The following is a 72,089-nucleotide window of genomic DNA, read 5'->3' as shown; positions in this document are numbered from 1 at the left end:
TGTTATTGTTGACGATTCGTTTTGTTTAATATTCATTACAACATGTAGACATGTTCGTGAGATTAATATTCTTTGTAAGACATTTATTTTTTATCTTTTATATGTAAACTACTGCAGCTTTGTCCGCATATAATTGTTGGCCTAATAAAGTTTGATCAGCATATCAGAGAATTTAGCTTGGTATTTTTTGGTCATTATATCCGTTTTTCATTTCGGTTTATTCAAGTATAAATACAATTTCACGGTGTTGATTATATCCTAAAACACTGACATCTCAAGAACACAAACACAGATTCATATGATTCACGAACATTAAAAGTTGCCTTCACCGCACAAAATCAAACGTTTTTACTGTCACTTAAGTAATGAAGGCCAATAAACAAAATACACTTTATATGAAACACATTTATTTAATCCAACTTCATCCTTAAGCGTTTTAACGATAATTTGGTTGTTCAGTGTGTGTTATATTAACGTACATTCTATCATATATGCCCCCTTTTTGTTAAATAAGCAAATGCGTATGAGGAATAGTTTGTTTAGTTTGGTTTCATTGGTCCTATTTTTACTATCCAAATATTTTAGGCTTATTATACATATACAAATCATATCAGGTCAGTTTCAGCATTTCGATTTTGATTTTAGTTTTTTTTTTTTTTTTTTAACCGTCGTGATATTATTTAGAACATAGTTTATGGTGTTTCAATTTTTTTCAACTTTAAACTCGCTAAACTTTGAATTACTATGCAACGTAGAAAACGTGTTCAGTAGAGGTTAGGTTACAGCATTTATCATCAATTCAATTAATCTGTTCCGGTTATCTAACCCGACGAATCAGGATGACCTATAGCTATTGTATGTCGTCAGTGATCGTGCACCTTCCGCTGGTTGTAAACGTTCTATTCAAGCGATGCCTTCTCCATAACCAAAAGGCTCAGGGTAGGACTGTGGCATACTGATATAAAGGAATATCAAAGTTCTACCTATTAAACTTGGCATGAGATCAAGGTCACAGGAGCCAAATTTGTTTAAATCTTTAAACGATTCATCTCAATAACCAAACGTCCAAGGGTGCTGATATTAGGTCCGTAGTACTTTGGGTTAAAGAAAAACCAAGGTTGTACAAATGAATGATCTGGACCGACTTCCATGGTCATAGATCAAATTCTTCAAACGAATTCTCAATAACCAAAATGCCCTTGATGCTGATATCAGGCTTGCAAATTGTTTGGGTAAATGGCTTTCAAATATCTTGAAGTGAATGACATTGACTCCTTATCAAGGTCGCATGTGTCAAATGTGTATAAATCTTTAAACAACTTTGTCTAAGTAACCAAAAGCGAATGATGATATAGGGCTTGTAATATGCTGGAACGGAGGGCTACTTAGTTTGTACCAATGACTACTACGAATTCCACGTTCTGGGTCAAAGCAGTGAAATGTATTAAAACAATTTTAAATGCTGTTTTTCAGAACAACAACTGTTAGGATATTGTTATTAGGCCTGTAGCATGTTTAGAAAAATAACTACCAACTTTGTACAAAACAAATACCTTGACGTAATTTTAATATCACAAAATTCAAATGTGTTAAAACCTGTATACATTTTCTTTTTTTCTTTCCTTTTTTTTTCTTTTTTGTTTTTGTTTTTGTAAAAGTACTTATAAGACTGTGCAATTGAAGTTTAGCTCATTTCGTTAAAAGGACTTGGTGACGTGATGTTATGCCATGGTGTAGCATCCTTGGTCTTGTGTCTGTTGTCTGGCTCACAACTGTTTCTAAATCCCATTACTAGTCATGAACCATTGAGTGGATTTTAACCAAATATGATCAGAAGTATCCTTAGGGGAAGAAAACTCAAGTTTTAGACGTTAAATGTATTTGTAAGGGTTACTGCACTGGCCCTTTTCATGATATTAATTTTGTCTCAAGATTATTCTGTTTTCAACTCATTTTATTCAAACTTTTATATCTCTTTTTAACCGATGTCTTTGAAACTTGGCAGGCTTTTAAATTTAGCATCAAGATAGATATCACAATTTCCTCTTCAACTTTGCCTTACAGCACTCTCGTCGATTTAAGTTATATATATATTATAAACAACTCAAATACTTTTAAAACCTTCGGTTTGATCAAACAATGTGATAGTCTTTCTTTGATTTAGTAGTAACAGAAAATATATCATTTGGTAACTCAACACAGGTTCCTTTGCCAGTTGTACTCCAAAGACGGTGAATAGACATTCCATACGTAAAATTTCCAGACAGGAAGAATTATATTTAGAACCTTGAAAAGTGAAGATAGAAATTGAACTGCTTATCTGTTAGTTCGTTTATTGATTCGACCGGTTTGTCCGTTAGAACTACATAAAAGAAAGGCCCCTAATGTCTGACACCAGCCTAGACTCTATAGTGATTTTAGTTTGTACAGCTCTCTAGTTCCGTCTAAGCTTACGATTGGCTACAGATCTATGAATGATCAAGTTCAACATTTGATTATGTACACGATGCAACAGCGATGAGAAGGTTAAATGTGATTCCAAATACCCAGAACAATAATATAATATCAACGTACGCCCCTTGACTCCTGACAAACAATGACCAGCCTAATTAATAACATAAATAATATTACTGAATATACCATGCCTACAACGGGGAAAATATCACCCAATCCAGAATAATTTAGAGGTATAAGGCCGAAACAAACTTCTAAATAATGACGCACCAGACACGAAATAGAGGAAGACGAGCCAGTCAGCTACATGTAAGCCTCTGCCAGACTGTCGTATAATACGAAGGAACTTTGATACACATTAACAAACCTTGAGAAATCAGCACAATCAACCTTCATCAAATAAAACTAAAAGACAAAAAATATAAGTTATAACAGAGTCAACATCATGATCAATACAGTATTAAAAATATATTATTCATAAATCATGAGCACCAAATGTACTTTGCCTACGAAGCGCAAACTTTTTATCTTGTTATATGATGTAATATATTAAGACGATCTTGCCACAACGACAAGTATTAAATGAAAATTGATGTTCTGTTTGTATGTTTTGTTTGTTTATAAGTGCTGTTAGTTGATAATTCAAACCAAGCCCCCAGACTAGCTTTTTATCATGGAGCCAACTCGCACGTACAGTGTTCTGTACGCTTACGTCATGTCGAGAATTCCGTAAAATGTATTGTTCAAAATTTATCAATAGTTCAACCACACTGAAATATGTAGTAATCATATTGTTATTAAAAAATAAACTAATTTTGGATGCTTTTAAAATAGCGATTTGAAAGATCGCGGCATTATTTACTCAGAAAATTGCCGCTAGAGGGCTCTAACTCTTTTCGATATTTTAGCCAATGAGAAGGCCAGGATCGGTAAATTTTGTCTGAAAGGCCGTCGCAATAGGCTATGCGTACTGAGTACGTTTAGCCTAAAAATACATTGCTATATCGCTAAATTTAATCATATGCTTCGAAATGCACGTGCAGTATGTTATTAGGCTATTACAGACTGACACCTACGCATAGAGTGGTGTATAGGTAAGTTAATTACAAATAAACATATCCCCAAAATATTAGCCAATCAATGACGTTGAAGAATACAAGCTGAAGTGAATCACCGGGAATACCCCTATAAACAAAATGGAGTCTATGATTACAACACACACGTTCTTCAGCACGGAACATGAATACACGTGCAAATCGGAAGTATCTGAATCAAAATAATTTACATTCCAAATACTAAAACTAATTAAAAGTGTTAACTATTAGCCAATAATGTATACATTAACATTAAATAAGCCCAAATATAGGATTTATTTTTTTTTATTTTTAAGTATAATCCGTAAAGCTATTTTTTTCATTCACATTTTTCAACAAAGTCTATGTTTTTTTGGTTGATTGTTTAATTTGATATCTTGTGCAGTAAAGTTTTATATTGTGCTATTACTGGGGTAAATATAAACCCCCGAAAATAAATATATATCTACAAATAAATTTCGATGTTCATGAACCACATCATCCAACGTTACTGTGCACTGGCTCATATACACTATGATGTATAAAAGTGAGAGTCACGTTGTATGCGCAATGTGTGAAAAAAATAAGAAAATACCAAAATTTCGACGTAATCATAATCCAAACTCAAGTTTAATAAAGTAGGGCAAACTATGAAAAGAATTTTTACATGGGGACTCCAGTTTTGAAAAGATTTATTTGGAGGGTTTTTTTTTTAGCAAAATGGTATATAAAGACAGCAACGTTAATTAACTATAATTGATGCAGCATTTCGATTCAAAATATTCTATAATACAATCATCGTACAGAATATTGACTCATTGACTGCTATTGATAAATGTAAGTCATAAATCTTACTGAGAAATAAAATGTACGAGTTCAATTAATTCTAGAATTGCTCTGTACTATGTATTTATATTGGATAGAAGCATTGCCACAGTAGAGAAAAATGTCTTTTAAAAGAATTCTGTGGTTAATCAATTTCTAATCATTGTCCTTCTTTCCTTAGTGTAATGGGTTACTTTTAGATATACGGTAGATGTTGTTGATCCCGTGTAATCCGAATCGTTGATGAAGAGTTTTCAGTTGTCAATCTTCAAATTTTAATTGCTACAGTAATAATCAATTGTTTTTTTCACCAAATATGCTCTTTTATTTACTAATACATAAAATGTGATGTTTTTATTCATAAGATATTGTTGACCTGAATTTTAACATTCTGATTTCTATGATGATAATTGAAGGTGGTTATCTTTTGTGATTTTGAACATGGATATTTATGCTATTACGTGTTCAAATTTGAAATAAGTCCAACATGCTATGTACCGTACAATTACGAACTAGTAGATGTGTAACCTCTATGTAGGCTACAACAGATCCCCATATAACCAGACTGCACGGGTCTCAGAGTCAAAGGCTGGTAAATCACCCATCCATGACTGCTCCCATTCTACCTATGCACTAACGTGCCTACGCCTCGACCAGCGCTAAGGGGACGTGAACCATTATATCTGTAGAAATAAAAATACAGCTGCAAATGAACCAAAGACCTTCATAATCTCACCATATTTCTGGTTTTTCGTGAACATTTTAAACATGAATAAATCTCGTTAGGTTGGTTTTATTAGCTACATTGAAGTCTATGTGAAACTGTGTACCATGTATGCAAATGAGTGTACACCCACACAGACAATTTATGGAACCATATGATAGATGCACAAAAGGTAGGATGGTTGGGATGGTGTCAGGAGCTGGAGACTATCTAGAGCGTTGGAAGGGGACACAGTGAGGTTCCTCTTCTGAATATCAGAATCCTGTGCAAATAATCATACACCACACACTGGTAAACGCACCCCTGATAGTAATAGATAAAATAAACGACCAAACAGGAAGAATAATAGACAAACAAATTTCACATTTAAGACCCCGCGTCCAGTAAACATTATACATAAAGGGAACCTCGGGTATAAATGTTATGAACTGATTTGCAATCGGAGTCGGGTCTTGTACTCTGGCTGTTAGCATATGGAACCCTGTTAGGTATTGGGGATAATCAGTTCTCGATAGCTATTATACAGAACTGTTTATCCAACACTGGTTATAGGGTCTAAAACTGGAAATCCAAAACTCTCACACAACTGAAACCTCAGCACTCACATACATACATACATACAATAAAACACTACACACAAACATACAAACCAAACAAACACTATACAAATCCCCAAACCCATAGTTTAGAACTCTACACCGGGTGGTATATGATAGTGTATAGTTTAGCACAATACCTACATGCCCTCCTACCTCACCTAGTAGCCTTCCTTTCCGATCATCCCTACCCTCTTAATCCCCTCCTTCATTTTCCCCCACAACACTTGGTCGGCCAACAAAACTATATCGTAACAAACCTATTTCATTAAGCACGTAGAATACTCCTACTAACACCCTCAACCTCTCCCGATACTAATTTCACAATCACAAAATATAACCATAAAAACGTCGGGAAGTTACAAGACGAAAGGAACAGTATGGATTGTAGAAAGTATAGACATTTGACAAGCGGTTCGAGCTTGAAAGGAATGATAGGAAGGAAAAGAATAATTACACCCGCATGGGTTAAACAGAAAAAAATCGCCAACAACACCATACTAAAAACTAACCATTAACCCACAGTCCGTCGGATGGGACTTAAAGCGGTGGCCCGTGTGAGAGTGTCCAACTTGCACGATAAAGGCGTGAAAACGCCGGTCCAGAGGTTAGAGTTAGATTAACATTAGGAATATTTATTAATTTCGATTGGACCTCAAAATTCAATAAACATATCGGATTTTACCGAGTATAGAAACCCCTTCTCCCTCTTAATCCCGACAACGGTCTTCTTACAGCGTCGTGCTAAATGGTAGGCTAGGTATACCATTAGGAACGGGGATCGCCTTCTAAATTGTAGTTTTTGAATTAGGACAAGTAGCATAGACGGCCCCACCCTACCTCATCTCTATATCACACTCTCTCTCATCAATTCTACTTTCCCCCTCCTACTCTTTCTCCTATCTGTTCTCGTCCGCTGAGAGACCGAAAAAAGGTAATAGTGGACGTAAAACCCATTAAAAATAAAAATAAAATCAATAGATGGGATGATTAGCATGTCTCTGTCCCAAAACAGATATCCAAGCGGCACTATGTCCTCACACAATATAAAAGTCAGATAGAGTAGAGTTAATCAGCACCTTACAACAGTTTCGCCCTTATTCTTCTCATCGGTGATATCAAGACATTAAGATTTTAAAGCTATAAGACCATAAGATACTGGACGATCGTCCCGTGTGTAACAATTCCAGTATAAATTCTATTAGCATGAGTAATAAGTTGAAGAGACAAACAGGGTTAAGTATTCTTTTTTAAAAGAAACATTGACATTTCAAACTCTACAATTATTAGGTCTGGAATCAATAACGTATAGGTAGCATGGTAAGAAGATCCTTGCTCCCAACTACAAAGTTCTTTCATCGAATGCTTGTGTGGGGTGTTTTCCTTTCATTTTTCTGTTTTGTTTCGAAAGGAAACATTTAAATATAAAGCAATTAAATCGTTGGTTGTTTGAGATGTGAAATGAAGTCTAAATATCACACTAATAATTATTATATTGTCTCCAACCACAAAAATCGTCACACACACACACACACACTCTCTCTCTCTCTCTCTCTCTCTCTCTCTCTCTCTCTCTCTCTCTCTCTCTCTCTCTCTCTCTCTCTCTCTCTCTCTCTCTCAAAAAGCGTTCTAGTCTTGTCTTTTTGATATGCTTGAAAATAACAAGGACATGTATAACAGAAATGAAAATGAAAGATACTATATAAATAATCAGCTGGTATGGTATAGCGATTATAACACACAGTACATTGTGTAAATATGTAGTTATCGTATACTTTCAAGAAGAAAAAGTCTTCATGTGAGTAATAAATCTGTATATAAAACGTGTTTTTACTGCATGACGTATACGATGGCGTTTTTCCCTTTCTGTACTTTTGTTAACAGGGATGCTAGTAAACCTATTTAGAGACGTCCAATCTCTGTCTGCAAGTGTTCAATAATGTAAAATATTTGCAACTAAGACAATTTATCAACTTTTAAGGATTAAACATGCACATTTGTGTTCTTATTTATTAGTACCTATGTGTATGCACTCTTACCTTCAGAACAGAACAAATAAATTTATGTCTTTTTCGCATACGTTCTTGAGCCGAATCGTAGTCACCGATTTCTGTGGCCGTACTTCTATCACAAAGCTCAGGGACTTGATACGAATATTATTTACTATATAGGGGAATTAGCTCAAATGGTAGCGATAGGATTTTTATTACATTCCGACGAAGCATATCAGCTTTACATATTAAAGCACAAAAGGCAGATATTGTCAATTTTAACCTGCCGATTTCTTGTAATGTCATTGGACAAATGATATATACATGTGTTGATTGTTTTCAATACATCCTCAGTAATTCATAAACAACTAAATATTATTATGCATGTAAGATATGATTATGTTCATAGATTATGTTTAGCATGATCGAACATTTTATGTATTAAAATGAAAATTTCTGTAAAAATTCGATATTAAGAGCAATTCAGTAAGATACAATATTACAATTTTTACACATTGTATTATTGACCTAATATGGTATAGACATGGTACATAATATTTTGAGTTCGAGTCCAATATAAAATTTAATTATTACCATATTTTTTCAACCCAATACAGTGAAACAAATAAAAAAAAATAACGCAAATTCATATTCATGAAATTCCACTTATAAACTTGAAATTACATACTTTTTTTGTGAGCATAAATCCTCCTTCATGTCCAAGATCAGGCATGCCCATCTTATATGAAAACAAAGTTTAAAAGATCATAATTCAAATATTTCTTGACATGTAATTAACTTAATCTTTATTAGTCAGCATTGCATTCAAAATGATACATGAATTTTAAACGTGTTTTATATTGACATGAAATATGGATACAAAATATGTCCTGAGCAAAATAAAACTATATTGAGCACTGTTTATATATAACCAGTACCTGAGGTACACATAATGTGTACTTGAGGTACATATCATGTCTTCTTATATAACAAACTTAAATGTGCGCTTGAGGTACGGGAGAAGGGGAAGTGAGACGATATGATTCACAATTTGAGTTAATCTAATGCCATTGAATTTTCCATCAAAATTATTTTTGTGCTTTTGAAGAAGATATCAAAACTGTGAGGTACTTATTAACAAGGCACGAACGGATGGTGAAAACCATATATTCCTATTGCCTACAATACAGAAAAGGGTCATCCAGAGTTCATTTAAGATAAATGGCCATAGTACAACTATGAACGATACTACAACAAAAATTGTTGACTTCATTTGGTAATAATTCATTCAGATTAACAAATTAGCATTACCAGATACTTAATCTTTAAAATTTCATTCGAGCGAAGCCAAATGTCAGCTCGTACATCACATTGTCAAAATTACCTAAACTTTTCTCGAGCAGTTTCGTTAAAAACATTTTTTTTCAATTATATTAGATGTCTATGGTGTTATAGGTGAGAAAAACAATTGAAGATAACGTAACAAATATTGCGTTTATAGGGTCAGCTAGATGGATGAGAGAGAGAGAGAGAGAGAGAGAGAGAGAGAGAGAAAAATAGATCACTCAAGTTTTTTCAATTACTACACCCACCTGAGGTTGTGCACTTGAAGAATATATCGAGTATTACAATCCTGTCGAATTTCTGTAATTTCTTAGTGCCGTTTTAAAAGATTCAAACTGCAACCATATGCGAAAAATATGATAAACGTGATTATATCGATTTCTCTATAGTTGTTTTTCCTTTTCTGGACAGCAAAATCCTTGCATCCACAATTATGGTGTTTACATGTCCCAGTTAGGTTTATTTCTTTATTTGATGTTTGTTATTCTTTACAGATAAGATGTGTGTAATAAAATGTTGTAAATATATATAGCCTTTATATATATATTAGGTTTAAACGTCATATACACAGTAAGACTACATATTGAAACAAACATACAAACAAAAAACAAAAACAAAAAAGAACACGATAACACCAAACTATACATGCCAGCCATGTCTTTCTGTAGAAACGCTTACAAACAATGTACACACAAAATTTCAGTGGACATCAGACAAACAGGGAAGAAAACTATGGCAGAGGCAAGGAAAGAGATGCATGGATATGAAGACACACCCGTTCAAACAGGTGAAATGTGACTATACAACTGTTAAATTTATTTTTATTATTTTCCAGAATATGAGAAAATCCCCACCGAAAGGCCTATAGGCCTGAACAATCACCTCATCCTTATATAGCCATAGTAGTTTAATTGGCCCAACATGGGGTTACAGTGATAAAAATTTATAGCTAAAAGCTGATATGTTGTAGTGTCCGACACTATCAATACGGAGGAAGGGGAGATAACTCGTGAATAGCTGTTTTAGTTTTTTTTTCACAACTTCGACAAGTTTCAGCAATGAGAATAGCATTTAATACAGGAAGTCCAATAAGGCAGAATTTATTGTAAACCATGATAAATAGTCAAACATTCATGGGGAAAATTCATATCTAAATCAGTATATTCCGTCATACAGAGTGAAATGAGCATATTTTGTATTGAGTGAGAAAACCATTAGTAATCGACAAAAATAGCATGTTCACTCATTGTGTAAGTTCTTTGTGTCATAAGTTACTGGCATAACTGATGCTAATGTTAACGTGGCTTCACACCATTAAATTCTATCTATCTAAGTATGCAGTATACAGGTATAAACAAGAATAAAAGTTCTGATTGTGTATTGGAATACTTTTGTATGATTAATCATATTGAATCACTCCTTATAGAGAGTTGCTGGTACATTTATGGTTTTTCTAACTTGGTTTTCAGTTTAGCTTCTTTGTGGTTTATCTTCCAAGAAATGAAGTCATAACAACACAACTATTCCGGCCTTGTATAAAGACTGGTTTTACAGACTATCAATAAAGTTTGATTTCATTCTTTATTTAAAAACAGAGATTATAGGCAAAGTTTTACTTTATTCAGAACAGATTACCAGAAAAGTTTATTTTATTCAAAAGGGATTACCAATAAAGTTTGAATTTATTATTAAAAAACCAAATACATGAACTAATTCACTCCTGATGATTAACATTAAATCATTATGTGTTGATATTTTTTTAGCTAGCATTGGCAAAATAATTAAATTTTCAGAAAACCCTGAGTTTTAGCATGTATTTATTAAGAAGGAGAACATTTTCGACAAGACAAGTGTATCTAATACCATAACAAATTTTTCGTAAAGATTTTGATCGTTGATTTTAGGATTTGACATCATAGATATTAAAAGTTAAAGTTTCCCTCAATTTTCAAATTGATACTGCTTTAGCAGCAACCACTAGGTTTTTTCATTTACCATTCTTATTGTATAAGAATTATCTCCTTTGTAAATGTGTAGTTGCAACTTTCTTGATATGCATAATTGGCCCTTAATCCAGGTTCTTCCTAAGTAATATCATTCTCTATGACAACACTTTTTTCAGAGTTTATCCATCTCAAGCTTAAAACGCCGCTCATGGAAATTAGCAGTAAAGTATTCTTAATATTTATATGCAGTGTATTTTAAAAATATGTGTAAGCTCTTGCATTTTGAACCATGAGGAATTGTGTCACTACTGTGGTATGTTGTGCGATGATTCTATCGCATATATTATTTGTCACTGCTATGAAAGATATTGAAATTTGAAATATTTAATAAGTTAGGCATAAATTTCATGACGTGGTTGAATAATTTATCAGACTTTGACTTAGCAAACACTTTCTTGGCGGGTACTTTTAGCTGTGAAATGTTGAAAGAAGATTTGGAATATTTCAGACTAGTAAATGTAAGATTTCTGTATCAAATATTTAAAACTACTTAATTACACTATTATGATTTGCTATGTACATTTTTACAACTCCTTTTTAATGTTGATTGTGTCCTGATTGTATTTATTTTTTATGTAATCTTGGAGGACATAAAAGGAATAATAATAACTTAATAATAATATTATAGAAATGAAATCATTCTTTTGATTTGATGTCAACAGGGGAATATCTAAGAATTTTACATGTTTGGAAAAATGTCATGAAAAAATGAAGCTATCTAAAAATTTAGAATTTGTGAATAATGTTGCATTTTTTATTGCTGCTAAAAACTTTGAAGTGACATTGTGTATTAAAAATTGATTAATGAAACAAAGACATAAAAAAGTGTAATATTCCAAATTTTGACAACAATTTAAGGCGTCAATAGAAAATGTAGGAAAATGTTTATACAATAACTGTTAGCTTAAGAAGCACAGTGGGTAGTAGTTTCATGTATGAATTTGCTGAAGGTCAGAGGGGAAAATACACAGGTTTAAATTTATTTCTTCTAGATTTGTATATCTTATCTTTTTTTTTAAAATCCTTTTTGAATTTTCAATTTTACTGGAAAATCTCTAAAGCAAAAGATATTTTAACTTTTGAAAACTAAGAAATGTATCTAAATCAGTTATGTAATATTTTGATGGTGACTTGTCAAACCTGTCTGTTATAAAAATAAAACACCAGGGTCATTAATCATATACCTCAGTTAATAGTTCAATTACAGCGTCATGCTGATTTTATTACAAAGAGGAGAATTTTGAAAATCATTTCCATTCTCCCATGAACATATTGTGGGTTGGATACCCTGAACACCATGATTGGCAATAATGTCATGATATTCAATGATGAGACCAATTTTCTTGTTTGTAAATGTAAAAAAATAGCTGGAATTTATAGATAATACAGAGATAATATAACATGAACAGAAAAACAGAGAAAGGCAGAAGATGAAGATAATATTCCTATATAAATTGTAGTAAATTCCTACCAAAGGAGAAATGTGAAACCCTAAGGGCAAAAAATTCACATTTTAGTAAATCATCTTTAATCCTTCTATTCCTGAAATTTGAATCAATTTGATAAATTTTAGTCCCCTGTTTAGAGCCCTGTGGGTGGGGAGCATATAATTCCTAATTTTATGTAAAATTTTATTAAATTTGGTTCAGGACTAACCAAAAAATCCCCAGCATATCCAGAGTCCAGTTAACATTACAAAGAAACAAAATTCTGTGAAGTGTACAATTGTCTTGAAGGTATGGAAATATGGTGTATTTTAGTGTTACTTTAATAACAAGCTTTTCTTTGACTATGATTCAGTACTTTGACAGTTTAGTGCTAAAACCTGACATGAAGTGGACTAATAAGTGGTCTGTTCACACAGGTGATCTCTCAGTAGAGGTGATATCTTTACACAGGTGGTCCTCGGTCTAGGTAAAAGGGTCAAAATTCAAAATTCAAAATCCAAGCAAACAAACATCATGATCATCTTGAGACTTCAACTTCACAAATTCAGTTTATATCATAATCATGAGATGATATCATCAAATTCCATATATTGTATACTCGATAAATTTTTGGTGATCAAGATAAAATAATGAAAGGCAATTTTTTTTATAGCTTTTAGAACAATTGTAATTAATGCAGTTGTTATCCAATGTCCTATCCTGATGATGGGATTCACACTTCTGGTCACATTTTGACATTTTTTTATGACATCTACTGATCAAATTCCAGCATTCCATACTTATAGCAGACAATATTTGAACGAAGGTCTACATGTCTGTCAAGCAGAATTGTACTTCAACCAGCTTCAGCTATTTATTATTGATGCTGAGGCTCCAATTCTGTGTGCATCTGAGATCGCAGTTGGGAAGGTTGACATCATTGCATGTCTTCAAACAGAGTAATGTAAACAAAATTGGTGAAAGGCACATTCATTCACTTTCAACAGAATGATACAATCTAGGTTTGTTTTTCAGTTTAAAGTTTGCTTTTGTGCTAGGAAGTAAATGTTTGATTCATTATTATGTTTAACAGATATACTTTACTGTTTTTGTAAGTATGAAATAAAGTGGTTCAGGGTAGTTTTCTATTGTGTAAAGTTATGTAAAAATTCTTTTAGCCTTTTCCAGTTTTTTATAAGTAGTGTACACTGTTAAGATGAAATAAATGTATTCAGGCCATTACACCATAAAAATTGAAGGATAGAATTATTCTATGCTGACAGGCATGTCTCAAACAGGAGCTTTTAGTTGTTGATATTGTCCGTATTGCCTCTAAATCCTAGAAAAAATTATAGCAAGTTGAACTTTGGATATGTTGAATTTCACTGAAGTTGCAAATGGTATTGTCTACTTTTGTTTTTAAATCAATTTATTACTACTGTCTGGTTTTATTTTTTTTTTAAAATAAGTTTTGATTCGTTTTTACAAATATGCTTAAAATAATTGATTTATTGATTGACAGGGTTTAATGTCTGTGTGAATACCATTGAAAAACTAACCTTCTGATTCTAATTTTTTCTTTGAACAACAAAATACTTCACTTTCAAACAAATATTCATATTGTATTATTATTGGAGTAGAAATTATCATCAGTATTTAAAAAAAAATGATAAAAGAACATATTCACTCCTATTCCAAATCAAATAAATGAGATAATGACAGAAGGTTAGAATTATTGTGTAATGACACAAACCAACTACAGTTTTCTGTTTAAAAGAACAAAATAGTCTGAAGGGTTTTATACACTACTCTCTCTGGTGTGAATAACTTTATTACATTTCATGTGGAATAATGACATATTAGCAATAACAAAACAAAAGATTGACGAGAAGGGAGATAAATCTGCTTTTAATTATCTATGTAAGGCAGCATACAACCTTAATGGAATGAAGTATTAGTATGTGAAGATATTTGAAATGTATTTAGAAATGCAAGTAAAACTTTCACAAATTTGTTTTACAGATATAAGAAGACAAAGCTGTGTGTAGGTGTGTTTATGTTTCTTTAAAAATTCAGTTTATTTTTTAATTTTATTGATTGTTTTGTATTAGAGAAGATATCATTTGAAATGCTTTTATGCTATAGAAATGAAATGAAAGGCTACACTATCATTCTGATATATAAGCGAAATCTGCTGAAACAAAATATCGGTCATAATTTTTTTTTCAATATGGAAATAACCATTGTGGATTATAATTAGATGATTCTGTTTATAACAAATATTTGTGTAAATATGAATATTGCATTAATGCATGAAATGTTTTCTTAATTGTAATAATGCTAAAACACAGAGTAGAAAACTAACGATTACACTGCCACTATCAGAAACTAATGGTTTGAACTTTTTGCAAACAAATTTCTGCCTACAATTTTTATTATTTGGTTACTATGTCTCCAATCTTGATAGAAATAATGCTGTAGTATATTTGTGTACCACGGGGTAGGGGATGGTCTAAAACAATACAAATCATATAAAAGATTTTGTATGATTTTCTTTTTGAGTGGTCTGAGTGTGGGTGAACTTGTACATTTTGCAATTTGTAATGGTACAGTCTGTATGTAGTTCTTTTGAGTGGAATTAATGTGGAAAAATTGTACAAGTTCATTTATGCCACAGTAATAAGTTTTGTCCTTGATTTTTCTGTTGAAAAAAATTGACATTTTAGTGTTGATTTACAAATAAGTATTAGTAGTGAATTCTACCTAAATGTAATGTATTCACATGATTTTGAAATGTGCCACATGCATTTTTGTGAGTTTGTGGTAATGTTGGAGTATAGATAGACATATGTGCTAATGTACAGTCATAATATGGTAGTTTATTTTCGCTGTGGTGTCTCCAGTTGATCATTAAATTTATCTGGTACTATACACCTCAGTTGAAGACCCAAGGTTCCTGGGGTGGTTCCAATTATCGTTGAACATCCTGTGTCATTAGGCAAGAAGTTTACAATTTCCTGCAAGTTGCTCTAGATGAAATGTGAAGGACCTTCCTTAAAATGTTTAGCAAGCTGATCACCAGTTCTAATGATTTAATGTTACTTTATGCTTTACATATTACAAAGATACAGAGTACACAATTCACTTAATATTGCAAGCGACACTCTTGGATGTTGAAGATGTTGCATTAGTTTGGTTTCATTTCCTCATGATATGTGATTGTTTCTGAGGAAGCAATCAATGGCAACTTACTACATTTCCTGTATATGTAATTATCCATCTATGTAAAAGTGTATCATAGCCAACCTTCGTGCAATTGTAAGGTTAGAGGAGTGTTTCTACAGCTAGTTGGACTAATGCAACCATGGAATTGTGTTGTTATATACCTATACAGCTAGCTGGATTAGAACAATCATGGAATCATCATGTTATCCACTTATACAGCTAGCTGGATAAGAATAATCATGGCGTTGTTACATTATCTACCTATGCAGCTAGCTGGATAAGAACAATCATGGAATTGTGTTGTTATATACCTATACTGCCAGCTGGATTAGAATAATCATGGAGTGGTTATATTATCTACCTATGCAGCTAGCTGGATTAGAACATATTTGCAAGCCTTATGTAATCATCATCTTATCTACTTATACGGCTAGCTGGATAAGATAATCAATTTTCATGGAAAATTGTTACATTTTTATCTTGACATCTGTGATGCAGCTATATTATCAAACTTTGTTGTCGGTTACATATCCTTCTTGTACATGATATCAAGCCTCTAGGCCTTCCAGAACTTGAGAAGAAGTTTTTCAATCATGTTGAATTTGATACTATCTACCTACGCAGTTAGCTGGATAAGAACAATTGACGTGGAATTGTTACATTATCTACCTCTACAGCTAGATGGACTAAAGAACAATCATGGAATCATCATCTTATGTTTTCTATTTCTACAGCTAGCTGAATTAGAGCAATAATGGAATTGTTACATTACTCTCTGGGGAAATCCTAGTAACAATTTGATAAAATACGCAGTTAGCTTTTTCCTCTTTGGATTTTTAGAAAAATCATGGAACTATTATTTTCTTATACAGCCATAAATGTATTTTTAAAATAATTTTTCAAACAGTAACAAAAATTTAGATAAACATATAAGCAAATGTAGCAGGGAAGCAAAGTAGGTAGGGATTGGCATCGACAGATATCAATGACAACAGAAACAATTAATAATAAGAAGAAGAATAATAAAAAAACAACAATAATTTGAATTTAACAATAATTTAAATTTAACAAATGTAATAAACAAAATATACAAATCCCTTATGGCTGCAATTTTTCATGGGATCTACATTCATTCTTTTCGAATAAGGAACAGGTAAAATTTACAGATAATTTTATTTGTTTATGAAAGGAATTATGAAATGATGCCTTTTAAGATATAACTAGGTAACATCAAGAATATAAATGTTCTTCAGTGTTACTATTAAATCCTGCACGAAACTGATGTTGAAAATTTTAGATATAATCCATAGAGTCACACATGTGTATACAAAATCCTCCTTGGTACCCTGTCCTGTTGTATTTCAATGATTGTCAGTTAATTAGTCCTCCCAAATATCATGAGGTCACTGCTGCTTGTGTCCACATCAAAGGATCAGGTTCATTGACATCACTTGGCACTCCATGTTTCTACAGGAAAAGAAACAAGATTTAATTCACATTTTAATCTACTTTAATACTTAACAATCTGCAAAAATGTTATATCTTCACAACTTATTAATGTAAATAATCTAAAAGTAATAAAAGGAAATATCTCATTTTGTTTTTATCTTTTATTTTTTCATTATAATTTTGATGATGATACGTTTAATGCTTGTCTGTTGATAAGTGTCGTGTCTGTCGTTGGTATGTTGGTCGGTAGGTGTCGTGTAAGTCGTCGGTCAGTCGTTCGGTAGGCGTCGTGTCCGTCGTCGATCAGTCGGTCTGCAGGTATCGTGTCCGTCGTCGGTCCGTCGGTAGGTAGGCGTTGTGTCCATCGTCGGTCAGTCGGTCGGTAGGCGTCGTGTCCGTCGTCAGTCAGTCGGTCGGTAGGCGTCGAGTCCGTGACCAGTCAGTCGGTCGGTAGACGCCGTGTCCGTCGCTGGTCAGTCGATCGGTAGGCGTCGTGTCCGGCGTCGGTCAGCCGGTCGGTAGGCGTCGAGTCCGTCGTCGGTCAGTCGGTCGGTAGGCGTCGTGTCCGTCGTCGGTCAGTCGGTCGGTTGGCGTCGAGTCCATCGTCGGTCAGTCGGTCGGTAGGCGTCGGTCAGTCGGTCGGTAGGCGTCGAGTCCATCGTCGGTCAGTCGGTCGGTAGGCGTCGCATCCATGGTCGGTCAGTCGGTCGGTAGGCGTCGAGTCCGTCGTCGGTCAGTCGGTCGGTTGGCGTGGAGTCCGTCGTCGGTAAGTCGGTCGGTAGGCGTCGGTCAGTTGGTCGGTAGGCGTCGTGTCCGTCGTCGGTCCGTCGGTCGGTAGACGTCGGTCGGTAGGCGTCGTGTCCGTCATCGGTCCGTCGGTCGGTAGGCGTCGAGTCCGTCGTCGGTCAGTCGGTCGGTTGGCGTGGAGTCCGTCGTCGGTAAGTCGTTCGGTAGGCGTCGGTCAGTCGGTCGGTAGGCGTCGTGTCAGTCGTCGGTCAGTCGGTCGGTAGGCGTCGTGTCCGTCGTAAAGAACAAGTAGCACATGCAATTAGGAAATTAACTGAGTGTGGATCAACTAGTAGTAACAGGCAAAAAGGGTAAAATTTTCTATTGCAGAATTAAGAGAAAAACGAAACTGGAAAGAAGAACAATTATTAAAAGCCAATAATAGGAGCGCAACCGAAGGGGAAAAATAGTAGTAACAAGCAATATAGGAAAGTATCAGAAAGCTAAGTAACAGGAAGTAACGGGCAATAAAGGGAAGTGAATGAAAGTCAACGAGTAGCAAAAAGCAATAATGGATTATACCTAAAAAAAAATTAGAGTAACAAGTTCTTACAGTAATAAAGAGAAACAAAGTTACTGGAAAGAGTAACAAGCAGTAACAGGCGATAAAAGGAAGGTAACTAAAAGTAAAGTAAGTAAAAATGAGCAATAATAGGAACAACTGAAAGTTCAGTATCAAGTAGTGACAGGCAATATAGAGAAGAACCTGAAAGGGGAGTATCAAGAAGTAAAATGTGATACAGGAAAGTAACAAAGTTCACAAGTAGTACAGACAGTAAAGGAAATAAGATGAAAGCAGAGTTTTTACAGCAATAAAGAAATGCAAAGTAACAAGTTGTAACAGCCACTAAATGAAGGAACCACTGAAAGTTGAGTAACAAGTAGTAGCAGTCAATAAAGGGGAGTAACTGAAAGTGGAGCAACAAGTAGTAACATGATATACAGGAAAATAACAACGTTAACCAACAAGTAGTGACAGACAATCCGGAAAGTAACTGAAAGTAAAGTAACAAGTAGGAACAAGTACTGATAGGAAGAAATGAAAATCAAGTAACTAGTAGTAACTAAAAACGTAAGTGGAAACAGTTTGGTCAAATGTATTTGTACAATAATTAAAAAAAAACAAAGAGAAGTAACTCTGTTGCAACAAACTTCAATATATTAACTGATGACGGCTGCAGCACTTACAAATACGGACACTTAATAACAAATATATTTGTAGTCCTATCATGCAAGGAATTTATTTCATAACAGTATTTCTTAAGTTCCTTTTTAGAAACATAACAAACTTCAATATTTATATTTATTGGGTAAGACAAGCAGTTATTTCTTAACCCTTTCTAAATAACGGATCCCTACTTTGATGAATTCCAATGAAAAAGATTACACAAAAAATACAGAACATGGGCTACTTCATTATATACTTTTTAAAAATCATAAGCAAGGGAGTTAACACATTTTCATGTTTCTTAAAATCTTAAGATATAAAAATTAACACTTACTTCACTTAATCTCAGGGTGTTGATTTTCTATAAGTGAGCAACAAACTACTGAGTCCGTGACGTCTCTTCTGTCCCTAACCAGTTTCCCAAGGCCCGTTGAGCGTGCCCAAGGGTACCGCCGGCCAGAGACCCAGGATTTTTCGTGGGTTGTCGTCAGTTGTCTGCTCATCGCCCTCCATCATCAGCATCAAATTACTCTGTCCACAAGGTCCCTTTGTTCTGTATTAAAACAATGGAAATATTTTGCAAGGGGAGAAAACTCAAGATCCTTACCAAAATTATACAAATATATAAGTATATATTACATGTATATATGCAAATTAAAACAAGTTTTAATGTTATTTATACAAGCTGATTGTGTTTATATGTAAGGATTCTATTATTAGCGGAAGGAGGTAATTTGGGGTTGGAGCAAGGTGGTCCAACTGTCGCCCGCGCGCACTAATTCGGTGGCTATTTTTAGACCGCTATAAATATAAATGACGCAGCATTTTCTATTCAGAAGCTGACAGCAGAATATGGCGGAACAAGGTTCGTACGGTCAAGGTCAGTTTATTTAATTTATATTAGTCTATTTATATCATTGGAAAACTAAAACATTTTCATACAATTTTAGCCCACCACCATCCCCTACTTTCCTCCGTTCCTTTTTTGAGTTTTTATCTCTTGTTTATTGTTCTTTCAAGGCCTGTTATATTTGTTCCAAACTTGGTTGATGAGATCTTTTCATTAGTATCAATCTTACATCAAATATGTATAGGAAGTATCCTTCATAAAATTGTTACAAGCGTTTTATACTTATGTACATGACTCGTCATATCCACTCTGTTAAGTTTGTGTAATTTCATAAAGTCATTACCTAAGTTGTTCATTAGGTTACTCAGAGATGTATATATATATACGTCTCTGGGTTACGGAACTTGTACCATCCAATAATTCACAATTGATGGAAATTTTCTTACCATGGAGTATAGCATCCAGGTATGTCATGTACTTGTTATATGCTGTAAAATTTTCCTTTTTTAAATTTCATATCTGATAAATTTGTACGATGTTTGTTTTTCCTAACTTGAGCTGTTCTGTCTTATGTTTATGTATGATGTCAAATTTTCCTTCCATGATTGGGTATATTTATGTATGATGTGGTGGCAGATTATGAGCCCCATCTAAGGCTTGTTCGGTAAATTTTAAATGATAAACTTTGAACTAAATAACAAATGTCGTTTACTATAATAAACGGCCAGATTGAATTCACATCTTGTGTTCTAGTTGTTATTTCTATGACGGTCTTACTAGCTTGCCATGGTGGAGGTCCGGTATAAATATATATATATATATATATATATATCAAGATATAAAGGTTGGATTCAGTATTGTGAAATATATTGAAATAACTTTTCAAACAACACATCAAATTTAATTTCAGTAATTTTTTTTATGAAATTAACACTTACATATATTTATCCAGTTAAAAAAATATAATATAAAAATAAATAATCTCTGGAATTTTTCTTTTAATCAAACAAATAAAACAAATACAAGCATATTTCGACTTGGAATCAAATCAATATTTAAAGACAAGAAAAATAAAATGTATGTGTATAGATGTATTTATAAAAAAAATCATTCAGTTGAATAACGATCGGTACGAGTTATTTCCCTTATTTACACAACGTCAAAATGATACTTTTCAAACTCCAACTAACAAATGCAATCATATTAAGAAACTTTAAATATGGTAAACATGGCAGTACTTGCAAATACTGAACATTCCACCAGTTAATTAAAAAAAACTAAACAAACAAACAAAAAACCAATCATTTCCCATTGTGTGTGTCTAAAATTTGCATTTTGATGCGATTAGAAAATGGAATTAATATCAACCATACGACCTCTTACGTGTGAATGACTTTGATTGACGAAGGTTTTACAGATTGTACATATTTCTGTTTGTTGAACCTATTTCAATACTTTCAAAATGTATATTTGCTGAAAATACGACGTTCACAACAACATTTATATCAATCTTTATAATAATTATATACGTAATAAATGTGTAAGTTGATGAGAAGTAACAAATTTGACACAGACCTTATCCACAGAGGCAGCTCGTCCGGACATTGTTTCGCTAATGAAAAATGCGCCAATTTTTTCACTGCAGCAAAGCGTGCAATTTTATATGTATCTGATTGGCTGTCCCTTTGTATGAACGATTTCATTGGTCATTGTGATACAATGACGAAGAAATTCCTACTCGGTATATAGATATAGCATATACGTTTGTGTATATAGCAAAGGAATGGACACGGTTTCAATTCTGGACACAATATAGTTCCTTATATTAAGCAATATATTTGGCTAAATATGCGATACCAATATAATCTATATATATGGTGAAAATAAAGAGACAGTTACAGAGTACATGTTTGTAACTAAAAGAACACAAAGACTTCAAATTGTAATCCGCACTATATGTATTACATATATGTGTGAGAGAGTGTGCTTGGAGAAGTTATGAGTAGATGTCACCGATTTTCACTAATCGTCCCAGTTACATGTTATATGTATGGTATACACAATATGTCGACTGAAACATTTTAAAATCTAGTTTCAACCTCGTCGTGCTTCTTTCAATTTGTATGTCTGTAAAGAATCTGTCTACACATCTTTCCCAGTCCGTCAGTGAGTCTTGTTTGTACATAACAAAATACCTAGGATTTATCAATCTACATTGTATATTAATAATTTGAATAAGTCATTATAAAGCATACTGCACTGTTGTCAGATTGGTATAATAACAGATCCCCATCCCAACCCTAACCCCTGCCCCATCCCTCTCCTCACTCCTCCTATGACACTTAGCTAATCATTATAGATTAAATTATCATGTCTAATAAGCCACTAGTCACTGTTTGGTTAGATATGTTTTTTTAAGACGCATTATTGTACATTAAAAAGATACATGTATATTCTATAATGTTGTTGGTTATCTCGAAATGTTGTATGCATTCCCAAGAAAATGTGGCGTTTTATAGTTTCTGTAACTGGTATAAAAATGCCGACAGTTGTTTATATCATTTTGAATATTTTGGAATTATATTATTTTGGTACAGATGGCGAATTTTAACAAATAAGCGGATGAAGCTGCTTACCAAATCATTATAGAATCAATAAATGAGAACCGAAGTACATAACCTTTGGGAATGCTGATACAATCTGGCTTATCATGCGTATTGCTGGAGCGACTATTTTCATCACGGAATTTCGTTGATTCAATAGCCACACAACTGTCAATTTAGAGATATTAGGAACTACAGAGAAAAGAACAGGAGTATGTTATAAGGTTATATGCACGTGACGATGAAAAGATGATGATATCGAACTGCTGATACTCAGTATGAACGTAAAAAAAACAAAGTAACACAATAACAGGTATGGCTGCGAGAAAGCAGAAAAGAAGATTTGAAAATTGTATTGTGAAGACGTGTACATGCAAAATAAACCGAAACGTGCACTTAGTGAAATAACATCAGCCATGAAAATGCTGGGAATTATAACCAAAAGGATTGGAAGGGGACAAATATAAGCTGAAGAGAGGCGTTATTGGGTGTCTGGAGGGGGGAAATTGACATGGGAGTATTTATTAAAGTAATCATTATTTTAACAAGGACAAAAGTAAACATGATTTTTTAAAAATTCATCCATAAAACTTGCGTAAGAGTGTGATAATATTAGACCCTCGTGCCAATTCTATAAATCCGACAAATTCCTGGATATAAACTCATGTAAATATTTGGATGTAATTGAAATCTAGAAGGAATATCAGCACATAATTTAGATAGATACCACGACAAATCCACTTATTAAGCTTTCCGTTTTGCCATCAGTAGTTCTTGTTAATTTTATACCAGACTTTTGCCGAGAAAAATTATATGACGGCAGGTTAGGACCATCTCGCTTTCTCGCACAGAGCACGAGGCAAGGTCGTGATCTCGCTCCCTCACCTCCCGTCATCACCCCTCGCCATTGTGATTTTACCCGACGTTGGTCATAAGCATCCTTGGGGAAAATTGTCGAAATTTCAGCTGACGCATTTTTTGGTGAAGGGACTCAGTGTTGTATAACCGGCGGGTCTCGGGTTCATGGAGCCATGGAGAGGTGGGGGAGGGGAAGTGGGGGAAGGGGGGACAAATAGGTGAAATATAGCAAATTCTTTGAAATCCTTCTTCTGTTGGAATGTCAGGTTTCTGTCCAAATTTGGTCTGGATCATCACTGAGCGGGAGACATATAAATATTCTAACTAACACCCTGAGAACATAGGGTTGATGGCTGCCAAACAAAACCAGATGAGCGATATTTAATATTTTTGTGATCATTATTTTAAAGAGTTATTGTTCTGGCCTAGAAATCTCCACTCTAACTTTTTATCATGGCACGCAGAGTTACTCTATGCTATTCTATTGAAAAGCATCCCTGTTTATTCATTTCGAAGTAAGACATGTTTGTCGATATCATCTAGCGGCTTCATTTCGAGAGGGATTTAATCAAGCTTTACGCGGGTGTAGAGGACCATTTTAACTTGAATGACGTCAAGTTGCAAGGTCCTTAGATTAAGGCCACCTTTGTGAATTTTTTTCATTCATAGATAGCAACAGACCTGCATCCCCAATGAATATGTATACATGTCGCTGTGTAGATCGATATTCAAAGGCCTGTTATCACAAATATTTCTTTGTGTGTAATACAGCCGGACGTGTTTAGTCCTCGTTTGTTTCCCTGTTGGTTCCGTTATTGTATACCTTCTTCTCATTTGAGAACGTGACATCAAAACTATTTCTGTGAACTTCGACACTTGTTTAGGAGCTGACAGCACCTTTGAAAAAAAACACAGGAAGAGCTACAGACCAACTGGCAGATTTCAAGAAATTGGTGACGGTGCTTGGATTGACCTAGATTTACATGGCGCATATCGTCGATAAAGTAAAAAAAAAAAAAAAAAAACACTTGCTCTCCGTAACCACATTGTCGTTTTCTCCTTGTATTTTTCAGTATTGGTCGCGTTCTTGGGTGTCCGTCGGCGGTTGTCTTTACGTGATCTGTCTAAAATCAAAGGGGCGCAACTACGAACCCGGGTGGACCTTCAAGTGAACACCAACAAAGATCCATCCAGTAACAGCGATTACAAAAAATAAAGCTATAAGAAGTAAAACATTCGATAAAGGTGTCTAAAAAGGTCGTCACAACACGATGCCCGAATGTGTCATGAATGCGTCCATAGATATCTAACCTTAGACACGCAAATAGCGGGTATGTCATGAAGTGAGAACACTGAGAGAGAGAGAAAATATGACCTTATGAGAAGTTTTTTCGTGGATGAAACCAAATTAATTAAAAGTGCCTGGGATATCGAAATAAGTCACTTTCATGATAGGGAGAAAATTAACTCCTCACAAACCCCAACTATCCTCATAACGTTGGTTTTATGACGAGTGATGCCAGCCAACAAACCTGGTTTTGCGATCTCTCTCTCTCTCTCTCTCTCTCTCTCTCTCTCTCTCTCTCTCTCTCTCTCTCTCTCTCTCTCTCTCTCTCTCTCTCTCTCTCTCTCTCTCTCGTGTTGGCTCGCCTGTTAAGAAAGAGACACGTCTATTTCTTATAACTCTTGACTACATTAGATCCTACTTATCTTTTAGTTCTATCTCAATTTTTTCTCTTTCTCTATTACATCTAAAGATATTTCATTTCTTTAAAATAATATCGCTGTTCACTTTCAATGTAAATGTAAATCATTTTAAGTCACAATATATATTTATATAATAAACATATATTTTTTAAATCCTGCCGTAAAATTAATCTTAATATAAACTGAAAATACATGAAATGAGTGCATAATCATATACAAGATGGAGATGTACATGGAGACCTGTAAAAAGTACAGCAGGAATAAGAAACTGTGTTCCGGAAGAGTGAGCGTCCTCTACTTCCGTTAAAAACAACTATCACTAAAATCTTGGTCGATACAAGTAAGTTGCGTAGCGTTCTCAAATAAGTTAAACAAGACGGAAACCACCAGGTATGCTAACAAGCATTGCATACTTCTATACCCATATGGCACAAGGGAATGGAACGTGGTGGCGTCAATAATCTCTTTCAAGCAGCAAATTTCAAATCCTGGTGTCAGTTTTCGATATATTGATATTGGAAACAAGCCTGGATCGGCGAAAACTATAGGCCCGGGAAGCAGGAATGCTACTATCTAATAATGGAAAGCTGGCTGTTGGGAAATAGAAATCATCCCGGTTGCCATACAGTTTTGTAGAATGTTTTCCCTGTTACTTTAACCATGGGAAAAGGTCGAGGTTAAACATCGATGTAGAAGAAGCTGTCGTGTCCATGACTTCATTACTTCTAGTGGGTATTCTTGTGATTTGAAGTCATAACATCATTGATATGTCTAAAATTGTAATTAACGGACTTGAAGAAATGTATTTTTATTATCATCAATTCATTTGGAAACGAAAACAGTGAATTAAAAGATCTTGCAACTAACTCAATGAAGATATTTTCAACCTGAAATTTTATCAATTTTATAATTATATGGAGAGTATTTTCATCAAACGCGCTCTAACATATATAACAGTCATTTTGGACTTGCTCGGTCACCTTCAAGAACGGGTTCAAAATAGGCAGTGAATGAAGGTGGTCAAGTGTCTACGTGTTTTTTTTATGTTCATAGTTCATCCTTGTTTTATTGAGTTTAGATTATCATTCTGTTGACATTTTGCTATTTTCTTTGCTGTTTTCGTCACCAAATCGGATTTGTCTAACCCTAACATCCCAAGGTAACTGTGACATGTTGACGCCATATGTAGAGTAACGATAGATGTTTCAACCAAGAATGAGAAAGTTCATGGCAGGAAAGTACAGTGTCCAATTTAAGTAAATTCTGGATAATGGAGGAAGAGCCATCAGGATGTGATTTCTAATTCAGTGGGTTAGATCATTAAAAACATTTTTGATGTATTAAGGCAAAACCACGCTTCCTGTCCCGATTGATTTCGACATCATCGGAGAATACAGAGAGGTACAGTTATTAGTCCCCTGTCGGTGAAACTGGAGAGGACTATAGTGTTTGTCTCCGTCCGTCCGTCCGTCTCGCCGTCTGGATGTTGGTTTCCAGACGATAACTTGAGAACAGGTTGATGAATTTGGATCAAACTTCATACAATGGTCGTTTATAAGGCAATATAGCGTGGGATTTTGTTTGGTGTCAAAAGGTCAAATACAAAGGTCCCTGTTACTAAAAATAGAAATTGTCACATTTTAGTTTTCGGACAATAACTTGAGAATGGATTAATGGATTTGGATGAAATTTCATACAGTGGTAGTTTATAAGGCAATATAGTGTGGGATTTTGTTTGGGGTCAAAAGATCAACTACAAAGGTCACTGTTACTAAAATTATAATCTTGTTACAATTTAGTTTTCAGACAATAATTTGAGAACGGATTGATGATTTTGGTTGAAACTTGATACACTGGAAGCTTAAAAATAATAAACCAAGACACTTCTGATACATGACTTTACTTGAAAAAATAATGTATTTATACTGCATTCAGATCATGGGGCCAACCTATAAACTCGGATCCATAGTAAAGGGTTAGCTTATTGCAAACAGTTAAGTAGCATTTGCTCCCATTTGCTTTACAACAGAACATTGGTGGGCTTATTAGCAGACATGGGCTTATTTGCTGATAAATACAGTAATTTACTGCAGGAGACATGTGTTGCATGCAACACTAACTGTAAGCTTGTTCCAGTAGATATAGCACTAGCATCCTGGAAAACCTTATCTCGGATATCGTTACAGGTTTCAATCAGTCTGTACATTTCATCCATGCCCCAGTTCATGCTGGGTTGCTTTTATGATGTTTTCAAACTGAGATAAGTTCAAAAACAGTTCAAAAACAGTTCATTTGTATGATGCTTCCTTTCTTGGAATGTAAAGCGTTATAGATAAGGAATGAAACGTGCCCATTCTATTTCCGTATGTCGTCCAAGGCCAAGCCAAAAAAAAACCTTAATTCTATATTGCGTTTATTTCCCATGAGAGCACAGTGTTGTAACAGACTATACGCTTGATTTAGTAGTGATGAGATTGGCAATAATGTTATAGATAACGACGTGGCTAAACATTCTATACACAGGCAGCTGTAACACGACATTAAATGATTTAGACCACATACTAACCATTAAAACTAGATGTACATTTGAAAGTTCGCAACGCCAAGGAATTATTTAGGAACATTTTCCTGCATTATAATAGCAAGCTGATGATGATGATGAAGAGAAGGAGGAGGAATTAAAAGCAAATTGTCTTTTTATGGGTATTATATTACGTTATTCATCAATAAACGTGTGTGTGTGTAAATGCGATTGTTATCTTCATGTGCTGTGTCTATTATTGTTATATGCTTATATCTGTTACCGTTTTCGGCTTGAAACTGTTTTGGGCATTGCTGTTGACAAGGTAGAATTTCCAGAAATCGTTAAGTCTACACGTGTGTGCGGTTTCTCCCCAAATAGTTCAGGTTATATTTCTTCAGGAATGAAAGTGACAGGCCGATTCAATACATTGCATATAATATGAGGATTGGTCATTCAAATCCACAGACTACGTAACTTTAGTGTAGCAGATATGTGAGAGATGTAGGTTAATTGAAATCACAGTGATGTTTTATGATCGTCATCATTTTGCTTTTATTATCAGTCTTTTTCTATTGTGTGATGTGTTGGAGGTGTTTGATGCTCGTTATTCTACTTGGTGGCTTCTTTGCTACTGAAGTGCTTACTAGGGCTGAGCAAGAATGAAACAGAAGACGTTTACCCTCCCGGAACGCCTGGAATTATTGTCCCTATACTTTTTCAGGGATCTCTCAATCTTTCTTTTGTTCTAAATTTTCCCTAAGGTAATTAAATTTGAATTGGATTATGATTTTGTTGACATGTTGGTATTTTTTTTTTTTACTTGGAATTGGTAGATCTTTAGAATTAATTTGTATTTAGTTGAAGTTAATTTCAATGTTCTTTCACTAATTCTGCCAAACATATCTATTTCACCTTTTTATCTTTAAGAATACATGTAAATAACAGACAGGTTTACATCTCAATGACGCGCGTTCATTCCTAGCATGTAAGAGTTGTTTGAGTCTTTGAAAATGGAACCTGTTGTCGAAGATTAAATTCAGTTTGAATCCATTGACTGTCAAGACGTAATAAGAAATAAAATCAATTGAACGGTAATCAGCAGGAAGAAAAATATTTCTGTGATATTTGCTGAAATTACTTGTCATGTTGAACTGAATATTGATAAAATAGTTGGTAAAGTGTTTTATTATTGCCGCCTCGCTTAAAATTGGAGACATGGGACGGCTCCTAGATGTTTGAAAGAATCCTCCTACGCGTGTCTATATATTTACCTGTGCCAAGTCTATAACTGAATTAGGTCTGGCCTCTGACATGAGTTATTCCATTCTATTTTAAGAATAGCTACACACTTATAAACAACGTAACGTATTTACACGTGTCCTTAACCAGATACAGATGTCCATTCATGTTCTGTGATGTCGAGTGTCCAATCCTTGATTAAAGTGCGTTGACTTAGACCCGAGAGTGTTGATTTGTTCCAGTTTCCTCGTGTTTGTTGTGAGTGTCCTTTTTGTACTGGTTATCTTGTATTTGTAAAATGTGTTTTATTTTTATCCCCTGATTACCCTGTTTTTACATCAACGTGCCTACTGTTTTTGTACCGAAATTTTACTTCACTTTAAGGTATATTGCTGTTGATTTGTTTTTAAATAACTAGACATACCTACAAGCAAAGGAAATCAAGGACACGGCAGACCATCGATCTTTTATGAAACCAGCAGGTACAACTTTCCACAAGCTTTATATTTAGTGTAATTATCACGATATCACTATTTTGTATATTCCGTTTTTGACAATACCCTGCCTGCTTCCAAAATCTACTGTATTATACTTTTAATACGTTGTACTTGATTCGCTGTTCAAGGGAAGGGAAGGTCCCCCTTCATAACATCTCCGTGAAAGTCACCATTTACGACACAGGGTCTCGGGAGATATAATAACTGATGAAGATCCTGAGAAAGTTGACGGTCGACATCATTATCTCAGGACGTGAAATTAAGTAAGATGTGTTCGATTCTCGTTTACATACCAGGTGGTTTCGTTGCTATAACCTCGTTCTGATTTGAAAGCTTGACGTTACTTACTGAGCTTTACTAAGAAGGCCATCCTCTATACCCGAGGGGTTACGGTCGCTTTCGCTCTCTGCACCTCTTGAAAAGGTCATGGCAAAATAGGAGGCACAAGCGATGTAATTTGATTGGTTCCAGGAGAAATAAGCAGGCTATTATGTTCCATTTGAAGATAACAAAGGATCGACACAAAACTTCAAAGCCATTACAACATACGTTATGCGACCTTGAGATTCGTTTGATGTACATCAAAGAATCAAACTAATCTTCTCGTCCTATCTACAAGGTGTCGCACATGGAATCTTCGACTTTGCCACGGCACATTCCAGGGGTGCAGAGAGCGAAACCTTTGAAGTATCGAGGATGCAAGAAGGCTGGTGTCGTCGAGGTTTTTTCGTATAAAACTTCGTTCATTGATACCATTGCTTCATTGATATTGATGATGAATCAAGATTTAGCAAACTTGTTGGTATAATTGTGTTGTTCTAGTTACGAGTTATGATATTTGAATGGCAAGTTCATGTGATGAACGTCAATTGCGTGGAATATATTGTATTTGTGAAAAGCACTGAATGACTAATAAGCGGTGAGGCCCGTTGGGCCTCTTGTTACAATACAGTGAATTATATCAAGTTTGTATAGATTCCATACACAGCACCCATTTTAAGGCAGGCTAGTTATTCTGCACCTGCCAACACAATATCTGTGAAAACATTGCTTCGACATTGGGAAACCAACCATGAATATAATTTAGAGTTGGCAAGGCAATTTCCGGTCTGATATAGAACACGAAAAAAAAAACTTTACAATTTAAAAACTCAATTAGGAATAACCATCTCGCTGAACATATCTATAGACTTATATTAGTAGTTACAACGTCACCAAGTTAAGCTTAAAGTAAGCGATTTCAGAACCTCTATTAGAGTCCAATTAGCAACCTTTTCACATCGTCTCTTGTAATATAATACCCGTAGTGACATCGGGGAAGCCTAACTTAGAAAGTTCAGCCACAGTAGGAGATAGGAATTTCAACAGATATCCCACATCTCGAAGTCAATATCTGAATTACCAATTTCGAAGTGTTCAGTACAATATTTATAACCTAGGTCGTGGTGTTCAGTACAATATTTATAACCTAGGTCGTAGTGTTTAGTACAATATTTATAACCTAGGTCGTAGTGTTCAGTACAATATTTATAACCTAGGTCGTAGTGTTCAGTACAATATTTATACCCCAGGTCGTGGTGTTCAGTACAATATTTATACCCCAGGTCGTGGTGTTCAGTACAATATTTATACCCCAGGTCGTGGTGTTCAGTACAATATTTATACCCCAGGTCGTGGTGTTCAGTACAATATTTATACCCCAGGTCGTGGTGTTCAGTACAATATTTATACCCAGGTCGTGGTGTTCAGTACAATATCTATAACCCAGGTCGTGGTGTTCAGTACAATATTTAAAACCTAGGTCGTAGTGTTCAGTACAATATTTATACCCCAGGTCGTGGTGTTCAGTACAATATTTATAACCAGGTCGTGGTGTTCAGTACAATATTTATACCCAGGTCGTGGTGTTCAGTACAATATCTATAACCCAGGTCGTGGTGTTCAGTACAATATTTAAAACCTAGGTCGTAGTGTTCAGTACAATATTTATACCCCAGGTCGTGGTGTTCAGTACAATATTTATAACCAGGTCGTGGTGTTCAGTACAATATTTATAACCAGGTCGTGGTGTTCAGTACAATATTTATAACCTAGGTCGTGGTGTTCAGTACAATATTTATACCCCAGGTCGTGATGTTCAGTACAATATTTATACCCAGGTCGTGGTGTTCAGTACAATATCTATAACCCAGGTCGTGGTGTTCAGTACAATATTTATAACCTAGGTCGTGGTGTTCAGTACAATATTTATACCCCAGGTCGTAGTGTTCAGTACAATATTTACTATATGTCGACAGTTTTGCTAAATGTAATCTTTTTGTGGAAAACACTTCATCATATCTAGAGAGTATTGATAAATGTAAACATTTGTGGATAACATTTTAAGGTGATCATGTGTCGGCTGTATTGATAAATGTAATCATGTGTAGATACCATTTTAAGTTGATCATGTGTCGACAGGATCGATAAATCATTTAATCATGTGTGGATAACACTTTGAATTCGTGCGCTGTCCCCACAAACTACGTAATGTATCTAACCATAAAACAGCCCACGCGAGCCATTTTGTCGGATGATAAAATGGCGACCGTTAACAGGATCCATGTTTTATAGATTAAATAACATTTCAGTAGATAGTTCGTTAATTCTGTAACATTGGTACATACCTTACACATTCACATATGTTGAAAGGCGAAGATAATCCTTGGTACATAGGTGTGTAATGAGCCATTCACCGTTAAACATGTTTTATTTGATTGCATTGATCTTCTGTTTACTCCAGACTTTTTTTATCGTAACGTTACAAGTCTAAAGACCCTTTTAGAAACTGTTGAGATTTGTAAAATTCTATGTTATCTGAAAGATGTTGGTCTATATTATTGACTATAAATTACAACTTTAATATTTTGTGATAATATTACTATTTAAGATTTTTAGCATTTGTCTTTTACCTTTTAGTTTGTTTGATGTGATTTCCTTATTTGGATCGCTATGTATTTCATCGCTTGATGACCCTAATGACCTTTTATGTGTTGACGGGCCGTTAAGACTGTAATAATGATAATGATAATGTGACACTGGTAAGGGCCGCTGTAAATGGCAGCACTTTTTGAAAGCAATATTCAACGATGGACATTGTTATTGATACTGATTTAATTATACACTCCAGAGAGATACAGTCCATTACTGGGAGGAGGAGGTCACGTCCCTACAAGGGGTCAATACAGCAGGTAACAAGAATTAGTCCAAGAGCTAATGGCGATTTCTCGTGTCTATCTGCATGTGAAATGAAAGCGTTCTGTTTTCAGCTGTCCAGAGTCAAACCAAGAATTTTAGTATCCTGGTGGCCGAACGGAACTTTCGGAAGTGTAATCGATATAGTGATGAACTGACTATTTGCTGTCCTTGTCGATATAGTGATGAAACTGACCATTAGCTGTCCTTGTCGATATAGTGATGAAACTGACCATTAGCTGTCTTTATCGATATAGTGATGAAACTGACCATTAGCTGTCCTTGTCGATATAGTGATGAAACTGACCATTCTGCTGTCCTTGTCGACATAGTCATGAAACTGACCAGTTTGCTGCCCTTTCGGTCAGTGTATGTATATTAATGTTATTCTGTGATTCTCGTGCTATAGAGCTTAACTTTGACAAAAGATCTTCTGTAGATCTGCTGAAGAACATTGTGAACGACAGTTGAGATCATCGAAGAAGATAGCACTGACGTGTGGTGATTCATTTATCCTTTTTAGTTATATTATATAAACTTTTTCTGACCACTATTGGTGACCCGGATGTAAACGCGCAAGGGGTCGTATTGTGAGAGGAAACCGGAGTACGCGGGGAAAACCTACATGTGGTCGGGTGGGTGACTCCATACGTTGTACATCAATTTATGTCAAAACTCGTGTCCAATGGTCAATGCCTAAGTTCTCAGTCAGTTAAAACAGTATACAATAGGCAGTTATAAAAGAAGCAGATGGGCAAGGATTTAATCATTCACGTACATCATCACATCCCGGGAGCTATCCAGTTTTTGAAATCTCCATTATAAACTAGATTTTTTCGTTGTGTATATGGCAGATGGCTATGGCTTCTTAGAAAATTGATTTTCTTCAAACAGTGACTTTTAGCGTGAATATAACCCCTTGTTGGTGATGTCTACTTTCAGTAATACCGTGTTACGGACTCTGATATATCACACGAAGATTGGAAACCATATCGAGATTAGAACTATTATTTTTAATGAATAAATTATTGATCTACATGTCGCCTGTGAATCTATCGGTTTTCGTCTTGAGAACGACGACCTAGAATTACATGGCGAATGTTGAAGATGATGTCTTGCCCTTTCTGTACAAGTTGTCTCATTCTTATACATTTGTGTTATTCATTTTTTGTCATCGCTTTCTCATATTTCATTTTGAATTATGAATGCACTGACCTGTTCATATTCTCATTTTGTTTGTTTTTTTCTTTTCAGTTCCAAGCTACAGTCTTGTTGAATTGTAACTAATATATCAGAGTCATGAACGTAACACGTCAGAAGTGGTATAAGATTAGAGTGGTTTGTATATATGTGTTACAAATGGTGTACCATAGGACCTACTAATGTTTATATGTTACAAGTGGTACGTGTTATGAGTGATATATGTTACAAGTGGTACGTGTTACAAGTGGTACGTGTTATGAGCGGTACGTGTTGTGAGTGGTATATGTTACAAGTGGTACGTGTTATGAGTGGTATATGTTGCAAGTGGTACGTGTTATGAGTGGTACGTGTTATGAGTGATATATCTTACAAGTGGTACGTGTTACAAGTGGTACGTGTTATGAGCGGTACGTGTTGTGAGTGGTATATGTTACAAGTGGTACGTGTTATGAGTGGTACGTGTTATAAGTGGTATATGTTTCAGGTGGTATGTGTTATGAGTGGTATATGTTACAAGGGGTACGTGTTATGAGTGGTACGTGTTGTGAGTGGTATATGTTACAAGTGGTACGTGTTATGAGTGGTACGTGTTATAAGTGGTATATGTTACAAGTGGTACGTGTTATGAGTGGTATATGTTACGAGTGGTACGTGTTATGAGTGGTACGTGTTGTGAGTGGTATATGTTACAAGTGGTATGTGTTATGAGTGGTATATGTTACAAGTGGTATGTGTTATAATTGGTATATGTTACAATAGTCCAGCGGTTAAGAGCCATATTTCAAGCAATACTTCACTTTGCACTGGATGCAATTCACAAGGCAAAGTCATTATATCTACCACCGAACAAAGTGTCATCTCTTCTGTCAAGGATATGGACAATCAGGGCCTTGAACCATGTTCACAGGAGGAGGCTGATACGCGAGTTGTCTTGCACGCCAGGCATGCTGCCCTATGTGGACATGAAAAAGTCATGATTCGTAGTGTTGATACAGATGTGACTGTTATTGCAACATCTTGTTTCTACTCACCTTGGTCCAGCTAAATCCACAGGATTGTGTTTCTTCCATGCATTTACTGGATGTGACAATGTGTCCTTCTTTTTAAGCCGTGGAAAGAAATCTGCGTGGCAAACGTGGGAGAGTTACCCTGAAGTAACAGATACTTTCGTGAAACTGTCAACGCAACCCGAAGAGGTTACACATGATCTCATTGCTAGGCTTGAGTGTTTCGTGGTTTTGTTGTACGACCGGACAAGTGCTTTTGAAGGGGTAAATGGGGCTAGGATGTACTTGTTCACAAAATGATGTCGAGAAATAGAAAACATACCACCAACTTCAGCTGCCTTAAAGGAGCACATTCAACGGGCTGTTTATCAAGCAGGGTACATCTGGGGACAGGCATTGACCACCGATCCAACAGTCCCTTCCCCCTCATACTGGGACTGGAAGATGCAGGATGGAAGATGGACTCCTGTATGGACAAGATTGGAAGAAGCAGCCAAAGCCTGCTACGAGTTGTTGTGTTGCCACTGCAAGTTGGCTTGTAAAAGAAACTGCAAATGTTTCAAAGCCAACTTAAAGTGCACAACACTTTGCGGTTGTTACGGTTTTGAAGATTAGGACACATAGGCCAATTGCCATTCTAACTGGTACCACCTGGAGCACATTTTATATTGAGAAGACAGTCATCATAATGATCTGATACTCCCAACTCTTCCTTGTGATTATTTTGTCTTCAATAGTCTATAAAATATGGTAAAAATCAGTTACAGTGGCGGCCATCTTGAAATCCAAGATGGCGGACACAACAGGGAGTCACGAGTAGTTTCATATGCTTCTCTGACCATGAAAACATGGGGGTAGCCATTGAAAATACGCCCGTATTTGCCTTAACAACGGAGTTATTGAGGAATACATACACCAGTTTGCCGCCATATTAGTTTTCAAGATGGCCGCCACCAAGGGGCGTTTCTGAAGTGGGTCCTAATCGAAAATGACTTGTATTGTGACGCACCACCCACAAAAAAGTTTCTTGCTTTCCCCACAAAGTGAAGTATTGTCTCCCTTAACCGCTGGACTAGAAGTGGTACGTGTTTGAGTAGTATGTGTTATTAGTGGTATATGTTACAAGTGGTACATGTAATGAGTGGTATATGTTTCCAGTGGAATGTGTTATGAGTGGTATATGTTTCAAGTGGTACGTGTTATGAGTGGTATATGTTACAAGTTGTACATGTTATGAATGGTATATGTTTCAAGTGGTATGTGTTATAAGTGGTACGTGTTGTGAGTGGTATATGTTACAAGTGGTACGTGTTATGAGTGGTATGTGTTATGAGTGGTATATCTTTCAAGTGGTATGTGTTATGAGTGGTATATGTTTCAAGTGGTATGTGTTATGAGTGGTATATGTTACAAGTGTTATGTGTTATGGGTAGTATGTTTCAAGTGGTATGTGTTATGAGTGGTATATGTTACAAGTGTTATGTGTTATGGGTAGTATGTTTCAAGTGTTATGTGTTATGAGTGGTATATGTTTCAAGTGGTATGTGTTATGAGTGGTATATGTTACAAGTGTTATGTGTTATGGGTAGTATGTTATAAGTGGTACGTGTTGTGAGTGGTATATGTTACAAGTGGTACGTGTTATGAGTGGTATGTGTTATGAGTGGTATATCTTTCAAGTGGTATGTGTTATGAGTGGTATATGTTTCAAGTGTTATGTGTTATGGGTAGTATGTTTCAAGTGGTATGTGTTATGAGTGGTATATGTTACAAGTGTTATGTGTTATGGGTAGTATGTTTCAAGTGGTATGTGTTGTGAGTGGTATATGTTTCAAGTGGTATGTGTTATGAGTGGTATATGTTACAAGTGTTATGTGTTATGGGTAGTATGTTTCAAGTGGTATGTGTTATGAGTGGTACATGTTTCAAGTGGTATGTGTTATGAGTGGTATATGTTACAAGTGTTATGTGTTATGGGTAGTATGTTTCAAGTGGTATGTGTTATGAGTGGTATATGTTTCAAGTGGTATGTGTTATGAGTGGTATATGTTACAAGTGTTATGTGTTATGGGTAGTATGTTTCAAGTGGTATGTGTTATGAGTGGTATATGTTTCAAGTGGTATGTGTTATGAGTGGTATATGTTTCAAGTAGTATGTGTTATGAGTGGTATATGTTACAAGTGTTATGTGTTATGGGTAGTATGTTATAAGTGGTACGTGTTGTGAGTGGTATATGTTACAAGTGGTACGTGTTATGAGTGGTATGTGTTATGAGTGGTATATCTTTCAAGTGGTATGTGTTATGAGTGGTATATGTTTCAAGTGTTATGTGTTATGGGTAGTATGTTTCAAGTGGTATGTGTTATGAGTGGTATATGTTACAAGTGTTATGTGTTATGGGTAGTATGTTTCAAGTGGTATGTGTTGTGAGTGGTATATGTTTCAAGTGGTATGTGTTATGAGTGGTATATGTTACAAGTGTTATGTGTTATGGGTAGTATGTTTCAAGTGGTATGTGTTATGAGTGGTACATGTTTCAAGTGGTATGTGTTATGAGTGGTATATGTTACAAGTGTTATGTGTTATGGGTAGTATGTTTCAAGTGGTATGTGTTATGAGTGGTATATGTTTCAAGTGGTATGTGTTATGAGTGGTATATGTTACAAGTGTTATGTGTTATGGGTAGTATGTTTCAAGTGGTATGTGTTATGAGTGGTATATGTTTCAAGTGGTATGTGTTATGAGTGGTATATGTTTCAAGTAGTATGTGTTATGAATGGTATATGTTTCAAGTGGTACTTGTTATGAGTGGTATATGTTTCAAGTGGTACGTGTTATGAGTGGTATATGTTACAAGTGTTATGTGTTATGAGTAGTATGTTTCAAGTGGTATGTGTTATGAGTGGTATATGTTTAAAGTGGTACGTGTTATGAGTGGTATATGTTTCAAGTGGAATGTGTTATGAGTGGTATATGTTTCAAGTGGTACGTGTTATGAGTGGTATATGTTACAAGTGTTATGTGTTATGAGTAGTATGTTTCAAGTGGTATGTGTTATGAGTGGTATATGTTACAAGTAGTACGTGTTATGAATGGTATATGTTACAAGTTGTACATGTTATGAGTGGTATATGTTACGAGTGATATATGGTTCGAGGTTTTTTAATATGCACAAGCAACTACCAATTTGAGTCGACATACAGAATCAAGAGAAAGATCCATCCTGTGCTTCTAAGGAGACACCCTTAACAATGTCAACTAGCAAAATTCAATATGGCCACCTCTCAGTCATTTTTGTTAAACTATCCACTTAAAAAATGAACATGAACAACAAGGGGTGGAGGGGAATAAACATATGAAATTGGAAAAAGATCCATCTTTGTTCTTCAAGAAATGACAACAACAAATTCCAGCTTTCAAAATTATTCCAATAATAGCCACATTTCTGCCATTTTGTTTTCCGATCAGCCGCAAAACTGAACCTCCATAATTAGGGATGAAAGTGAGTCTTCATATAAAATTTGAGAAAGACTCATTCAATGTATCTCAAGAAAAATGGGGAAAAGCCACAATTGGCCGGGTTGCGGGATGAGAGCAATGTTATATGGTATTTGTTGAGTATGTAGAATATTTACCTGTCAAACTGCAGAAAATGACTAAGTTCCCAAGCCCGGAAAATCTAGAAAAATGTCTGGAATGAATCCATAATAGGAGGTGCACATCTTCAACATATATATAAACATTCTACAAAGTTTCAAGCTTCTATGACAAAAACTCTAGGAGGAGTTGATTCTACAAAACTGGTACCCCTTTTCCCCGCCCGCCAGACATTCATCATACTATAACCCAGATTTGCACTATGTGCAAACGGGCAAAAAATTGCTATACAAGTATTTTGCAAGGCCAGACAACAGACTATGGAGAAAGGGCAATTTGAACTGGCAGCTATATAACAATGGTGGAAAGTGCTTAAGACTTTACATAAATGTAATGAAATATGTTATTGTTCCACTTAGAAAAATAAAATATTCTCATAGAGGAGATGGTTTCCGGAGTAGATATTTAAAATTCACAGAAGGCTTTTCAATTCTTGAATATCAACTTATATACAATCAGTGGATCCTACTTATGACAGAAGAGAAGCCAGAACTAGTGATGTGGTTTCTAGCAGACAGACAAAACACTTACAAGTACAGCCATATATGTTTACAGACTGAACCCAGTCACAAACCGTCATATAAAAAAGACTAAGAACTTCATTGAATTTTCATAATTGTTTTTTATTTTTATTTTTATCGTCCATATAATTTATGAACCATATGTCGTTTACAAGTACAATGACTTTATAAAAACATAAGCTACACAGCTAAGTCTACAGTATGTTAACTACAAAATGTTGGGCTACAGTATGACTAGTACAAGTGAAGCAAAAAAATGACTGATTCATTAAACAATGTTCATATATGTAAACAAAATTTGCATCATTATGCATAATATAAATGGACAAGTTCATGTTACATGGTTATTTATGATAAAGGGTTTAAAGTGATCAATCTTACATAATAAGCTAGCCTCATGTCATTAATCAATAACAGAGATGTAACATGGAAAAACAGATGAAAATGATAGGGTTTGAGAACACAAAAAATAATGGCGAGAGAGTTCCTTTTGACAAACAATTCATTGAGATATGAAAGTAAGAGGTACTCACATAATGAACATCAGGAGCTGTGAATAAAAGCTGCACCACCAAGCTATCTCCTAGAAAGCATTTAAAGCAACATCAACATCAACCTCAAGTCGCATGCTAAGATATTATACAGGTCAAACTCCAGAATGTAAATGTTCATCAATGATCATTTAATTGGTAAATCTAAATATATCCACAGCTAAGGAAAACGTTTGATTGAAGAATTGATTGTCATTCTTTATGGTGAACTTTCCTCCTCTTGTAACCCAGTAAATGAACACAGACCTCTGAATACAAAACACTGATCTACCCCACTAATGTTCACTAAGTACAAAAAGTCTATTGCTTTCTTGTAATCTGCAGTTGAAAGTTGAAGTTAATATAATTCAGTACAAGGCCTCATTGAAAAATTTAATCTATACTGATGATTTTAATTTTCAAATTAAAGCAAATTATTTGCAAATTAAATGGAAATAAAAAAAATTGATACACAAAAACCAATTATGAGCATCTTACAAGTCTTACCAATTTACTGGCAGTAAGGAATGAAATAAGATCTTAGTTTTCAAAAAATGAAAGTGTCTCCTTAATAATTTAGTATTGACCCTTTGTTGACTATATATCAGAGTGCGGGCTTATTTATCCTGTTGTCTAATTATAAGTTCTCAAGGTGAATAAATCACCTCAAAGTCAGGGTGTGGACTTATTTGATCCTATTGTCTAATTGTAAGTTCTCAAGGTCAATAAATCACCTCTAAGTGTGGGTGTGGACTTATTTATCCTCAAGGTCAATAAATCACTTCTAAGTATGGGTGTGGACTTATTTATCCTCAAGGTCAATAAATCACCTCTAAGTATGAGTGTGGACTTATTTATCCTCAAGGTCAATAAATCACCTCTAATTTAAAGTCAGATAGTAAACTCATTTGTCATATAAGCCCTTGAAGTCAATTTATTATCTCTAACTCAAAGTCAATTTATTACCTCTAACTCAAAGTCAATTTATTATCTCTAACTCAAAGTCAATTTATTATCTCTAACTCAAAGTCAATTTATTACCTCTAACTCAAAGTCAATTTATTATCTCTAACTCAAAGTCAATTTATTATCTCTAACTCAAAGTCAATTTATTACCTCTAACTCAAAGTCAATTTATTACCTCTAACTCAAAGTCAATTTATTATCTCTAACTCAAAGTCAATTTATTATCTCTAACTCAAAGTCAATTTATTATCTCTAACTCAAAGTCAATTTATTATCTCTAACTCAAAGTCAATTTATTATCTCTAACTCAAAGTCAATTTATTATCTCTAACTCAAAGTCAATTTATTATCTCTAACTCAAAGTCAATTTATTATCTCTAACTCAAAGTCAATTTATTATCTCTAACTCAAAGTCAATTTATTATCTCTAACTCAAAGTCAATTTATTATCTCTAACTCAAAGTCAATTTATTATCTCTAACTCAAAGTCAACAATTGGTTTATTACAAGGGTTTATTGTAGTATGGCTATGGTAAGTATTTTTACAGTACAGTAGGTATGTAATAAAATGTTATTAGATATGACAAGTGTGTAATGTTCTTACCAGCGACTACATAGCACCAATACTTCACCAATATTATTATCTACAGTAAAGCAAGAAAGACAGGGAAGACATCAGGACGTTGGGCAGTATACACAGTCAATAAATGCTTCTATACATACAATAATACCATGCATAAAGTTAGGAAAACACATCAATGTGGCAGTATTCATTCAATCATCTTTCTTTACCAGTTATTTCCAAGTGATCAACTTTCATCAACCATACCTGTTACTATATATACTGTTTTTAGACCTGTGCCTTAATTAGTTTCCTAAATACTATAATAAAGTTAAGGCTGATGAATTGTTACTGACCATTATTCCAGTATAACATTGATCCCAGGTCTCTAAAATTAATTTCATCCATGGTTGAGTTTCCTATCTATTACTTCTATTAGCAAATTATCAATAAATTCTATGGCCAACGATACCCCTATACAAACATAGAGTCCTGGTTAGATGTTTTACTGGAATAGCTTTAACACAGTTTGATATATGTCACAAATTGTCAGATTATATCTTCATCAAACTACACCATCATGTGTAGAGACTGAGTCATTCTATGTATAATGATGAAGTGAATGTTAACAGTGTATAGGTATTATCAGATATAAGTAATGAGCACTACAGAAAAAATCACCGACTGCATTCAATAGTCATGATATGAAATATGTAATTTTAAGCTGTGAGGTAACCAACATGTCATATCCTAGGCTTCTTTTGTACAATTTCAGAATTTCCTCTCAGGAATAAAACAATGACCTAAAAATAAGATATCATCCATTGATCTCATACTTAATACTTTTGGAAATATGTGCTGAAATTCTGAAAACTACAAATATAACGAGTTACTTTCGGAGTGTTATGACTGCACCCTCAATCTGTACACACCAAATATTCTGCTGTCCAGACTCGGTGTGATCTGAGCCCGGCATTTTTTCTGGCAGATTCAAATGGTCTAGTGGTTTCAACAAGTTATGCAAAAGCAACTTTAATAAAGGGCCTTGCATTATGAGAGTAGCACTATTTAGATTAATAAAAATTAAATACCTGGTAATTACCAAAAAAAATTAGAAACTTTGATAAAATATGAATATCTGTTAATAATGCATGTACATCATCACAGTGAATGAAATCAAGCACATGCCAACAAAACACAAATTCAATTTCAGTTTGCTTTCTACAGATGGAAAAGTAGATAAGTCCCTAAACTCCTGAAGGAAACTTATAGCTGGCTTCAATAATAAACTATTTCACAAAGTTTGTGGTAGTTAAGCTATATGTACCAGTACTACAGCAGGAACTAAGAGTCATTCAGGTATGTGACACTTACTGTGATCATCATTCATTACTTGAAATAAAATCATCAATCTGATTGGATGTAATTACCAAAAGCAACATAAAGATGCTATGAATAAGAAATCCAACATTGAGCAAAAGTGTTGTGTGATTTAAAAACACATTAGTGCTTAATATGAAACACTTAGCAAACCAAAGGCACAATAGTACAAATGATGTCCAACAACCACTTGTTACCTAATTTCTGTGAATCTAGGACAAAAGACTTTGTAATCTGTAATGTGATAATATCATTACCCATCAACATGACTCTGGTCGCCATAGTAACAAGGTTTCATTGTATGCACAGGTGCTTGTAATGTCATCCATCTAGGATCGTATATAATGTATATGATTTAGTGATAATAACAACAAAAGTCAAAAAAATTTCTAATTCTAGCAAGCATCTGACAAGCTTAAAACTTTGTGACAAGTGTTTCATGATATTTATCGCATATGAAAATGAGACAAATTTAATATCTTTTTAATTATATGATCAAAGTTACTAAATCTTTATGATATCTTAGCTTCCGATCCATTGTCTCCGTGGCAACTTCTTTGTGTAAGTTTTTTGACATAAACATCAATGATGTAACAATAGCGCATAGGCTGCTACTGCAGCCACATATAGGAGTGTATAAACACACTAACATAGTCATTAGGAGACAACTACAGTGACAAAATCTTCTATTCAATATTATGCAGCAGTGCGATAGAAAGAACTAGATTAATTCTTGTTACTCATTTATACATAATTGTTTAAACATGTATAACACACAGATGTCTTAATTCTGTCCAGCAGACTCCTCACACCATCTACAACATCATACAATGTACCATCATATAACACAAATACCGTCACATAGTGTTTGGATGTTTTTGAGATTTCTTGAATAGTAATGTTTTAAGATTGTTAACATGCCATTGTTTCTGTGTCAAGATTTAACTACAGCAACACAATATTTCTTCGCAATAGTGCCTTACTCATGATCATCCTATGACTCATTAAATACCATTGTCTTGATTATCCTTGTTTGGTTTTTTTTCTTAACAAGAATTAAAAAAAGAGAGAGGAAGAGAGATAGTTTTCTGGAGAGAAGCAGAGAGATGGCTGCCTGGAGAGAGACAGAAAGACGGATGACTGGAGAGAGGAAGAGAGAGAGATGGCTGGAGAAAAGCTAAGGTTCAATTGCCATGAGATAAGTCAAGAGACAGTTGCCTTGAGAAGCACAGTAACAGTTGCCTGGAGAGAGGCAGATAAATAGTTGCCTGGAGAGAGGCAGCTAAATAGTTGCCTGGAGAAAGGCAGAGATGGACAGCTGGAGAAGGCAGAGAGATGGATAGTTGGAGAGAGGCAGAGAGATGGATAGCTTAAGAGAGAGACAGAGAAATGGTTGCCTGGAGAAAAACAGAAAGATGGCTGCTTGGAGAAAGACAGAAAGATGGCTGTCTGGAGAAAGCAGAAAGATGGCTGCCTGGAGAAAGGCAGAGAGTCAGCTGGCAGCTTCCTACACTAGATCTAGTATTTAATAATGGTTTTCACCTACTGATCTTTCTGCTTATTTTTGCCAACATTTAATGACTCAATGCAGGTCTAGCAATTTTACAAATCGTTAAGACAATGGCTGTGCTATAGTTTCTACATTCCAAACTTGTGGTAAAGACAGAAACCGGCTGTCAATACATCTCGTAACTGCTCACTAAAACGATAAATGTAATTTTTTTCAAAAAATATTTGTCCATGAATTCTCCATGACAAAAAGACCTAGAAGTGTCCTCATTTTACATGTTTTCCGTTTTGATTTGAATTGTACAAGCACTAAATGACCCATCAATTAAATTTTAAAAACGTGTTATCATTCATACCTAGCTATTCATTTCTTTACTACTTTACTCCGAGCTGACGTTTACACTAAAACATTCATTGCAATACAACGATAACAGTCCTTTGACAGGGGTTTCAAAATTATTCTCTGATTGGTTTGTATTCATTTTGGTTTAGAAAATTTGTACAGGGTCAAAGCTTAACAAAGAAGTCTTTTCTAAGAGGGTTCTCATTTGGAACCATCCTTCCTGTGTGGTTTTAAGTTCATTCAAGCAGTCCTTTCCATGTTTGCAAACATTTCTAAATTATTACTCTTTTAAACAGAGTTCAAAAAAGCAAGAATCCATCTGTTTAATGTCGGTTCACAAATGGATGAATTGGTTCTTTCCACATGGGTTCACAGCTCCACAGATTGATCAATCTCACATTGTACAGTGCACTTTCTTCCACTAATATAATGGGACACACTGCTTTCCCAAAATCAGCACTGTGGCATTGTCAAATCATGACTACAATACAGATTGTGGGTAAGTACACTATATATCAAGCTGGTTTTGGAAGACTGACATCACGCAGACCATGTCACCATGGTGATCTAAAGATGAAGCTGGCTATGTGGTCTAAACATTGTCCTTTCCCTTCCACAGAGAAAACTATGTCATCACAGAATCGCTGTCAGAAACCATCGGTCAGCAACTGCCTGCAAATAGTAGTCACAGGGTCAGTTGACACAACAAATAAATATCTGATCTGCACCCCAAAAAATTAACATACCTATAAATATACAGCTTACAGTAGAATACAGGTAAGAATATCTGTATCTTTATGCGTGTACCAAAACTGCCCAATATTATGCCATGTCAAGATGATTATGTGATTGGTTATATTGTGACCATAATATAATTTTCACAAATATTTCATTCATGTATGTAGCCCATTTTAAAAACAATGAATTCTACACTGCATTATCATAGTATATATGATGAAGCTTTGGGAAGACTGTACTATGTTTTCAAAATTAAGTAGGTACAACGTCAATATACTGTCACCAGTAAAATTCAATCTACAATAACACAATCATGACATGTAACTATAAATAACAAAACACACTACAGTTATCCTCTAATCTAAGTCAATGTTTCTGTGCCCTTTACCTAGTTAACCAATCTTGTACATACCAAACTTCTACCATTTCTACTATATCAAAGGCCCTACCCTCTGCAATCCCTTTTCTTATAGAATTGTTATAATTAATTTACAAAATACAAGTAGATATCTGACAGAGGCAACAAACCAAAGCTTTGAGTATTCATTCCTATATGTTTGCATGTCTGGGCACAATGTTCTGCTCCTATCAAAGTCAAAATCTGATTACAACCTCAAGACCCTTCGAATTGTCCTACATAATCATACAAAGATTAAAACTTTGAATTGTCCAGAGTCTTGACTTGATCACTGGCAGATTTTATAAGATACTCTGTGAAACTACAGTTATGGAGAAAAATCAGTTATTTTACAATATCATACAAAACACTTGGAAAAAGAAGCTGAACACCAAACTCAAGGATGTACTTATGTACCAATAAAACTCTCTCATTAGAGAAAGACACTATATCTGATAAACGACATTTAAACACAAGGATGTACTTATATACCAATCAAACACTCTCATTAGAGAAAGACACTCTATCTGATAAACGACATTTAAACACATGGATGTACTTATAGACCAATCAAACTCTCTCATTAGATAAAGACACTATATCTGATAAACGACATTTAAACACAAGGATGTACTTATAGACCAATCAAACACTCTCATTAGAGAAAGACACTCTATCTGATAAACGACATTTAAACACGAGGATGTACTTATAGACCAATCAAACACTCTCATTAGATAAAGACACTTTATCTGATAAACGACATTTAAACACATGGATGTACTTATATACCAATCAAACACTCTCATTAGATAAAGACACTTTATCTGATAAACGACATTTAAACACAAGGATGTACTTATATACCAATCAAACACTCTCATTAGAGAAAGACACTCTATCTGATAAACGACATTTAAACACAAGGATGTACTTATGTACCAATCAAACTCTCTCATTAGATAAAGACACTCTATCTGATAAACGACATTTAAACACATGGATGTACTTATGTACCAATCAAACTCTCTCATTAGATAAAGACACTCTATCTGATAAACGACATTTAAACACAAGGATGTACTTATATACCAATCAAACACTCTCATTAGATAAAGACACTATATCTGATAAACGACATTTAAACTCCCGCTGACCTAATGTCCTTTCTGAGCTTCTTTGGCAGCCAGAATTAATGGCTGGAGGTTTGCCAGTGGTTTTGCAAGACGCAGGAACGGATGCTGTCAAACAAAGAGAAACATACAATTTGTTTTACTTATTATATAGCAATCTTGTGATAATGCTGAAAACTTAAAATCAAATTAATTAAGTTCATATCACATGCTCCATTATTATCGAGGTTACCTATGATTTCCGTTTTCAGCTTTGGTGATATTTATAAAGAAAATCAAGTACCTTATCATTTGTGTTATCAAAAATGTGTGTGCTTAAAAGAAAATAACAGGTATGACAATTGTATGGTACCAGGTATGTATGTTGTGCAAGATATAATTATATCACATGTAAGGTATAAAGACAGACAGTAATTGTTCTGTACATATCAGCTTGAGTGTAACGATGTGTGTGTGGTCATAAAAGGAAGGGGAGTATTTTAGATGTTCATCTTGGTCTTGGTGAATAAAATGTTGTTTTTTTTGTTTTTTTTTTAAAGACGATAGCATAAAAAAACTTATCTAAGAATTGAAAAAATAAGAAAGATCAAACTTGTGAAACACTCATAATTATGTCATCGTCGTCGTCGTCATCGTCATCGTCATCATCATCATCATCATCATCATCATCATCATCATCATCATCAAAACACTGTCATCATCAAGCAATCATTAATATACAATAATTTTAAATTAAAGAAAAAACAAAATGTTCAAAGGGCCATAACTCTATCTACATCAGCAAAATTAGGCAGTGTAATAAATGAAAGTTGAAGGATTCAACCTTACCTTGAGTAGCTCTGAGGCTGAGCATCTTTTATCAACATCAACCTCCAAACATTTGTCAAGGAAATCCTGGAAAACAGGTGATAATTTGTTCTTCTCTTTGATGTCAGGCTTGCCATTGGTAGCAATCAGATAGAGAGCCTGCAAAAGAAAGAATGATATATTTACACAGAATATCATGTAGTGAAATGTTAGTATGAAAACTTTTACACAGAGTATGAAGTAAAATGATGATATGAGATTTTATAAGAGCTTTCAATAAAAATGTGACATTTTCAAACAATGCAGAGTATGGAGTGAAATGTTGATACAAAAATTATAAGCTTGTAATCAAAAATAATATTTAGAGAGAACAAGATTTTGTATATAGACAAAGAGTATAAAGTGAAATAATAGACATCATGTTCAATACACAAGGTATGTATAAGTAAAAGGCCTGTAACATGTGTATTTATTGGTGGTGGGGAAGACTTCCCTAGTCGAGCAACACTTATATTACAGCTAGTATTGATCAGAATTACACCAGCCCTGAAATACATAAAATGATAATCAGTCAAACTAAAGGGTAACTGACTCTAGATTAACACCGGACAAACAAAGGTATACTGACCCGTAGAGGATTCTCATTAAGGTAAGGAGGCTCCCCTTCTATCATTTCTATTGCCATGATACCCAAACTCCATATATCAACCTTCGGGCCGTACTGCTTCCTGTAATCAAAAATTGATGTCAGTGAATTATCAATCACAATATAATACACTCAGTAAAACAGTCTCATTATCTTTTGCTACACATTAAAAAATAATTAGTTTTCTTTTAGATGCTGCTTGTTTAGTTATGATATACCTGAGTAATGCTTCTGGAAACATTTTCATTAAAAAAAATCTGAAAACTGAAGCAAAAGACAAAATCATATCTTTTGAGGGAAATGACAAAGCATTGTGAAGCATATATACAAAAAGTATATTTGAAATAAAATCAAGTTCCGACTAGAGACAAAACAAGTATTCAACTTTATGTCTCTCTATTTTGACATTCATAAAACAAGGTTTAGCCTGCAAGAATCTTGACAGAGCTACAGTATGACCATTTCTACCATGATGTTTCAGTGACAAGTTAACCTTGGTAGTGATGACTGTTTTGATCTTGAGCTATCCCATTGAGCTCTGTATCCATCCATTAGAGAGCACCAGCCATGGTTGTTTGACCTTACCTAGTGACGACCTCCAGATCTGGAGCCATCCAGTAAGGTGTGACCCACGAGTCTGTATGACCTTACCGAATGACAACCTCTGGGGCCATCCAGTAGAGTGTACCAACCATGGCTGTGTTATCTTTCCTAGTGACAACCTCTGGGGCCATCTAGTAGAGTGTACCAACAATGGCTGTTTTATCTTACCTAGTGACAACCTCTGGGGCCATCCAGTAAGGTGTTCCCACCATGGTTATCCTGTTGCTCTGCTCAGCTGACAACTGCGCACAGAACCCAAAATCAGCTGTAAATGTAAAAAAACACATGTACACTTGTCATTTCTGTTTGCTTCTATTGATGAGAAAGGGCAGTGTTCAGTTCAAAAATACTTTTTTTTCTCTATGAAAGATCACTGAATAAAAATTGTCCATCCATGCCTTAAAGGAAGTGTACTATCTATAGGCCAAGGGCAGATAACTCACTCAATTTCACACTTCCATCCATGCCAAGAAGGATGTTATCACTTTTGATATCTCTGTGGATTACATGGTTCTCGTGTAGGAACTCCAGGGCTTGTAGACACTGTAAAGAAAAATATACAGTTGCACTGCATATAGAGAGTCTTTTTCTAGCTGTCATTATAGCCTGAAATTATTTTGAGTGAGTTTTTATCTCAGTTCAATACATCTAAATCACAACACTTCTACAATATTCCATCCATTGTTTTGAAGTTATCTGATAGCTGCTTTTATCTATTCTTTTGCACTTTTTACCTTACAGTTGTTATGCTCTCCAGATGTTTTCCAGATAAAGTTCAACTATCTGAAATGTAACTGACACTGGTGAGTCTTACCTCTCTTGCAACAGCAGCGATCTGTCCCTCGTCCATACAGGTTTCTGTGACCACATCTGTCAGTGACCCACCAGCTAAATACTCCATTACAACCTTCAAAGCAATAATTCACACTAAACATCGTGTATAAATAACGATTGTTAAAATATCCATAGAATAATAACACCTTCCAACTGTATTGATCTGACAGAACACCATTTCTAGTAATTAACCCATCCTCATCTACTGCATGTTTAATAAAAATATTAATAAGCACTATATCATTATCCTGTAATAAACAAACTATTTCTTGGAGTATTATGTGTTCATCCCATCGGCTTACTGAAAAATGACAAACAGGTATATGTAGCTACCTACAAGTATACATGATACCCTTTATTCTTCTCAAACAGGTAGCTGTGTAAATAGTTTATTACCCATGATCCCTCTCTTTCAGATAGCTGTGTAAATAGTGTATTATCCATAATGCCTCTCTTACAGGTAGTTGTGTAAATAGTTACTACACATAATTCCTCTCTTACAGGTAGTTGGTTGAATAGTTACTACCCACAATTCCTCCTGAACGGGTCGCTGTGTAAAATAGTTACAACTTACCCATAGTTCCTCTCCAACCAGGTAGCTGTCTAGATAATTAACAATGTTTGGGTTCTGATTTTCCCTCATGACTAGAATTTCATTGATAATAAGCTCTTTCTTTGGTTGTTGTGACAGATTCATTGTTTTGATGGCTATTTCTCTTCCTGTAGCCACTTCAACAGCTATATACACTGTTCCAGAAGCTCTGTGAAAAAAAAATTCTAAATTACATGCTGATCATTTCTCCAAAACTCAGAACATGCTGTATCATTCATTTCTTATTCTACCATAATTGATCTAATAAGCTTAATATGTACTTATAAAAAAGTGATAAAAAAGGTGTGCTTGGTAAAACTACTAACATGGATACATTTCCATCTGATGTGGAACAAATATTGCAACTAAAAACTCAAGTTTGAAAAATTACAGGGATGGACATGTTTATTAAATCAAACATAATGATATATAACAGCTGATGCAATAAAATGTGACTTCTTCAAAACGTTAGTGTTGCAGCAGCTTTATGAGAAATTTCACCCACTTCAGATCTTTATACCAAACAAATTTGGCCTCAGTCTATCCCTGCATGTGTCATATATCGTGGCAATGCCTGTTTGTTATATTTCACTCAATACATTAAGATCATTATTTTGATGTTCTTATGGAGGCACAAGATATAAACCTTGACCAACCTTTAAGGGTACAATATCATAGCAATGACCTAATTTGAAAGGTACAAGGTCATACCATGACCTATTTGAGGAGGTTAAAGTCTTACCCTTGACCTATTTTTTCCATCTTTGTGTATTTCCTATTCGGGTCTCCTATAGTAACTATTGTTCGTAATTTTTCTAAGATCTCTTCATCTGACATTTTCTTTTTCTTTGGCTTTTCATTCTTTGTAGAAATTGCACCATTCGGCTTCTCATCTGCCTCTATAGGTTTTGTGTACTGCAAGTAAAAACATAACAATAAATTACTATGAGTTACAGAGATGAAAGTGTTTGGCATTGGAAAAGGCGGAAATCCGCCGATCGGCGGAAATTTTTCCTCTCTGTTGTAATTCAACTATAGCTTTCAAACGTTTGACTGATGTAAGAGTTATCTTCCTTCGTATTATCGATTTGACAATACTGGAAACTTGGTGCTTGTAACTGCTCGATGTTTAATTTTACAGTTTATAAGGGCATATAAATGGAAGGATTTAAGAATGGAGTTGACGAAGGTTGCTTAAAAACAAAATGCATCATCAAGACATACCTAACCCCCCACCCACCCCTGAAATTTTCTCACCGGATTTGCATCGATCTCAAAAATGACCCAATTTGTCATGAAAAAGGTGGAAATCCGCCGATTGGCGGAAATTTTTCATCTCTGAATAACATAATGACATTGCAGGCTAATCTATATAAGAAGAGCTCCGCTATGACCTGCTTTTAAAATCAAGGTTTCTACAAAATGTACACTCACTATAGATTTTGTTTTGTCTGGCCGTGTGGCTATTGGGGGTGGTGGAGCCTCGTTATCTTCCTCGTCCACATCATCAGGTGTGGGTGTTGAGGAGTTTTCTGGTTTGGAAGCTGGAGGCTGCTGAAACAAACAGAGTTCAGGGTATGGATTATTTTACATTTACATTCACAAAATCAAATTCAAAATTTCGGCTTTCACATTTTCCATTGAATGTAAAACAAAAACGTGAACCTGTGTAATTTAAATCCAAGAGTAAATTCATATCTCTAATGATGTTTAGTCTGATGCAGCTATGGGGTTTTATTTAATACCATAAATATCTCATTTAATTTGCCCGAATATAGTCTTTATCAATAATGATAGGCAATGCTGATCCAAAACATTCAATAATGTTGGTTGGTTATTGAATGATTTCTTCCAGCAGAAATATTAATGTATCAATACATATCAATGTTTAGTTACATTGCATTATTAATCTAATGTACAATTTTTGAGAAAATCTTTAAAATCTACCATTCTTAATTTTTTTTTTCAATTATCATCTTCTGTAATTTCTGTCTTAGAAATTGAATAACGCAAAACATTTCATATCAGCACATGATTTTGTTTCACAAAATTATATTTTTGAAATTTAAAACCAGTATGAAGAATGGGGTTTGATGAAATTACAGTATAGCGTAACTTGCTGACAAAGCCACTGTAGATCTGGTTAATCAGAGGCCTATTGGAGATGTACCAAATAAACTATTAATCAATTGTTACAGGTGAAAGGTTTTGTTTCTGTTTTATCCTGATTTACAGAAGCCATTGGGTAGTAGCAGATGTTCATGTTGATGAATCATTTGGAACGTGGACAGAGACCTTTGCTACTAACTTTATTTCCCTTAATATTACAAATATAAAAATTCAATATATGACCAGATATTTCACTACGAAAAATGTTATAAATTGTTTAGTCATATCATGAATATAATACACTTAAATGAAATGTCAAAATGCCTCTCATCAGCAGTATATGTTAAAAAGTTGTATAACAAAGTATCAACATTATATACAGTGGCTGATATAAATATTGATTCGATAATAACACAAATATTGGTGCTATTAATTTGAATGTATCAAAGTTGATATTAGCCACCTTAGTACCCACACATGCATACAGCTAGATTTGTTCGTGGTCTAAATAAACTTAAACGATTTCTCCTGTCAAAATGTGAAAACCAAACATGCATGAATAGAAATTATGCAGAAATGAGAATGTCTGATTTTGCTAACATTTATCCTGATGACAAGTTTTAAGGACATTACTGTGGATCTAGTGTCAAGTTTAAAGTATGAAGATATCACTGGTCCAGTAATAGATATACCACTGTCACTATGTCACTGGTCCAGTAATAGATATACCACTGTCACTATGTCACTGGTCCAGCAATAGATATACCACTGTCACTATGTCACTGGTCCAGTAATAGATATACCACTGTCACTATGTCACTGGTCCAGTAATAGATATACCACTTTCACTATGTCACTGGTCCAGTAATAGATATACCACTGTCACCATGTCACTGGTCCAGTAATAGATATACCACTGTCACTATGTCACTGGTCCAGTAATAGATATACCACTGTCACTATGTCACTGGTCCAGTAATAGATATACCACTGTCACTATGTCACTGGTCCAGTAATAGATATACCACTGTCACCATGTCACTGGTCCAGTAATAGATATACCACTGTCACTATGTCACTGGTCCAGTAATAGATATACCACTGTCACTATGTCACTGGTCCAGTAATAGATATACCACTTTCACTATGTCACTGGTCCAGTAATAGATATACCACTGTCACCATGTCACTGGTCCAGTAATAGATATACCACTGTGTCACTATGTCACTGGTCCAGTAATAGATATACCACTGTGTCACTATGTCACTGGTCCAGTAATAGATATACCACTGTCACTATGTCACTGGTCCAGTAATAGATATACCACTGTCACTATGTCACTGGTCCAGTAATAGATATACCACTGTCACTATGGAGTTTTTCTCTGTTGCAGCTGTAGTCATCTTAACATGGATCTTTTATGGTAGCCATTACTGAAATGCCCTCTGTTTGGTGTATGTATTGTTTATTCATATCAGTTGATCTTGGTGCTTAAATTCACTTGTACAACTTAGCCGTTGAAGTGGTAGAAGACAGCTAATTAGAGTACCAATATGACAACAGTCTACATCACAAATATAATTCAAATCTGTTATATTTCTTGGCTAAAACTTTATACAATGTGAATAAAAGAAATCAATCTTGCTTAAAATAACCTTCTATATTTATGCATCCTTAATACTCCAATGGCTATGATAACTTTTGCTCTCTGCCACCCCTAACAGGGGTGCTAACAGCGAAAGTGATTGTTACCCCTGTAATATCAATGGATGATATTTATGGTATCACTATGTTGGAGTTATCAAGATGTAAAATAGTGATTTAAATTAAGAAAATGAAGTGACATCAACAGCTGATCTAGATTATCACCATTTTTCTAAGACCTTATGTGATATTATAACTGAAAGGAAATTTCTTACCAAAGACACCACAATGTTAAGTTTCTCTGACAGGGCATTATGCATAGAATCCGCACCTGAAAAACACAAAGCAAAGTTTTTATTTTAACAATCAGCATCAAAAGGTGCATGGGTCTTGATAGTCATCTGACAATCAAATAATTCATTTCATGAAATCATTGCCGCATTTAGCTTTATTTCCAATCTGGGGACCCCACTTCTGTCTATAGCTGTTTATATGACAGAACATATTAGTCTTTTATTATTATCTGTACAGGGTGTATAAAAATCTAAACAAAATTTAACCTCTGTCTGTGAATTATAATATGCTAGTTTTATTATATTTTACAATACAACACTTGATGTCAGACGAGTTATAAATACAGTAAACAGCTGATTCTAAAGGCTCTGACTACAAATGTATATCGTCATAAAGATTTCTATGTATACACAGTCCATTTCAACAGAGATATTTACATAATACATGTGTATTATCACTTCTATAATACTCACATCCTGTAAATATATATAGTATACTGCAGTACAAGTATCACTGGTCATAAGAGTGAGTAACTTTCTGCAGCGAGAGTGAGCATATTTTAATTGATGTGGTGGGGTTAATTTATGTTGGAGGTGACTAGGAGAGATCATAACCATTTGTATTGGAGGTGAGGGGGGAGATCATTATCTTTTGTATTGGAGGTGATTGGGGGAGAAATCATTATATCTCTCATATTAGAGGTGATTGGGGAGAAATCATTATATCTCTCATATTGGAGGAGATTGGGGGAGAAATCATTATAACTCTTATATTGGAGGTGATTGGAGGAGAAATCATTATATCTCTTATATTGGATGTGATTGGGGAGAAATGATTATATCTCTCATATTGGAGGTGACTGGGGAGAAATCATTGTATCTCTCATATTGGAGGAGATTGGGGGAGAAATCATTATACCTCTTATATTGGAGGTGATTGGGGGAGAAATAATTATTCCTCTTATATTGGAGGTGAGGGGGGAGATCTCTTGTGATTGTATAAATGACATACTAGGTGGTTTGACGTTGGTCATGTATTTATGACGTGACTCCTCTGTCTTTGTTGAGGTTTCATAGTAGTTGAGGACATCCAAGACAGCTTGTGGGTTTTTCTTCTGTTCTGTGATGGATATGTTAGAATTGGACAGCAGTTTTGCCCATGATTCAGGCATTCCCTGAAATCAAATAAAAAAAAAATAAGTACAACCATATCATACATTTTCAAATAGTATTTTCAATGTACAAAATATTTGTGATTTACATTGATAAGTATCATGTGAATCTGTGAATTCACTAGAAAGTCAATATAAACGTACTGTAAACTCCCCAGTGTGTGCATCAAAACCAACATGGACCGTGTGTTCAAAGTTTGATGGTGGAGAGATCACTGGTTTCTCCATGTCCTTCAGTCTGGCCACCTTGCTACCTGTAAACAGAAATTAATTTTCAATGCACTGTTAAGAAATCAAAACATTCTTTCATATTATATCAAAGGTAATATGATTTAAAGTCAACTTTAAATCTTTAAGAGAGTTTTTCAAAAAATTATGATTTTACAAACCCTTGTGTCCACCACTCATCCTGCGCAATGTACTCGTTAGAGCAGACTGCCATGAACCCTGACCTGAGCCGCTAGACCTTGACCCTTGTCCTGAACCACTTGACCTTGACCCTTGACCAGAGCCACCACTAGATCGCTTCCATGAAGACATTATTGAACACTTATTGCCAGACAGAAGCTGAAGGGTGTACCGTAGTCGTACTATACACTATGCTGGTGAGATCCTGTTCCCTCACTAATATTTAATCACTTATAATCCACAACAATACGAAGCATTCACAGCTACTCCATCAACTACATCTCCAGGAAAAAATAGAAGAAGAACGACAAAGAAAGATTTTCTCAAATCATCCTCGAATCCTCTCCTAAAAGTTATCTGCCATTACATACAATCTTTGATGACGTTCCAACAACGACCTGATATATAGCAAGGTCAAAACAGGCAGACCACTGGTCAACATGCTATATGGAGCCTTCAGTTCCTGTGAAAACGAGGGAGTGATTTCATCCTATTTTCCATAATGCTGATTACATTCTTTGCTCATCCCCTTCAACCCTATTACCCATAATCCCTAGCAGGAAGTCCCATGAATCACACTACACAAGTGTTTCTACAGTAGGTGGACAATTAAAGCTTACAAACTAGAACTTCCTGTTAGGGCCAGTTGACAGGACGCCTGGTAAAGTATTGACATGGCCGCAGTCGTTGAATAAGAGGTAAATATATATAATAAATTTTCTTACAAACATTATTTTATTAACTGTATTATGTAGCAAAGTATTATAAAAGTAAATCTAGGCTAGCTATTAAACAATTTTTATACATCATAAATCAGGACGTATCAGTGAACAGGGTGAGACAGAGATGTAAGGGTGAAACCTAACTCTCTCATACTTGATTATCAGATTAATACAAACAACTGATATCATTTTTATTGTTTTGGTATCATTCTCCAACTAAACAAATTACAAAGGCTTCTCACAAAATAATGTAATGAATTGATATCAAGTTAGCTAACACTGGTTAATTAGGGCACTACTCAAATTAATAAAAACAGCAAACAGGGTGACCTTAACAACCTTGATGGAAGACACTCTTGCACAGTATCGAATGTTTCTATCCTCAAAACTACGTAACATTTGGACCTACATGTAATTTTTGAATACACAATTCCATAGATGATGATATTTAAAACTTACAGTTCTAAAGATTTAAAGAGACTACACACCAGGAATGCCTTTAACTTTGAAAAGAAAAACCACATAAATTTTATGGGAAAACTTTACAGACAAAACTAAAATTTGTCTTTTCCTGTGCCTCCTTGCCCTCCGCCTCTTTCTGCAGAGATATTACAACTAAAAAAAAGACGGAACTAAAGACTTACTCTTTGGTGTCTTGACTTTCTTTCTCTCCTCCTTGCTATCTGGCTCTTTTGGGAGAGGTTTGTGTTCCATGTTATGAGCATCTCTGTAATACCAAAGAAAAATTATTTATCTGTCCGTATCAAAATACTAGCTATATGGATTCAAAAACTATCTTTGGATAAAACAGCTGTATGATGCAGTTTAATTATAACCCTTATTTATTCAATCTTAAATTTGTATTAAAAGGTCTTATGTGTGTCCTTTGCAGTCTCCCATCAATAATGATGGATATTGTTTAATCAGTATAAGGGCCATGGATATTGTTTAATCAGTATAAGGGTCATGTTAAGTACATTGTGCAAGGAAGAGTTTCAACAACGATATAACTTGGAGCCTTTACTGGTAAAATTCAGAGCTTCATTAGGTCAGGGTTAGAGAGGGAAAATCAATTCACTAACTAGCGAAATATTACAGGTTTCCAAAACATAGAATAGAGGTAATGATGTGTTCTATAGACCAGAGTCAACTGTTTATATTCTTAAACATGAAATAGAGGTAATGTTGTGTTCTATAGACCAGAGTCAACTGTTTATATTCTTAAACATGAAATAGAGGTAATGATGTGTTCTATAAAGCAGAGTCAACTGTTTTTGTATTCTTAAACATGAAACAGAGGTGATGATTTGTGTTCTGTAAAACATGATAGGGGTAATTTTGTGTATTCGATATGATGTCAACAAAATACAATGTACTGTATAACTAAATTTTGAGTTGTGAATTTTTTTAACTCAGTTAAGAAGTAAGATAGATTTAAGTACCAAGCACCTTAATCCAAAAGTTTATTCAGATATCACAAAGCTCAGTTCAGAGGTGAATTGAATATTTTGTAACTGTGTGTTGCCAGTACCATAGCATTTATCAGTAAGCGCCTAGTGTTAAGATTGAGTTGACCATCACAAAAATGAAAAAAAAATCACTAACCAGTGAAATTAATATCCTCTTCTAATAATCTCATGATTTCATTACATATTTGTGTATAATTCTGGCCCAAAGCTGTTACAAATTAACTTATCTTAAATGTACTCCATGTATACATGCATCTGAACTTGTATAATATTGATCTGTTTACAGAAAAGCAATGATTGTAACAATCGTTAAGAAAGGGTTAAATATGAAACACTTTAGCCTATATTCTGTTTATCTGTGCTATATATACTGTACAGTACAGCAGCATGCCAGTGTACTGTTGACCTGCTAAGAGGAAGCAATGGGGCATTGAATTCCACAAATGTTTTACATGATGAAAGATAAGAATACCCTCAACGAACTTTCTGTAACAGTAATGCAACAACGTTTTCACCCTGCTAATGATACTCTCTTCTCAATGATGATTTGGTGAAATATTTTGCTGAACAAACAATGTATAACTAATAAAAATGAGAAATCAATTAAATAGGACCTTAATCTGCTGTGTTAATTCTCTGTCAGATGTTGTCAATCAGCCTTTGCTTTTGATATAAGTACATTTGGATAAAAACAAAAAAATTGAAAACATTATATACCAAATTGTTTATGATAAAATATCTGATGGTGTATGGTCAAAAATATCTAATGGTGTATGGTCAAATATCTAATGGTTAAAGATTAAATATCTGATTATGTGAGGTGAAATTTGATGGTTAAAGGTCAAATATTTCATGGTGTGAGATTAAACGGTCCGAGACCAAAAGTGTTATTTCTTATATTGGAATTAGATTAAGTATGAACTATATACAGAAACTGCCTAAGTGATCTTGCCTAACTGATCTGTTGGACAAAAGTACTGTATCTGATAAAATGCTGTATGCTTGGAGAGTTCTTTTCTTCAAATCAGATATCACAGTAAGTTAGCACTTACATGTAATTTGCATGCCAATCAGTTTTATTCATCGTTTGGCACTACTGTATCTAACTCTGAATTTATAAGGTGTTATTCGTTCGTGTGTGTGTGTGTGTGTGTGTATGTGTGTGTGTGTGTGTGTGTGTGTGTGGATTCTTCTTGTATGATCTTATGAATGTGTCATACATTTCAATTATGTTCAAGAAGTTATGCTTAATAAAACATTAAGTTTCAAGTTGTCCAAAATAACTTGAATACTATATGTAAGGCAATATTCTCAATCTGGGTGGTTAGTTTGAAATATATACTATTACATATATATGATTTTATTTCACAAATAAAACACAAAACACATTTTATTATAGTTGTGTTTATCATAGGATCAAATGGCCCCAAACGACTCCCACAAATGTTATGTAGAGAAACTTCAACTAAGGTTTTATTTCATGTATCAAAAGTGTGGCCCATAAATAGCTAACATGCAGTGTAGGAAAGTGGTTCAGATAAAAATGCCAGCCATTAATATCAAAGAGTGTTACTTCTTATCTCTTCCCATTTAGAAGAATGAGTGCAAACTGCAGTGAAGTGTGAGTACACACTGGTTGTACCGTGTACATCAGATCACCCTGTAATTTGGTATTTTCATCACTTGTGTGATAACAGAAACATCTGGCAGAGTTTTTATGATATGTGATTGAGTGATGACACCCCACTATAGTACATGTATACATCCAGTAGTTTCTAAACATCTCTTTTAAAAAGATGTGAAGACCACCATTTTTTCATCCATAAACACAGTATACAATAAATTATTGATGGAGTATTAACATGTAAAATGTACTTATTCTGAGTGTTCAAAGATGTACATGTATATATCATGGATGTACTGCAGTCCCTATTCAACAATCAAGTTCATTTCTACAGAAAGGATTCGAAACGAGATGTATATGTGTTCACCTGTGAAACTACTTAAGTCTACTACATATTACATAGTACTCCGTCCAAGCAATGCTACCATTCCATCCATCTCATTATCACCTTTTTTATTTAACTATTCTGTCTTTATGTAATGCAAAGTTGTCTGTCTTGTGAGCAAGTACTGATCATGATTGTTACATAATTAGATTGTATAAGAAAATTACATATTTTTCTCATGACGTTACTGTAACAAACGAAACTGACAAATTATCAATAACTACACACAAGAGCAGATAACTCAAAAGACAGAATATTGTGAGGTATGGTTCCTATAATACAATCTGACCGTATTCTAGCTAGTTTTATTGACAAACAAATCCTCTTAATGTATCATTACATCAACAAAGCATGACTATCTTAAATAGGAAATGACATCTAATCATTTTTTGCTTACACATAAATAGCACATAACGTCAGGCCCAAAATCTATGGGTAGACAATCTTTGAAGACTTCCAAGCCAAACGACTTTGATAATTGCTATTTTTTTAAAATGCATCGACTTTGATAATTGCTATTTTTTTAAAATGCATCAAGAAAATAAAGAACTATCTATGTATAACTCATTTGAAAACTTTATTAAATGTTTCACTGATGATCTTGATAAATTGCCTTCCACTGTCTCTTATATCAATGAACTTTAGTCAACTTAACGGTTACCACATCCTAAGAAAGGATGAGGCTTACATCCCGGTGTGTCTTATACGTGGATGAAATCGACAAAAAACCACTAAAAGCAAGTCATTCGGCTTATACTCAGGTGCGGTTTATAGCCTAGAAAATATGGTAAGTTATAAATGACACTAGAATATCTACAGACTTATCTTTAGTTAACAATAAGTTCTGTACGCATAAATGCATCTCCTTGTAGTCTTGGGCGACACGTAGCTAACTACTTACCTTGTACTTGTGTGTCTGACGGGTGGGGCAGGGGGCTTTTCCATCTCGTCAAACGAGTCAGACATGGTGCCTCAGCTAATTCACTACAAAAGAAATATACTTTTACATAGGACATACACAAAAAGCTTTATTTTTACTGATATTGTATTACAACAATTCTTAAATCAACTACATTTGTATCTAGCAGGCAACAATGAACTTTAAAAATTATCATTAGCTAAGTCTTGTCCATACTTCCTCCAACATAAGTCTAATCTGATAAGAATGTACACTGTGTATTGTCTGTCTGTCCACAAAATTGAGATTGTTTAGGTGCAGTGATGCAAAGAACACACCTATATTTCTATTTTTATGGTAAATGGAAACGTAAACGTGAAAACAAATGATGAAAACTAACACATTATAATGTACACATATACTTACTATACCTATATAGATATAACTATAAGTGATGTTTAACTGCATGGAAAATATTGCAAGCCAATTTTTAATTTCAATTTCTTTGATGACTGATACCATATTGTTTAGTATCCAGGAGTCAATCTAGAATTTGGGGATTACGATATATACCCATTATGGAAAAGGAGAAATATTTGGCCTGTTTTTGAAAATGGAGAATTTCCAGACAGCCCTTTCGGATTAAATTCGAAAGAGGGATAGAGCTAACATTTATGACATACATGAATTGAAGAATAAATAAAACATCATAATATTGAGGTCAGATTGATATTTCTTTTTCATGATAGCATGACTTGAAATATGATATGTTAAGTAAAAATATACTAATTAACTCTGGTTTTTGGAAATTTACCCATATTCTCAGTATATTATCTTGATGTGGTATTTGTTTATATTCAGACGGGAAAAATACCACTTGGGGAATACTCATTCCTGTTTCCAGTTGTAAATTTTGTTTAGATCGATCCCTGATATTGTACATACACAAAAAGGTGACAAGTGTTCAGCCTAATTTGCATTTGGTGAGTCTATACTACCAGAATAAATGTGTATATTTGTATAGCTAAAACTTTAACCAAGACAGTACAATATAAGTAATTATATACAAGATATTATGTAAGAAGTAAATTTCTTATATGTAATATATAGTTTTATATATGTAAATGTCAACAATAAGAATGAAGTTGGTAATATTTATTTTAACTGAATTTGTTAAATATAATTCAACTTTAAGGTATGGAAGCAAAGAGTGAATATGACAGTAAAATTACTGTAAGTCTTATTTGTTTTCATACCCGTGGCTGGTTAACAAAGAATAAGCCAAAGTATCAGTAAATTCATTTATCATTGTAAATAGTAATTCATCAAATCATTCTATGAGATATACTGTAAGTTGACTTGGGTGACTTGTATCATATGTATTGTATATTATAAGACGAAGTCATTGGTCAGGGGACTTCTGATAAAAATCACCCTATATTGGTCTGATCTTTCTGACTGCAGACAAAACATTTAGCTTGGTGAGATGGCTTCAAGGCTATGACTAGCCTGGCTGGTAGCATGACTCATTGTTGGTATTGATGTGTTATCATTGATCTGGCTTCCAGCCTCCTATATTGGTACACACACCTATAACCCCTGTATACTGTATATGTTATCTCACCACCCAAATCAGTACACACAGTTTTATCCTCTTTACTATATATGTATCTTGGTACACACCTTAATTAGAACTTAAACTGGTATCTCCACACCTACAAAGGTACACACACCTACAAAATGTGTTGTATATATATCTCGGTCTACACCTTAATTAGGACTTAAACTGCTATCTCCACACCTACAAAGGTACACACACCTACAAAATGTATATCCTCTGTGTTGTATATGTATCTCGGTCTACACATTAATTAGAACTTAAACTGCTATCTCCACAACTACAAAGGTACACACACCTACAAAATGTATATCCTCTTTACTGTGTATGTATCTTGGTACACACCTTAATTAGAACTTAAAATTATATGTATCTCCACACCTACAAAGGTACACACACCTACAAAATGTGTTGTATATATATCTCGGTCTACACCTTAATTAGGACTTAAACTGGTATGTATCTCTACACCTACAAAGGTATGCACACCTACAAAATGTGTTGTATATGTATCTTGGTACAACCTTAATTAGAACTTAAACTGGTATCTCTACACCTACAAAGGTATGCACACCTACAAAATGTATATCCTCTGTGTTGTATATGTATCTCGGTCTACACCTTAATTAGAACTTAAACTGGTATCTCCACACCTACAAAGGTTCACACACCTACAAAATGTATATCCTCTTTACTGTGTATGTATCTTGGTACACACCTTAATTAGAACTTAAACTGGTATCTCCACACCTACAAAGGTACACACACCTACAAAATGTATATCCTCTTTACTGTGTATGTATCTTGGTATACACCTTAATTAGTACTTAAAATTATATGTATCTCCACACCTACAAAGGTACACACACCTACAAAATGTATATCCTCTGTGTTTTATATGTATCTCGGTCTACATCTTCATTGGTACACACAACTATGTCCCCTGTACATTATATTTATGTTATCTCCACACCTACATTATTATTCACACATATATCCTCAATAATGTATTTCCATACCTACATTGCACCTATATCCCCTATACTGTATGTGTGTCTCTACACCTATATTGTAACACACACCTCTACCTGATATATCCTATATCGGGGTGGTTGGATGGTAAAGTGGTAATGCACTGGCCTTTCACATAGCCGTCCGGGGTTCAATTCCTGCAATGGATGTGAAAAGGTATGGGGTCACCTGCTCTACCACGTTGGTTTTCCCCGGGTACTCCAGTTTCCTCCCATACTAAAACCCCTTCGTGCTTCCATCCAGGCCAACAAGAGTGATTAATGTAAGTTGGAAAAACTTGCTTTGCAATTGTTGCAAACTAAATATACAGAGTTTATTATTACTATACCTATATCCTCTATATTCTGTATGTGTGTTTCCACAACTATATCGATACACATACATAATTCCCTGTACTTTCTATGTATCCCACACCTATATTGATACACATACGCAATTCCCTGTGCTTTCCTGTACTTTCTATGTATCCCCACACCTATATTGGTATACACATCTATATCTCCCAACAAGTGTATCCCCTGCACTGTATATATCTCTCCATACCTACATTGGTATAGGTAAACACACCTATATCCTTTTATATGTCTCTCCATACCTACATTGGTATAGGTAAACAAACCTATATCCTTTTATATGTCTCTCCATACCTACATTGGTATAGGTAAACACACCTATATCCTTTTATATGTCTATCCATACCTACATTGTTACATGTAAACACACCTATATCCTTTTATATGTCTCTCCATACCTACATTGGTATAGGTAAACACCCCTATATCCTTTTATATGTCTCTCCATACCTACATTGGTTACATGTAAACACACCTATATCCTTTAATATATCTTTCCATACTTAAATCAGTATACACACCTACATCTTCTATACCATATCTCAAGTTCACATAATTTATGTTGTCCTGGCTGTTATCCTCAAAAGAGTGTACCTGTCTGTGATTGGTCAGATTTTTTTATCCTGAAACCCACTTTTGACCAATCGAAGTACTTTGACTAAGCCTTCAATTTTACCAGAAAAAAATTTCCAGGGATACAGAGAGCAAAAGTGCTCATAACCCTTGGAGTGCCAATGATGCGCCTATATATCCTGCATCATGATACATTATTTTTGTGTATCGCTATAGACTGGTCGTTACACTCCTAATTGGTACACACACTAATATCCCTATATACTGTATACATATCTCCACACCAAACTTGATACACACATCTATATATCCACTGTATAGTATATGCATCTCCATACTTACGTTAATACACACCTCACCTGTACCATATCTTCACAACAAATATTGGAATACACACCCATACCCCCTAGACTGTACACACATTATTCCATGCCTACATTAATATATATGGGTATTACAACGCCTACGCTGGAAATTGAAACATACACCTTTATCCTACATATCTGATCTCTGCATGTTTACCAAGTGGTAAACATATTAAATCCCCTGTACTGTGTATGCCTCCACACCTATATTGATACAGGTATCTACATCAATAGATGTATCCTCATGCACACCTTCATAGTTACATTAGTATACACACCTATATCAAGGTATGTGTTATGACATTTATAATTGTTTGACCCCCTACAGTCATTGCATGCTTCAGAGTAGGAATTCATGTTAAATACAAACCCTGGCCGAACTGGGGCTTAATCTAGTGAGTTCTCTCTATAGTCATGATTAGGCAATATCTACTGCTTGACAAAAGGCAATTATCACTAGCCGAGGTTAGCAAGGTGACATAATATACCATCAACTGTTACATAAGTCCTTACTTCATAAGTTTTCAGACCCAAAAAAACAACTTGTTTGATATTTTCAAGTATCATCTCATTTATTCTACTGTAGCTTCTATTGTTTGAATGTATTATTAAGGAATTAATTATACGGGTTTTACATCCGTTATTATGACTTTTCGGTCCTTTAGCAGACAGGACAAAAATTTTTAAAAAAATGAGTAGAAAGCAAATATTATATAAAGTTACGGGAGAGGAAATAATACAGATTGGGACTGTATATACTGTCAGAACTGTTATTAAACTAAATTTCTGAAGAAGAACCCTTTGCCTAATTACAGACCTAACCTAACTCTGACTAAGCTCGAAGCAGCAAGAGGACCTGCTGTGGATAGAGAGGAAGAGGAAAGAAATCCTACTCTATATGAATGTTGGAGTGGTCAACAGCACCAACTTTATTGTAGGCATGAGTATATACTCTGCCTAAACCAGGGCTCGAACTACTGACCTTTCAAGCTTTGGCCAGACACTGTACTCCCACCAGCCAATGCTGGTAATTATAAGGAAACCATTATATGGCTTTTAACATTACAGACAGGGGCTTTGATCCAAAGACAAAACCCATTAAAACACTCGTCCACAGATTTCCATATAAAAGATTTTCAAAATTTTAAAGTAGTTTCTTAACACAAAACGACCAATGCATTCGGTGCTCCCTCTCACATTCATGTGGAAATTTTGAGTAGGCAACATATCTCAGTCAGACTAAACAAAGATGAATGAATCATAATAATTGTTCTTATATACCGTATATGCAATTAGTCATGCACAAAGTCAGTGGTGTGTAACTATGAAATAACTTGTTTATCATTTTCTGAACAGTCTGGTATGCTATTTGAAAACAAATTAAACTTTTTATCTAAAAGAGAAAAACACCGTTTTGTTTATATTTTTGATGATTAAAAACGTACCGGTGAATATGATCGGTGTCCGAATACACACGCATGTAAGCCAATTTCACCAATCGTTCGACAGTTATTGTGAATTTATCGGTACTTGTCAGATGTTTTACGGATCGCAATTAAATTTACTTACAGTCCACGTAAATGTCCAGATGCAAATCCTAGTAAGAAGCCATCTTTAAGCACATTAAAATACTGACATTTCACCCATAAACTTCCAAGATGGATTCCAACTCTCGTTATGATCTCGCACGGCACGCACCTGTTCGAGAAGTTAGAGACCTAGGATGACTAATATTTGCAAACAAAAGTTGCCGTTTCCTCAAGACGTAATCATGTCAATCCCTTTAATTTTCATAACTTAACTTTAATATCTGGTAATTTAGGATAGGTTGACTAGAGTGACGAAGTGCGCTTGGAATTTGTATCAGGCCTGACGTCTGCTGAATTGCAGACATTTTACGGACTTTCGACACTGACATTTTATTACTGTGTTTTGAAGATGCAATAAATCACTGAGCCACAGAAATAATCTATATAACGTATAAAGTATTTTCATTGAAATAAAGACCGGCAGTAGGCCCTATCCAGCAGGGACGTGCAGAAGGATAACAATAAGAACTGTCTAGTTTTACGTATATGTGTTTTTATTGGTAACGTGATGGCGAAGATACTAAAGTTACATGCAGCTAGCATTGCTATTTAGAACTCTAGAGTTTTTCAAAGGGACATTCTTAATATTTTCAAAACAACAAATAGACCAGTAAAACGCTTACGTTGAAACCAACTATTCCTTATAACTTTTGATATGAAAAAACAATATATTAAAACTATTTACAACTGAAAACCACCCTATATATTGTGTTCCACTTTCAGAACGAAATATATAGAGGATCACCATTAAATAAAAGTCGAGTAATTTTGTGATATGTCATTTCAATTCTACGAGTACGTTTCAATCGTGTCATGACAAAACGGAAGGTTCCGTGTGCGACACCTTGTGGACAAGACGAAAAGACTAGTTTAATTCTTTGATGTACATAAAAAAAATCTCGAGGCCGCATAACGGTATATTATATCGCTAAATGACTTTAAAGTTGGATGTCACTCGTATGTAATCTTCAAAAGGAGTATATCAGCATGTGTTGGGCAGGTGTTTTTTTTCTCCTGGAACCAATCAACTTACTTCGCATGTGCCTTCGATTTTGCCATGACCTGTTTCAGGGGTGCAAAGAGCTAAAATGATCGAGGATGACTTTTCACTGACTTTTCACGGTCAGAGCAAAATCCACACGAAATACAACATTAAAATTTTCATTTACTTACTTACTTACTTACTTACCTCATACCTTACCTTACATTACCTCTTTTCTTACCTTTCATTTCCTTTCTTTTTACGTCCACTATTATGATATCGTCCGCTGAAGGCCGTAATAGTGGGCGTAAAATCCGTTAAATAAATAAAGGAATAAAAATTCACTATTATGGATTCGGCCTTTTCAGTGGACGAGAAAAGAAACGAAAATGGTAGACAGGAAGAATGGGAGATAATAGTTCCTATAAACAGTCCATAATGCTAAGTTAATCCATACCTTGCCTCTGGACCGGCGTTATCACACTTTCTGTTTTTCGAAATATCCAAACAGACCACCATTTAAAGTCCCATCCGACGTCACGGACTGTGAATTAGTGGTTATTTGTTAGTTAGATTGGTGCTTGTCCTGATACTTTTTGGTGTCCATAAGTAAGTATTCTTTCCATCTATATCTATCTACCATTCTGTAAAATGCTCACTTAAATGTTGTCAGAAACATACTGCTTGATTTGATTTTCGAGTTATTCCCCCTCAGTTAGTGATCAAATATCGGCACACGCCTCTACATCACAGCGTAACGTACAATATTAAGTTTGACTGCAACATGACAACAAGAATCTCGGAATCTTTAACCGTGGAGAGTAGTTAATAAATAGATTAAATCGATAGATAGTATACATTGTTAGTAGTAACATCTTCATTAATAGTTATAAAATTGTACTACACACTAAAATATACTAGGGATTGGTCAATAAGACAGAAATGATAACAACCAATGATAAAATGGTCTCATATTTCCCTTTCTCCCTTAAGTTGTCTGTGCTATTGAAAATTTTCTAACTTTGGAGAATGAAAATAGTCTAAATGCAAATTTCTGATTGACAGGAAACTTGATACGTATAATGTACGGATGTAGGTATTAAAACAAACAGATCAGGTGATTTTCCTAAGATGTTATTTAAACAGTTTTAAAAACTTTTAGAAGAACTTTAAAACTAAAATAAGAATGTACATGGAATCGATGGTTGTTCGACTTGAAATACTCAAATGCTTTGACATTTAATTGTGATGCAAGTCAAAGAATTTAATTTTAACACCATCCCCCAAACATGTCAAAATGAATTCCACCCTACCCTAACCAAACAATCTATCTCTATCCTTAATCCTAAAACTGCAGCGTGTATGCATGTTTTCTTGTCTTGTAAACATCACAACCTTCCGGAAGTAATTGATATTAAAATATGTTATTTATGTGAAATGAAGAGAAAATATATTTTAGCACACATGTACCGAACACAAGACATTTTGTGAGACTGATTGGAAGTGTTTTAAAAAAGAAAAACCTGTTATAGTTACATTTAGGAGCAAAGCAACTACATGTGTTCAAAGTGCACGTCTTGCTGCTGGCGGTCCGTGCACCTATCAAATGTTTAAAAGCTCTGGTGTATCAAGTGCATACTTCGAAAGATTCAACATGGTCACTTGTTTGGCAATTCCGCTTTCTTCACTCAAATTGAACTAGTCCATAAAGTGGAACCGACAAAAGAAAAAAAAAACCCAAAACAAAAACAAAAAACGCACAAAGTTCCCCCTTGCTGTAAGGAAATAATGGAATATTGGTCAGATATAACACCAAGAACGATCTCCATTCTCGACAATCTACCCTAAAATCAGACAAGCATGACGATGTCTGATTCTATGAGATTCTTTAGTCCAATCACGTGGTGTGGTCTTGGATCCAAACCTCAATGCCGTTCGATACAGAGACTACATCCTCCAACCGCATGTCCTTCCACTTCTCAGATGTTATAACAGAATTTTCCAGCAAGACAATCCTTGACAGCATGTTGCCATAGTTTGGCTTGACTTTCTCACGCAAACAACGTTCAGCCTCTGGAATTCTGGGATTCGTGCAAGAAGTGCCCACACCAGGTACTGAAGTGTCATTTGGTTTTTCGCAGGTATCCTGCTTTGAGTAACTGCTTACGACATGATAACGTCACACAGAATTTTCTTCTACAGTATTGTAAAGACTTGACCCTTCACGTTGATATAAATTTTGTACAAATTTCCCAAAATATCATAGACTATTAATTGCATCATTTCATTGTACGTTTCTTTTTTGTTGAGTATATATACGTTCTGGAAAAGGCCCATCATGTATACTCTTTAGGAATGAGTGACGAGGAGAACATCATAGTATGATTGAATGAATGAATGATGATAACTTACAGATGATGTTCCTCTGCTATCTGTGACATCCCCTGTGTATAGCTGTCACTGGTGTTAATGTCCCCATGTTGTGAAGCCTCTGTCGACGTCATCAGGTAGTATCCAGCCCTCTTCAGGTGTTTCGACCCTAAACCACAACATCCTCCAGCTGGTGGGTCAGCAGTGGTGGCCAAACCACTGCTCGTCTGATCTTGACTTCCACAATGGCTCGTCTCGATGGTGCCATAGCCAGCACGATACTTTCTCTGCAGTTTTTGCAAAACGTATGATGGCCGCACTTGGAGCTCTTCCTGTGACCCTAGTGTCTACAGCATCCTCTATAAGAATTGGGCGGGGAACACTCTGTGGCCTGCTTCTACTGGGAATAGCCGCACATTCTATCCTCTCTATGCACTTCGCGATCAGTTCGTCATACTCGGGTTTCTTCCTTTCACGGGCTTTCTCGCAACCTTCTTCCCATGGTATCGTTAGCTCTATTGCGATGAGGAGTTTGGACTGCTGTGATAACATCACGATATCAGGACTCTGCATTGTCTCCACGACATCCAGGAAGACGAGCGTCTTGTCCAAATCCACATTCATCTCCCATGATTGAGCTCTGTCCAAGATAGAAGAGTTGCTTTTCGTCCTTCTTTTCCTCTTTCATCCAGTCTGACAAACCGAATAGCAGACTGTGCTGCTGGCCGATTTGTCCTCTTCCGTTCCAGGATATCAGCCAACTCTCACAGTACATTGTCATGCCTCCATCGGTATCTTCCTTGCTGAAGTGCCTTCTTGCATCCAGACAGGATGTGCGACATTGACCCACTCTGGTTACATAGTCTGCAGTTAGGGTCCTCCGACATTCCCTACTTGTGCAGATTGACGGGCGATACGGGGTTGTTTCTGTAATCCTTGTTCTAAACCTCGCAAGGACTACCCCAAACTACTAACACAGAGAACCCTCTTCTCCCAGTGAATAAATGAAAGAAAGGATGAATAAATCTTTATTTCCTTCTCATATGGAGATTTTGTTCTGCAGAAAACATTTACATATACAAATCAATACATTGTATAATACAGTAATAGAACATATATTTATAATCTTACAAACAAAAACTACATTCTTATCTATACAAACTCACCAAAACACATACGTTTCACTTAAGTTGATGTGCTTATTCGTTTTCAATGTACTTTGGATTTCATATGAATAAGCATGATTAATTTGGAGAAAGTAAGCATTCTATGCAGCCATACCTGTCTGTTCATTTTCCTTGCAAATGAATTATTACCACCGAGCAGAAATACAAGTATATCAGAAATCTATTGATTAAAATAGGTAATGTATCTTCAATTATATAATTTGTTGTATGTACTCATTCTGACAAATACACAGTTCATGAATATATATATTTTCAATATCTTCCATAGCTATTCCGCAGTTTAAACATTTTGCTTGTTTAATCGGATTTGTTACAATTTTTCCCATTACGAGTAACTGATGTCTTTATTTAACATTATCAGATATATGTGTAAGTATACCTTATCATATATCAAACTGCTTCCGTTTCATCATTTTTGCTGCGCGGTTTGCTAACACTTCTACAAAAATGCATATCATATTCGGTTAAAAGAAGTGTTCCCCCATATATTACTCTTTCTTTCTGTAATATAATCTTACCGTGACGTAAATAAGTTACGTTGTTAAACATAACCGCAGTATTTTTCTTCCTATTATAAGGAAGTTCCCACATATTAACACGTGATTAAACATAATCCAGTTGACACTTGAAGTTTTTTGATGAAGAAGATACAAAAGTTGCATCATCAGCTAGAAGTATTGCTGAAATGTGCACTTGCCCTATGATAATACTACTTTAAGTGTAACAATTACATTCACGAACAAAGCAACTACGTGTATTCAAAGTGCCCGTTAAAAGTTTCAAAATGGTCACTTGTTCGGCAAGTCCGCTTTTCCCACTTACATTGAACTCGCACCACTTGAGACTAAGTGGAACGTACATGTATAATATCTGAAGAAGGCCTATCATATATAGTTTTTCAGGAAAAACTGACGAGGTGAACTATCATAGTATGTATACTTAAACAGTGTGAAAACAACAACAGTAACAGAGGTTAAATTACATCTACAGGAATGGAGGTTAAAACAACATAAACACAACCACAGAAAAGGAGGATAGATTAAAACAACATGAACACAACCACAGAAATTGAGGGTAGATTAAAACAACACGAACACAACAACAGGAAAGGAGGGTAGATTAAAACAACACGAACACAACGACAGAAAAGGAGGGTAGATTAAAACAACAGTGAACCCACAACAGGAATGAAGGTTAGATTAAAACAACATAAAAACAACAACAGGAATGAAGGTTAGATTAAAACAACAGAGAGCCCACAACAGGAATGAAGGTTAGATTAAAAC

The 72,089-nt window shown here is 34.9% G+C and overlaps 1 protein-coding gene across 3 annotated transcripts; it reads right to left on the bottom strand.

The window, feature by feature from the left end:
* Positions 1–39,050: 39,050 nt before the first annotated feature.
* On the bottom strand, positions 39,051–66,333 carry LOC132548757 (serine/threonine-protein kinase PAK 1-like). 3 transcript variants are annotated; one of them, XM_060212650.1, is made up of 16 exons: positions 66,245–66,333; positions 60,738–60,820; positions 57,003–57,085; positions 55,373–55,482; positions 55,069–55,231; positions 54,039–54,094; positions 51,444–51,563; positions 50,752–50,924; positions 49,992–50,178; positions 49,398–49,490; positions 49,027–49,126; positions 48,752–48,848; positions 47,963–48,062; positions 47,356–47,493; positions 46,552–46,635; positions 39,051–44,931 (listed from the first exon to the last, which is right to left on the bottom strand). In XM_060212650.1, the coding sequence occupies exons 2-15, from the start codon at positions 60,800–60,802 to the stop codon at positions 46,552–46,554; spliced, it is 1,569 nt and encodes a 522-aa protein (XP_060068633.1). In that variant the 5' UTR covers positions 60,803–60,820; positions 66,245–66,333; the 3' UTR covers positions 39,051–44,931. The 3 variants fall into 3 exon arrangements, with proteins under 3 accessions (XP_060068633.1, XP_060068625.1, XP_060068641.1); XM_060212642.1 differs by lacking the exons at positions 57,003–57,085; positions 60,738–60,820; positions 66,245–66,333 and adding an exon at positions 55,618–56,127; XM_060212658.1 differs by lacking the exons at positions 57,003–57,085; positions 60,738–60,820; positions 66,245–66,333 and adding an exon at positions 55,618–56,127 and having other exon boundaries at positions 51,444–51,560.
* Positions 66,334–72,089: the final 5,756 nt, after the last annotated feature.

The sequence above is a fragment of the Ylistrum balloti genome, unplaced genomic scaffold, assembly GCF_031769215.1.
Source record: "Ylistrum balloti isolate Yb309-2 unplaced genomic scaffold, AGI_CSIRO_Ybal_v1 Utg369618, whole genome shotgun sequence".
NCBI lineage: Eukaryota > Metazoa > Mollusca > Bivalvia > Pectinida > Pectinidae > Ylistrum > Ylistrum balloti.
This window is presented reverse-complemented; position numbering and strand designations above follow the sequence as displayed.

What these genes read in the sequence shown, in the direction of transcription:
- LOC132548757 (XM_060212642.1), bottom strand. Translation starts at nt 55,768, where the DNA reads ATGTCTTCATGGAAGCGATCTAGTGGTGGCTCTGGTCAAGGGTCAAGG. An exon ending in CAGACAAAACAAAATCTATA is followed by an intron (nt 50,925 to 51,443) that starts GTGAGTGTACAT and finishes TTTTACTTGCAG; the next exon opens with TACACAAAACCTATAGAGGC. An exon ending in TTAATGAGAATCCTCTACGG is followed by an intron (nt 47,494 to 47,962) that starts GTCAGTATACCT and finishes TTTCTTTTGCAG; the next exon opens with GCTCTCTATCTGATTGCTAC.